A 72,089-nucleotide genomic window follows, 5' to 3' on the forward strand; every position below is an offset into this window, starting at 1 on the left:
TGATATAAATCTATAGTACACTCAAGCTTACAACTTCAAATCAGTAATGGCTCTACCTATCGACCTCGAAGCCGGCCTTCAAGATGAACCCAACAACTTGGCACCTGAGGCTCGGATCGAAGTACCTGAAATTCGAGCCGAAATACCATTGGATATCAATTCATGAATAGCTTTGGAGGCGAACCAGCGTTCCGAACCGGAAAGAAGTATTCAGGGCAGTACTCGATCCGTAGCCCGAGACACCCAAAATGCGGGGAAAATCGGGGCCATCTTACGTATGATCTTCGAGATGCTACAAGCCCAACAAGTAGCGATAGCTCAGCTACAGAGCCAAACTCGCGCACAAAGCAGGCCGGATTCCAATCCACTTCGAGAGGTCACCCCCAGAACAGATCCCGCCATAGTGAAATCTAACGAGCAAGAATCGGGGACTACTCCTGGAATTACTAAATTGCTCGAAGAACTCACAAAATGAGTCGAAGCCAACGACAAGAGGGTGGAAACGTACAATGCCAGGGTCGATCAAATCCCAGGGGCTCCACCAATGATAAAGGGGCTTGATTCAAAAACATTCATACAAAAGCCTTTTCCCTCGAGCGCGGCCCCAAAACCAATCCCCAAAAAATTCCGTATGCCCGAAATTCCCAAATATAACGGTACGACCGATCCTAACGAACACGTCACCTCCTACACATGTGCCATCAAAGGCAACGATTTGGAGGATGATGAGATCGAATCCGTGTTGTTGAAAAAGTTCGGAGAAACCCTCGCAAAGGGAGCAATGATCTGGTATCACAACTTACCACCAAATTACATTGATTCTTTTGCCATGTTAGCAGATTCGTTCATAAAAGCGCATGCTAGTTCCATAAAGGTTGCAACAAAGAAATCAGACCTCTTCAAAGTAAAACAAAGGGGTAACGAAATGCTGAGGGAATTCGTATCACGATTTCAAATGAAACATATGGACTTGCCATCGGTCGCAGACGATTGGGCCGTACAAGCTTTCACCCAAGGACTGAACGGGCTAAGTTCGACAGCATCACGTCGGCTGAAACAAAATTTGATCGAGTACCCAGCAATAACTTGGGCAGATGTACACAACCGGTACCAATCAAAAATCAGGGTCGAAGATGATCAATTGGGAGCTCCGTATGGGCCCGTACGCTAGAACCACACAACCACTAAAAATCAGAGGGAAATCAACAGAGAACAAAGGTCGAACAGAGACCGATACCAACCATACGACACAGATTGGATGAACAACGGTTCGGAACAACCGAAGGACTGATTGGGGATAAAATTCTCGGGGACTTATGAGCAAGAGCGGTTTTGATAAATATGCCGATCCTATAGAAGTCCCTCGATTATCGGAGTATAACTTCAACATTGATACATCCGCCATCGTATCGGCCATCAGACGCATCAAAGACACCAGATGGCCTCGACCCATGCAGACCGATCCTGCCCAAAGGAATCCCAATCAAATGTGCGAATATCATGGCACCTATGGCCACAGAACGGAAGATTGCAGGCAACTAAGAGAGGAAGTGGCCTGCTTATTCAACAAAGGACACCTTCGGGAATTTCTGAGTGATAGGGCGAAGAACCATTTTAGGAACAAGGAATTCGGCAAGCAAAACGAGCCAGAAGAACCGCAACACGTCATTCACATGATCATCGGCGATGTTGATGCCCCTCAGGGACCGATGCTTTAACGCACTAAAACATCGATTGTGAGGGAAAAGTGATCTCGAACTCAAAATTATACACCCATAGGGACTTTGTCCTTCAGTGATGAAGATACAGAGGGAATCATCCAACCCCAAAACGATGCACTAGTAATATCCGTACTCATGAATAAAACTAAGATTAAACATGTGTTAATTGATCTAGGTAGCTCAGCCAATATCATCAGATCGAGGGTCGTAGAACAGCTCCGCCTGCAAGATCAGGTCGTACTCGCAACTCTGGTTCTAAACGGATTTAATATGGCATGTGAAACCACCAAAGGCGAGATTACCCTACCGATAAACATGGCCGGAACCATCCAGGAAATAAAGTTTCACGTAATCGAAGGTGATATGAGATATAACGCCCTTTTCGGAAGGCCGTGGATCCACAGCATGAGAGTCGTATCCTCGACCCTACACCAGGTCCTCAAATTCCCAACGTCGGGAGGTGTCAAAATAGTGTACGGAGAACAGCCGGCCGCAAAGGAAATGTTCTCCGTCGAGGAAGCAAAATCAATATCCTCGTCTTCGCCAATAAAAGGATCAGGTTTAGAAAGGGACACAATCGGAGAGCAAAGCGCCAAATAGCAATAACAGACATCGGCTTCGACCCAGCCAGGTAAGCAGAACATTGAAGAAGATGATGATGATCGATGGATCCCTCGATCCTTCGTAACCCCCGATGATTTCGATGCCACCAACTCAACAATTGAGGAACTGGAGCAAATCATATTGATCGAACACTGGCCCGAACGAAAGGTATACCTGGGAATGGGTTTGAGCCCCAAACTCAGGAAGAAACTTATTCAATTTCTTATCAATAACAACGACTGTTTTGCCTGGTCCCATCTAGATATAACAGGGATCCCGCCAGACATAACGGCGCACCAGCTAAGCCTGAACCCTAGGTTCAGACTGGTGAAGCAAAAAAGAAGGCCCCAATCCGAGGAAAAGCACGCATTCATAAAAGACGAGGTAACCAAACTTCCCAAGATAGGGTCCATTCGGGAGGTAAAATACCCCGAATGGTTAGCCAATGTGGCAGTAGTACCTAAAAAAGGGAACAAACTTAGAATGTGTGTAGACTATAAGGATTTGAACAAAGCATGCCCCAAAGATTCCTTTCCACTGCCCAACATCGATCGCATGATCGATGCCATGGCCGGTCACGAGATCCTCACCTTTCTCGACGCCTATTCCGGGTATAATCAAATTCAGATGAACCCGGACGACCAGGAAAAGACTTCATTTGTGACCCGATATGGAACATATTGTTATAACGTAATGCCCTTCGGGCTAAAAAATGCAAGAGCTACTTATCAACGCCTAGTAAACAGAATGTTCAAAGAATAAATAGGTAAAACAATGGAAGTCTATATCGATGACATGCTAGTTAAGTCCCTGCGCGCAGAGGACCATTTGGCCCATTTGCAGGAAACGTTCGAGGTTCTGAGGAAATACAACATGAACTCAACCCCAAAAAATGTGCTTTTGGGGTCGGTTCGGGCAAGTTCCTTGGCTTCATGGTGTCAAATCGGGGAATTGAGATCAACCCCGACAAAATCAAGGCCATCGAAGACATCACCATCGTGGACAGCGTGAAAGCTGTACAAAGGTTAACGGGAAGAATTGCAGCCTTAGGCCGATTCATTTCAAGATCATCAGATCGAAGTCACAAATTTTTCTCCCTACTCAAAAAGAAGAACGACTTCGCCTGGACACCGGAAGGCCAACAAGCGTTGCAAGAATTGAAACGATATCTATCGAGCCCACCACTGCTTCACACTCCAAAAACCAACGAAAAACTATATTTGTACTTGGCGGTATCAGAATTCGCCGTAAGCAGTGTCCTAATTCGAGAAGAGCAAGGTACGCAATTTCCCGTTTATTACATAAGTCGGACCTTAGGGGAAGCGAAAACTAGGTATCCGCACTTAGAAAAATTGGCACTTGCGCTGGTAAGCGCATCTAGAAAGTTAAGGCCATACTTTCAGTGTCACCCCATAAGCATATTAACCACCTACCCACTCCGTAATATTTTACACAGGCCCGAACTATCAGGCCGATTGGCCAAATGGGCCATCGAACTCAGTGGGTATGATATCGAATATCAACCCCGTACGGCCATCAAGTCTCAAATTTTAGCAGACTTCGTGGCCGACTTCACGCCAACCCTCATACTCGAAGTCGAAAAGGAACTCCTTTTGAAATCAGGCATAACGTCCGGGGTATGGATCCTTTTTACGGACGATGCTTCGAATATAAAGGGGTCCGGGTTAGGCATAGTTTTGAAACCCCCCACGGGTAACATTATTAGGCAAGCTATTAAAACTATCGGGTTAACTAACAACGAGGCCATGTATGAAGCCATGATTGCAGGTCTCAAACTAGCTAGAAACTTGGGAGCAGAAGTCATTGAGGTGCATTGTGACTCTTTGCTGGTGGTGAGTCAAGTAAACAGAACCTTCGAAGTCCGAGAAGGTAGTATGCAAAGGTATTTGGACAAACTGCTTATCACTTTACACTATTTAAAACAATGGACCCTACGGCATGTTCCACGAGAACGGAATAATGAGGCCGATGCTCTTGCAAATTTGGGATCGTCAGTCGAGGTAGATGATTTGAGCTCGGGGAGTGTCGTTCAACTTTCAAGATCGGTAATCGAAGATGGGCACGCCGAAATAAATTCTACTAGCTTAACCTGGGATTGGAGAAACAAGTATATTGAATACTTAAAAATGGAAAGCTCCCTTCAGACCCTAAAGATTCCAGAGCCCTACGGACTAAAGCTGCTCGATTTACGTTGGCTGCGGATGGAACACTATATCAAAGAACATTCGATGGACCGATGGCGGTATGCGTGGGTCCGGGAGATACCAATTACATACTCAGGGAAGTACACGAGGGCACTTGTGGTAATCACTCTGGTGCCGACATATTAGTTTGAAAAGTGATCAGAGCGGGGTATTATTGGATCGATATGGGCAAAGATGCGAAAGAATTTGTTCGTAAATGTGATAAATGTCAAAGGTTTGCGCCAATGATCCATCAACCCGGAGAGCAACTTCACTCGGTCCTATCCCCATGGCCATTCATGAAATAGGGAATGGACATCGTCGGCCCTCTGCCATCGACCCCAGGTAAAGCCAAATTTATTTTATTTATGACAAACTATTTTTCTAAATGGGTTGAAGCGCAGGCGTTCGAGAAAATAAAAGAGAAAGAAATTATAGACTTTATTTGGGATCATATCATATGCCGATTCGGGATACCCGCCGAAATAGTATGCGACAATGGGAAGCAATTCGTTGGCAGCAAAATCACAAAATTCTTCGAAGATCACAAAATAAGAAGGATATTATCAACACCATACCACCCCAGTGGGAATGGTCAGGCCAAATCAACGAACAAGACTATTCTTCAAAACCTGAAGAAGAGATTGAACGACGCGAAGGGAAAATGGAGAGAAATCCTGTCCGAAGTCCTTTAGGCATACCGAACAACGTCAAAATTCAGTACGGGGGCGACCCCATTCTCCTTAGTATATGGTTCCGAAGCATTGATACCAGCCGAAGTCGGTGAACCTAGTCCCAGATTTTGATTCATGACGAATGAATCAAATAACGAGGCTATGAACACCAGACTTGAATTATCGGACGAAGGACGAGAAGCTGCCCTCATCCGATTGGCCGCCCAAAAGCAACGAATCAAAAGGTATTATAATCGAAGAACTAAACTTCGCCATTTCAAGCCCGGGGACTTAGTGTTAAGAAAAGTCACCATCAATACTCGGAATCCAAACGAAGGAAAATTAGGACCAAATTGGGAAGGACCATACCAGGTGCTCGAGAATGTTGGAAAAGGATCATACAGGCTCGGCATCATAAACGGCAAACAGCAATCAAGCAGTTAGAATGTATCACATCTAAAACGGTACTACTGCTAAGGTACGACCTTTCCATATTCATCTAACTGACCCATGCAGAAGTCCGAACAAGAGCTGAAGAAGATCTTTCGCTTAAAAGCACGCATTGCACTCTTTTTCCCTTAGACCGATTTTCTCCCAAATGGGTTTTTCGGCAAGGTTTTTAATGAGGCAACCATCAATCGTGCTACATTTTTAACAATATCCGAGGCCTCTTTCCAACCGACCTTGAATATCGGGGGGGCATCAGGGCCCTCAAATACATCGAGTTCAGATGCAAGAAAGTCATCTCACAACAATAGGGTTCCAACAGGAAAAATTGTAAGAGCCAAATAGTCAAAATGAACCATGCTCATATAGATTGGCCCAAACATAAACACATGTGCAATGACTTGAGATTTATTGTGCAACCAGAATTAAGATTCAGCCTATGGGCTACTTTCATTCCGAGTTCGAAATGATCACTTAAATATTAAGCCTACAGGCTACTGTTATTCCGAGTTCGAGCAAGCACTCACTCGACCATTAAGCCTACGGGACACATTATCTCGAGTTCGAAACATTCACTCGACTGTTAAGCTTACGGGCTACTATTATTCCGAGTTCGAGCATACACTCACTCTACCATTACGCCTATGGGCTACGATATTTCGAGTTCGAAACATTCACTCGACTATTAAGCCTACGGGCTACTATTATTCCGAGTTCGAGCAAGCACTCACTCGACCATTACGCCTACGGGCTACGATATTTCGAGTTCGAAACATTCACTCGACTATTAAGCCTACGGGCTACTATTATTCCGAGTTCGAGCAAGCACTCACTCGACCATTACGCCTACGGGCTATGATATTTCGAGTTCGAAACATTCACTTGACTATTAAGCCTACGGGCTACTGTTATTCCAAGTTCGAGCAAGCACTCGCTCGACCATTAAGCCTACGGGCCACATTATCTCGAGTTCAAAACATTCACTCGACTGTTAAGCCTACGGGCTACTATTATTCCAAGTTCGAGCAAGCACTCACTCGACCATTATGCCTACGGGCTACGATATTTTGAGTTCGAAACATTCACTCGACTATTAGGCCTACGGGCTACTGTTATCCCGAGTTCGAGCAAGCACTCACTCGACCATTATGCCTACGGGCTACAATATTTCAAGTTCAAAACATTCACTCAATGGCTGATAAGCTACTTTTACTCTGAGTTTACATTAACTCAACCATTACATTACACCCACGGATTATGTTCCTTCAAATCTTGAATCGTCGACTCAACAAGCAAACCCAGGGGCTATAAATCTGATCGATCAGAGAGACTACAAGGTCAACATTTGATTAAAAGTCTTCACAAAACAAAAACAAGTCGACCTCGTTATACATATGTATACAAAAAGTGCCTACGTGATTAATTTACAAACATGAAGAATTAGAAACTAAGCTTCCTGGTCGAGCTCTTCCCCGTCCTCGGATCCGCTTTTGCTACCATCATCATCATCATCAGAAGCCAAGGCTTCAGCTTCCACTTCGAGCTCTTTTGCCCTTTTTACCTCTTCGGTAAGATCAAAACCTCGAGCGTGTATCTCCTCGAGGGTCTCCCTCTGAGACCTACACGTGGCAAGTTCGGCAACCCAATGAGCTCGAGTATCGGCGATCTTCGCCGCTTCCGGGCCTCTATCTAAGCAGCCTCAACATCAGCCCGATATACAGCAATGGACTTATCCGCCAAGACTTTTGACGACTCAACCTCTGCCTTAGCCTCAGCAAGTCATGTTTCAAGCTCCTCGATCCTCTTAGATTGAACCGACGCCTTTTGCTTGACACTTCGAAGTTGAACGTCGGATGATAATAATTTTGTTAAGATGGTTTCTTTTCCGCTGCCAGGCGGTCGAGGGTCTCCTTCCACCGATTGCATTCAGCTCGAATTTGGTCGACTTCTTCTCGAAGCAACCCGATCTTTTCGATCTTTTGCTGCAACTGAGACAACGAAGGGTTAACTTCCACGGTTAAGTCAGACCCATACTTTAACAGAACGGGGCTCACCTGTTTATCGAGCTCGACCCCTTCTTCACGAACCTTAGGCAAATCCGCTTGGAAGTCCTTTATAGCCTTATCCTTTTGGCTGCAAAGAAGCCGTAGGGCATCTCTCTCACCTGAGACCTTCCGGAGCTCGGCCTCACACTGGCTAAGATCGACTCAAAACCTACTAATAGCCTGCACAGTAAGAAACATGAGTCAAGTATGGAAAAGAACAAAGAAACCAAGTATGGAAGAATCATTACCCGAGTAATGAAATGCTGAGCCTCCTCTAATAAAAGAGAAATGTCACCAATATCGGAACCATCATCGACTCCAGTAAAACAATCCCTAAAAGGATCCCCTGCACCAGAGCCTGTGCCGATATCAGGAGTCTTCAACTCTCGAGCTTCCTTTAACGCCTCCTCAGAAAAAGATGGAAGAGAAGGCGAATGACCCATTGTCATAGCCCCGAGCAAATCACTCGGAGTACTCCGGTCGAGACTCAGGTCTTCGGAAACAACCCCGACAGGCACAACCGCCATCAGCTCGGGAGCTCTGGCAACCTCGATGGCCTCCGTAGATCGGACTACCAAAGCCGAGGAGCTATTTTCTTCTTCTTCTTCTCTCAGTCGTTGGACCGAGTCAATCGAAAGGGCAATTGCTTTTCTCCTCACCCTTCGAGTTTTGGGCTTGGGGTCCTCTGACCGAGAGGAAGCTCTTCGCTTCTTATCTTCCCTCTGTTTAGGGGATAGGGACTCGTTTCCTTCTTCACCACTCGAAGGCCTCAAAACGGCATCCCTGGTTACGCCTGCACAAAAGGAAATCTGTAATGAATAGAATGCAAAAAATACTTCGAAGGGAACAAGAAGCAAACCTCACCATGGTTCTTGGCCTCCCATCTGCCTTTTGCCAAATCACGCCAAGCGCGCTCGGCGTAAGAGGAGGTCGAGGCTAACTTCCGAACCCAGTCCTCTAGGTCAGGCACCGCTTGTGGCATCCAAGGGGCAGCTGAACATCAGGGAAGGACATCAGAAAAAATCGGAAAAGGACATGAAAAGTGAACAAAAATCACTTACGGTCAAAATTCCATTCTTCAGGGAACGGCATCTTCTCCTCCGGAATGAGATCACAGGTCCTCACTCGAATATAACGACCCATCCAACCCCGATCCTTGTCTTCATCGATGCTCGACATCAAAGCCTTCGATGCCCGACGATGAAGTCTGATTAGTCCTCGAAAGATCTGAGGCCGATACAGTCGAATGAGGTGGTTCAGAGAAAAATCCAACCCCCCGGCTTTGATAAAGAAGAAGCACAATAAGATCACTATATGCCATAAAGAGGGATGAATTTGGCCAAGGGTGACTTGATACCTTTTGCAGAAATCAATAATCACCGGGTCGACGGGTCCCAGTGTGAAGGGATAAATATAAACACGTAAAAACCCCTCCACGTGAGTGGTAACACTCTCATCGGAAGATGGAATTTGCAACACGACCTCAGAACCCCAGTTACAATCTTTTCTGACGGCCTCGAGGTGATCCTCCATTATTGAGCACGTATACATCGATACGTGTTCGCATCGACCCGGAACAGAGGAAGGATTCTCTACCTTAAAATTGGTTTTCAAAGTGCACGGGCCAGGAACATAGTCATGAAATGACGGCTCCACCGGCGCCTTGTCATCAGACGGCCGTGAGGAAGAAGCTTTCTCCTTCTGAGGTATGGTCTTGGAAGTTTTCGCCATTGATATGAAAAGGAAGAGTGCAAAGGAAGGTGAAGAAATAGACAGCACCAAAATTCTGGTATGGACGGCCCCGTAGCAGCGAAATAGAGAGGATAAATAAGAAAGTTTGGAAGAAGAGAAGGCGCAAAAGTGGTAAAAGTTGTATGGAAAGACTATTTATAAACTAAGGCATGACGGTTCGGTATCAGTGGTGGCCGACCACCGTCTGACACACATTAAATGCTTCGGTAAAACCAAGTCGATGTGACAGCTATCACATACGTCAAGATCGGGTTCGATAGAAACATCAGCATAAATTTGATCGAGCCGCAAAGAAATCATATCGTTCCTCGTCACATCCTTTCCGAGAAATGAGGGGACTATCTGTGTACGGTCAAAACCGATTCTCAGTCATAAAGACCGGTCGAGACAATGACGTTTCAATCGAAGGGTATCCACATGATAAGCTCGGACGAATCCCGAAGTAGGGACGTCGAGCTTCGAGCTATAAGACCAATCAACGGCAAAACTCGATATCATTATCGAGCCCGTGTCCGAATCGGACTACGGGGCAACGTCGATCGACGCAGGCCCTGAATATCGATGACCCAAGGCAGAACTGAGCTCGAACCAAGACTGGGGGTTCGATCTAACATCGAGCTCTAGCCAGTACCAAGCTCGCAGACAAGAGCCGTTACAACCGCACCGAGGGAGAGAATCTTGGCGAGAATCAAGGAAGAGACAAACCATCATGGGTCTTCCACTATATGTATTATTTTATTATGTTGTTATAGATAAAGCAGTAACCCTCTACTATAAAATGGGGGATAGACTGCAATAAAGGTAGGTCCTTCAAGATATATTAAGATTTCATTGTGCTTGTTTTTCTAATTCATTTCAGTCTTCCCGTCCATCATTTCCATTTTTATAGCAAAAATATCTGTATTGTCATTTTGTATCAAAAGAATTTGCATACTCTTAAAACCATATCTAAATTTAACATTATCAAATTTTTCGGGTAAACAACAACTCAGAAGTTCCAACAACCGCTTGGATCACATGCTTCATGGGAAAACTAAAAAATATCAAAGTGTTCAAATTCCTTATTTGAAGACTAACAAAAATCAGACATTGTCTTCACAGTTACGGATACTCCCAAGGCATGTCTCTAAGATTCAACAAGTCTACGATTCCACAAGCCTTGAAATAGGGGTCATCTGTAAACATATAAAATTAATTGGGTCTAATCCATATAAAGTTTGGATTAAATTTAATTGGGTTAAATAATTAGAAATTAAATTAGTCCATTTTATTATTTTCAAGCACAAGGTCCATTTTATCTTAAGGCCCATACTCATGCCATGTGTCAAGTGACATGGCATATCTAGTCAAACTCAAAGCCAACAAGATGACGCCACGTGTTAAATGATGTGGCAATCCCAGTCCAAAACAGTGACCAATCAAGAGTCGCAAAGCGTCTAAAATGATATGTCTTGGCCAATCACAAGCAAGCTTATCACATAGCTTGTGTGATAAGTTTGATGACTCACATAAACTAATCAAAATCAAACAAAAGAGTTTATATATAGCTGGACTGCCCATACTCTACAGCTATAAGTAGAGGAGTTATATAACTCTATGGGAACATTCAGAGTTGGATAAGAACTTCCGCAATTGGTGAAGGCATCCGCAAAACAAAGAGATCAATCATCAAGTGCATAGTTCTTCAACAAAGGAGTGGTCAACAGAGTTCTTCCCGGAGATCAACCCGAAACAACGAAGTGCTACTCGATGTTCTTGGCGATTAAATATACCACTAGGAGGTCTACCTCATCCTACATTCGAGAAAGATGCTTCTCAAGTCTCGAATCACGGAGAATTTCAGAGAGGAGAATCAAGAGATACATAAAATTGTACTCACAAATATTTCTCAATAAAATATCTTTTTCTTCGTATTTTTTTTTGTTGCAGTTTATTTTTCGTATTATGAAAATTTATTGCGAACAAGTGCGCCAATCATTAACTGTGCATGGCGTGTATTTGTAGTTTAAATCGATCCGTTTCTAATAGGAACCCTAAATTAAGCAATAAACTTTTTTATGACTATATATAACACAATGCATTTTTTTGGAATTGAGCAAAATCAATAGCAATCATGTAAATAAATTAATCGATCACATGATTTGCATCTTGATCAAACCTCTTACAGTAGTTATACTTCTTGGGTAAGATCTGCTACATCATAATAATTAGCTTATATCATATATTGAATTGTTGCAGTCTTCATAGACGTCGCTATAACTTTTGTAGAAAGCGGCTAACGGTTAGATAATTAGTTACATTTAGGAAGACACTAACTCTTAAGGAAAAGACATATCAATTTTTACATAATTAATATATTATTATTAAATAATTCATATATATATATATATATATATATATATATATATATATATATATATATATATATATATATATATATATATATATATATAGATAGATATAGATAGATAGATAACAGTAACCTTGAAGTGCCTTGCTAAGGGCCATAGACATAGACCACCCTGCCAGTAATGTAGCACGGAATGGTCTTGTAGGCTACCATGTCCCACACTATATGCTGACTTGCCCACTCGGCACCATAGGCTGACTATATACGCAAAATTATGCACAAATTTAGGATAACATAGGTCGCTGGTGGAGGAATATCAGAGACATATGCTAAAACGAGGCCATGATTTTAGGTTTATATTTTCCCTGCCAAGACCTGGAGGAATATGAAGACGAAATATGATATGAACAGATGATGATATGGTGGGATCGGGTTGCAAGCTAAACATAGGTCGCTCTATGTGATTCAAAAGGATCTTTATCCCAATATTGAGAAATGTGCATGTTATCACTACTAGAAATTCGACAAAAATCGACCACGGTCGACCGACCAATTTTGGTAGGTCAAACAATCGGCCAAAAAACAGACCAAAGTTGGTCGATTTTTCAAAATATTTTATTTTTTAATTTTTGTTTACAAAACCGACCAACTTTGGTCGGTTTTCTTTGGCGCAAAAATGCGGAAAACTATTTTTGAGTCCCGCGAAATTTATTTTTCAAGAAACCGACCAACTCTGGTTAGTTTTTCATTTAAAATAAATTAAAATTTATATTAAAAAACTGACCGAAATCGGTCGGTTAATTTGACCGGTCATTTTAAAAAACCGACCGAATTTGGTCGGTAATTTTATTTTTTAATAAAACCGACCAATTTTGGTCGGTTATTTTCGTACGAAAATACAATTAAAGAGTATAAATAAAATAAAAGACAGTCTTAAAACAAAATGCACCAATGGTTTAGTGGTAGAATAGTATCCTACCACAGTACAGACCCCGGTTCGATTTCCAGATGGTGTATTTTTTAATTACATAATTAAAATACCGACCAACTTTGGTCATTTTTTTGGGCAATTTTTTTTTTGAATTTAATTGACCGACCAAAGTTAGTCGGTAATTTCCGACCAACTTTGGTTGGTATGCCCTTCCGACCTTCAAAATACCGTTGACGCGTAAATGGTCGTGTTTTGGATTGTTATTGGCCATTACCGACCCACTTTGGTCGGTTTTTTTGGACGGTTTTGCCCGAAATTTTAGTAGTGTATCATGTTCTAGCTTGCTCCATTTATGTATGTGGTCAAGTCGAGGACAGGTGCATTGGTATGCATCACACAGTTGCTTATGTCGCTAGCATATGTCATTGATTGTGGTCTATGTCGCTGGCCTATATCGTTGAGCACGACCTATGTCGTTGTCCTATTCCTTCGGGCGTGACCTATGACTCTGGACTATGTCACTGGGGGTGGTCTATGTCTATGGCCCTTAGCAAGGCACTTCAAGATTTCCATCATGGTGGTCGGCCATACCATGCACTAGGGTAATGTAGCAAGATTTCCATCATGTCTTCTACACTAGTGAATAGAGGACAGGTGCTAGTGTCGTGTCCTATGTCTTTTCGGTAAAGACATTACATATGCTAGCGACATACCTGTGACGCGTACCAATGAACACGTTACACGATTACTTACTTTGCTAGCATATATCATTGGTCGTGGTCTGTCGCTTGCCTATATCGTTGAGCGCAACCTATGTCATTGTCATATGTCTTCGGGTGTGACATATGATGCTGGACTATGTCACTAGGGGTGGTATATGCCTATGGCCCTTAGCAAGGCATATCAAACTTTAGGGGAACTAATTGAACATGATAACATCCACTTTTCTCAATATTGACCAGTGTAGCATGCAATGGTCATGTAGGGTACCATGTCCCACAGTACATGTTGACTTGCCCACTGGGAACCATAGGCTGACTAACAACAGTAACCTTGAAGTGCCTTGCTAAGGGCCATAGACATTAGCAGCCCTTAGCATCATAGTCCAGTGTCATTGGTCGCACCCGAAGACATAGGAAGACGACATAGGATGCGCTCAATGATATAGGCCGGCGACATAGCCCACGATATTTCCATCATGCTAGCAACTAATGCAACAGACTTCTCAGAGCACCCATATCATAGAAGATACTTTACAGCCCCAAGATCCAATGAAAATTATGCCCTGCCAAGACCTGAAGGTATATGCAGCCATGCGTCGTGTACCATGCACCAGTGCACCATGCGCCCAACCAATACCTTTAGCACGGAATGGTCGTATAGGCTACCTCGACAGAAGAATTGAGTAGAGCCTATACGACCATTCCGTGCTAAAGGTATTGGTTGGGCGCATGGTGCACTGGTGCATGGTACACGACGCATGGCTGCATATTCCTTCAGGTCTTGGTAGGGCAAATGTAAACCTAAAAACATGGCTTCTTTTTCAGTATTATATGTTCTTTTGATCTTTGCACGACATGGTTTATGTATGTGGTCAACTCGAGGACAGGTGCATTGATACGCGTCACACGATTACTTATGTCGCTAGCATAACATGTCAACTTATGTTTGCACGACATGGTTATATGGAGCAATGCAAGATGGTTTTACTGCCTCAACCACCAGGGTTCGAACCTCGATAGAAGCATTGAGTGGAGGTTATAGGAGTAGAATAGAGATATGCTGGACTATGTCACTGGGGTGGTCTATGTTTATGTCCCTTAGCAAGGCACTTCAAGGAGTTAATTTTCATTCTTCTTTAGTAAAAAGGTCTTGGAAGGGCAAATCTAAACCTAAAAGCATGGCCTCGTTTTCGGTATCATATGTTCTTATGGTGTTTGCACGATATGGTTTATGTATGTGGTCAACTCGAGGACATGTGCATTGGGTCACTGGGTCCGACATAGTAAAAATATATCGTTAAGCGCGTGGTAGTAAATCAATGCATGTGTACTCCTCGCTCAATAGTATAGGCTAGGGACATAGACCATGACCAATGACATATATATTTCTTGGAGATCTAGTGGGATAAAGAGACACAAGATGGTTTTATTATGTCAATATTGAGAAAAGTGCATGTTATCCTGTTCAATTTTTTGCCCTAAATTTCTGCACGATTTTCATTCATCTTTAGTAAAATCAGATTATCTAAAAGGATTGCATGATGGAAATCTCATGGTAATGCAGTTTTTAGTTTCAATTTCAATTAAAGAAAAAGTGATAGATACTTTAGTGAACATTATTAAAGATAAAAAGTTTCTACTTATTGGTAAAAATGGGTTTGTTGTCTAGCTTGCTCCATTTAACTACTTTAATTTACTGCCTCAACCACTAGGGATCGAACCTCGACAGAAGTATTGAGTAGACCACCCCTAGTGGCCTAGTCCAACATCATAGGTCACGCCCAAAGACATGTAGGTTGTACAACATCTTGGTTGGGCACATGGTGCGCTGGTGTATGGTGCACGACTCATGGCTGCATATTCCCCCAGGTCATGGTATGGGCAAATGTAAACCTAAAAGCATGGCCTCATTTTCGGTATCATATGTTCTTTTTGATGTTTGCAGGACATGGTTTATGTATGTGGTTAACTTGAGGAAAAGTGCATCGGTACACGTAACACGGTTGCTTATGTCGCTAGCATATGATATTGGTCTTGGTCTATGTCGCTGGACTATATCGTTGAGTGCGACCTATGACGCTGGACTATGTTGCTGGGGGTGGTCAATGTTTATGGCCCTTAGCAAGATACTTCATGGTTACTGTTGTTAGTCGGCCTATGGTGCCTAGTGGGCAAGTGAGCATATAGTGTGGGACATGGTAGCCTACACGACTATTTCGTGCTACATTACTGGCATTCCTCAAACCACCACTACAAAAAATCAAAATTATTGTGGCGGTTCCAAATAACTGCCACAAAATCTAATATAAAATGGCATTTTAGAAGCCGCTGATTTAAATTTATTTTTTAATGGCTTTTTTTTCATATTGTGGCGGTTAGAACCGTCGGGAATGTTGTAATCATAATATTTTAATTATTTTCCCTCAATAGGATTATTTCCCCCTCACAATTTGAGACTCCCTCCAGAATTTGCTAAGTCTGGAATCCTTCCCTCAATAGGTCTCTCATTTCTCTTTCCCCCAATTCCCCTGATTCATTCTATTTTCTAACTTCAGATTCTTCTTTTTCTCCCAATCTGTTTCTCCAGCTAGAAGAATCGAGATTCAAAAGAGAAAAAGTACATGAAATTCGTTTAGCAGCTTCAATAATCTTCACGTAATGATGCATATTTAGTACCAAAAGATCTTTTCTCTTTATTATGGTTCAAGTATGTTTGGTAGTGTAGCGATTTTTCCCAATTTTGTTCTAATTCTTTTCCCTTAGTCCGATAATCTATGATTCATTCAGTCAATTGAATATATAACATCCAAAATAGTAATCTATTACTAGAAAAAAGGACAACAGAAGTATGATTGTTGTTATTAGACAACATTACTAATCTAATGGTTTCAGTACTTCTTTCTTTTATTTCTTAGTCCATTTTTTATTATTTTTCTGTTTAATTAGTTTGGTATTTCTTTAAATTTTTGCCGCTTTGTCTGGTATTTTGATTGCATGCACTTAATTTTGATATTTTAAGTTGTTGTTCTTGCTAATATTAACCTAAATATTATATATGGGCTTGATAGGTAGCCGAGGGATCAAAAATTGTGGGTGAAGCTATTGGGATCGACGTCGACAGTTAGACATTTGATACGTATAACTCGTTTCAGTTTAATTTTGTCCTTTCTTTTGAGTAGATTTCTTTTTTAAAGGTAAGTTGATTATTTCTTAGTGTTGAGTTACCTCTTATCAGTGTAAATTAGTCGTAGAGTTTGTTAATCAATAATATTATATTTGTAATATCGATAAAACTTATTCCAATTTCTCTTTAATATCGATAAAAGCTATTTACTTTAAGAAGGCCTAATGAAAGTGCACCGGCATGATGATGACATGAAATAAGTTTTTGGTAGACTTCTGTTTTAGTAAGTTTTTGAGTAGGAGTGAAGTTTAAGTCATGTATGATTGGACATTATATTTTTTATAGTAAGTTGGCAAAGGATCTGAAGTAGTAAGTTAACAGTTTGACATGTATAAGCAAAATTTTTGAGAGAAGAACTTAGTTCAGATTAAGTGAAAATATTCACTAATTATTGCAGGCTGCTACATGTAGAGCTTCTGATAGTTATGTCCTAATGCTAATGGAAGAAGTAAATATTTTCTATCTGCACTTTTATATCACTAAGAGGCTTCTCATTAGGTAATTTCTTTAACTAGTTGATCAAATCAAGATCAAATGTTAAGTTTCAGCCTTAAAAGTTTTCTCATAAGTTCTATCTAAGAATTAAAGCCTACTTTATCAACAGATTTGCACTATTTGCTGCAGTATCTCAGTTTTCAATTAGAAATAAAATACTATTTGTCTTGATTCACTGCTTGCTCCTAGTACCAATAAGCACTGGTGCTCTCATACGGGAAACTAAAACTAAGAATTATTTGAAAAGACTATAAAATATTGATCTGAAATAAAAGGTCAAAGCTGAACATACTAGCTGGAGTAAAGAGTGCAGCCTGAGTGTCTAGAACTTCTGTTTTTCGTCACATGATCCCTTGATCTTTATACTGGCTGCATCTTGCTCTTAAGGCATTATCTTTATTCACAGACCAAATCTGAAAATAGTTTGGTGCTGGAGCTTATTTTTTACTCTTAGAGCACTATTTTTTACTCTTATTCACAGACCAAAACTATTTTTTGTTATCTTATGAAATGATGTTATTTCACAGGTTATGTTTTTCACATATAAGATTTTGAACTAACTTTTTTGTTTTGATATTGTGATGTTATCTTATGTCTTCCTTTCTAGACATGCCAATTAATAAATCTTGGATTAGCAAACTACGAAACACGCCTGAATATACAGATGGTCTAAGATAATTTTTGAATTTTGCTTTTGAGCATGGGTTAATTGATGGGCACGTAATTAAGTGTCCGTGTCCAAAATGTGATTTTAATAAGTGGCAAAGAAGAGATATAGTTGAAGAGCACCTGATTCTTAAACCTTTTCCAAAAAACTACAAATTTTGGTATTGGCATGGTGAAGAATCAAATGCAACTGTGCAACAGACTTCTCAGAGCACCCATATCATAGAAGATACTTTACAGCCCCAAGATCCAATGAAAATTATGCCCTGCCAAGACCTGAAGGTATATGCAGCCATGCGTCGTGTACCATGCACCAGTGCACCATGCGCCCAACCAATACCTTTAGCACGGAATGGTCGTATAGGCTACCTCGACAGAAGAATTGAGTAGAGATTATAGGAATAGAAAAGAGATATACGTAAGAACTTGGTTGGGCACATGGTGCACTGGTGCATGATCCATGACGCATGGTTGCATATTCCTTCAGGTCTTGGTAGGGCAAATGTAAACCTAAAAACATGGCTTCTTTTTCAGTATTATATGTTCTTTTGATGTTTGCACGACATGGTTTATGTATGTGGTCAACTCGAGGACAGGTGCATTGGTACGCGTCACACGGTTACTTATGTCGCTAGCATAACATGTCAACTTATATTTGCACGACATGGTTATATGGAGCAATGCAAGATGGTTTTACTGCCTCAACCACCAGGGTTCGAACCTCGATAGAAGCATTGAGTAGAGATTATAGGAGTAGAATAGAGATATGCTGGACTATGTCACTGAGGTGGTATGTCTATGGCCCTTAGCAAGGCACTTCAAGGAGTTAATTTTCATTCTTCTTTAGTAAAAAGGTCTTGGAAGGGCAAATCTAAACCTAAAAGCATGGCCTCATTTTCGGTATCATATGTTCTTATGATGTTTGCACGATATGGTTTATGTATGTGGTCAACTCGAGGACATGTGCATTGGGTCACTGGGTCCGACATAGTAAAAATATATCGTTAAGCGCGTGGTAGTAAATCAATGCATGTGTACTCCTCGCTCAACAGTATAGTCAGGGACATAGACAGTGACCAATGACATATGTATTTCTCGGAGATCTAGTGGGATAAAGAGACACAAGATGGTTTTACTATGTCAATATTGAGAAAAGTGCATGTTATCCTGTTCAATATTTTGCCCTAAATTTGTGCACAATTTTCATTCTTCTTTAGTAAAATCAGATTATCTAAAAGGATTACATGATGAAAATCTCGTGGTAATGCAGTTTTTAGTTTCAATTTCAATTTAAGAAAAAGTGGTAGATACTTTAGTGAACATTATTAAAGATAAAAAGTTTCTACTTATTGGTAAAAATGGGTTTGTTGTCTAGCTTGCTCCATTTAAGTACTTTAATTTACTGCCTCAACCACCAGGGATCGAATCTCGACAGAAGCATTGAGTAGACCACCCCTAGTGACATAGTCCAGCATCATAGGTCACACCCAAAGACATGTAGGTTGTACACCATCTTGGTTGGGCAAATGGTGCACTGGTGCATGGTACACGACGCATGGTTGTATATTCCTCCAAGTCATGGCAGGGAAAATGTAAACCTAAAAGCATGGCCTCATTTTTGGTATCACATGTTCTTTTGATGTTTGCACGGCATGGTTTATGTATGTGGTTATCTAAGGAAAGGTGCATCGGTACGCGTCACACGGTTGCTTATGTAGCTAGAATATGACATTGGTCGAGGTCTATATCGTTGGATTATATCATTGAGTGCGACCTATGACGATGGACTATGTTACTGGGGGTGGTCAATGTTTATGGCCCTTAGCAAGACACTTCATGGTTACTGTTGTTAGTCAGCCTATGGTGCCTAGTGGGCAAGTGAGCATGTTGTGTGGGACATGGTAGCCTACACGACTATTCCATGCTACATTACTGGCATTTCTCAGACCACCACTATAATTATATGTTATATTTTGGCGAAGTTGAAGGCTTGAAAGAATGCAAAAGATGCAAGACATCTAGGTGGAAGGATAATAAGAAGAAGCAACCTGCAAAGATATTGTATTACTTTCCACTAAAGCCAAGGTTGCAAAGATGGTTCATGTGCTCTAAAACTGCCGAGTCTATGAGATGGCATTCTTTAGAGGGTAGCCAAGATGGATTGATGAGGCATCCCGGGGATTCTCAGGCTTGGAAAATTTTTGACTTGCTTCATCCTGAATTTGCTGCAGATCCTCGAAGTGATCGCGAAATTGAAAATTAGGGAGGATGAAACTACTGAAATATTAAGTGATCGCGATATTGAAAATGAGATTGGCGAAGATGAACATATTTGAAGAGTCATTGCTTGCCCTTTTCATATTTTAGAAGGAAGCATCTTGATATATTTTCATTTCAAATTAGTTTAGATTATAGTTATGTCCTTTAATGTTCTTGAATTGCTTTATGTTCTTGCATCTAGTTACTTTCTTTCATTAATTAAGCTTAAGTTATTTTTGTGTTGAGGTTTAAACTGGTTTGGTATCAAGTTTTTCTTGTTTTTCTTTATATACTTTTATGTATGTAGAGATGCCGAAGCACAATAGGGTTAAAAATCAATTCAAATCAGTCAAAGAGAGATCTTCACTTGTTCCGGGGCAGTCATCACAGGCTCAAGCTTCATCTTCAACATCTTATCCAGTCTCAGTTGATGGAGTCTCTTCGCAGCACGTTGTTCCATCTTTTTGGAATACTTGTGTTTTTTATATATTGAATATTTTTCTTATTTAATCTTCTATATTCGGTTAAAATGATTATGAAGTATTATGGAAGTTTCAAAGCATGACATTCAATAAATAGGATTGTAAATGTGAAAAAATATATTGTGAAAGGATGCTGGCGTTATAATAGCAATTCTCTTTTGCAACTACCGCGGTTTAAAACCGCTACAATAATCAAATCAAAAGGCCGCATTAATCAAATTAAAATACGGTAATTTTTAAATGTAATTACAACGGTTTTGTCAAAACCGCCATAATATAATTTTGGCTGACGAGATTGTGGCGTTTTCAAAAGCCACCGTTAGTGTGTATTACGGCGGTTGTAAACCGCCATTATATGTTAAAATAACAGCCATAATAACTTCATTTTCTTGTAGTGCACGTTGCACTCGGATATCCATTTTACGTGATTCTTTTTGTATATTGTGTATTTTTTGGATATCTAGTGGGATAAAGAAACGCAAGATGGTTTTACTATATTAATATTGAGAAAAGTGCATGTTATCCTGTTCAATTTGTTTCCCAACATTTGTGCACAATTTTCATTCTTCTTTAGTAAAAATCAGATGATCTAAAAGGATTTCATGATGGAAATCTCGTGGTAATGCAGTTTTTAATTTCAATTTCAATATTTGAAATTCAATTTAAGAAAAAGAGGTAGATACTTTAGTGAACATTATTAAAGATTAAAAGTTTTTACTTATTGATAAAAAATTCAACTTGTGTTTGTTGTCTAGCTTGCTCCTTTTTAACTACTTTAATTTACTGTCTCAACCACCAGGGATCGAACAATCAAGTAGTGTTACATGATCAACTGATTTTGGAGCAAGATGGTTTCATTTACTAACCTTGAGCGCGACTTGCCCTGCCAAGACCTATAAAGAATAGGTTATCCCCTCGATGACCAGATACATAAACCATGTCGTGGAAATATCAAAAGAACATATGATACAGAAAACGAGGCCATGCTTTTAGGTTTACATTTTCCCTGCCATGACCTGGAAGAATATGCAGCCATGCGTCGTGTACCATGCACTAGTGCACCATTCGCCCAACCAAGACCTTTCGCACATATCTCTATTCTACTCCTATAATCTCTACTCAATGCTTCTGTCGAGGTTCGGTCCCTGGTGGTTGAGGCAGTAAATTAAACTAGTTAAATGGAGCAAGATAGACAACAAACACAAGTTGACATTTTTACTAATAAGTAGAAACTTTTTATCTTTAATAATGTTCACTAAAGTATCTACCTCATTTTCTTAAATTAAATTTCAAATATTAAAATTGAAATTAAAAACTGCATTACCATGAAATTTCGATCATGCAATCCTTTTAGATCATTTGATTTTTACTAGAGAAGAATGAAAATTATGCACAAATTTAGCGGAACAAATTAAACAAGATAACATGCACTTTTCTCAATATTTACATAGTAAAACCATCTTACGTCTCATTATCCCACTAGATCTCCTATAAATACACAAAATACAAAAGGAATCACGTAAAATGGATATCCGAGTGAAATTTGTTCCCCAAAATTTGTGCACAATTTTAGTTCTTCTTTAGTTAAAAAATATGGCCTCATTTTTGGTATCATATGTTCTTTTTATGTTTGCACGACATGGTTTATGTATGTGGTCAACTCGAGGACGGGTATATTGGTACGCGTCACAAGGTCGCTTATGTCGCTAGCTTATGTCATTCGTCGTGGTCTATGTCACTGGTCTATATCGTTGAGCACGACCTACGTTGATATCCTATGTCTTCGGGCGTGGCCCATGCCGCTGGACTATGTCGCTGGGGGAGGTCAATATCTATGGCCCTTAGCAAGGCACTTCAAGGTTAATGCTGTTAGTCGGCCTATGGTGCCTAGTGGGCATGTCAGCATGTAATGTGCTACATAAAGGTTCTTCAAACCTTTCTCCATTTAACTACTTTAATTTATTGCCTCAACCACCAAAGATCACACCTCGATAGAAGCATTGGTACGCGTCACACAGTTGTTGAGGCAGTGTGCCTTGCATCACACGCATGGCGCATTGTTGGATATTCTCCAAAGTATCATATGTTCCTTTGATTTTTGCACAACATGGTTTTTGTATATGGTCAACTCGAGGACAGGTGCATTGGTACGCATCACACAGTTGCTTATGTCACTAGCATAAGTCATTGGTCATGGTCTATGTCACTGGCATATATCGTTGAGCACAACCTATGCCGTTGTCCTATGTATTCGGGTGCGACCTATGACGCTGGACTATGTTGCTGGGGTGGCCAATGTCTATGGAATTCCCCCATCAACTTGTGTAAAAGCATACTACAGGGACTGGCTGATTAAGCAAGCCAAATCAGTACTCTAAGAAGCCTTCAAGTTGAATAGAGATATGCCAAACCAGACCACAACAAATTAGATATGCCAAACGAGACCACAACAATGCTACATGGACTAGCTGATTCATGCTCTCATTCTTTCATATTCAAGGATCATCAACATAAAGAACATTTGGAAATCACAACCTTAAATACATGAGTAATAAGAGTCTTAAACCCATTGAATTTTCTTCCCAAAAGAGTGCATAATGATTCACAATTGAAATTCGAATTTAAATCATAGCATTTGATACATTAATCATGCCTGAAACATTTTCCCTAAGGGGAGCATAATATGATATGAGTAATTAGAACACAATTTTGAGTACATAGACTTTCGATGCATTGTTCATCAGGGATAACTCAAATTGTTGGAAACAACTCGGAACATAAGAACTAAGAGGTTGGGAAAACCACACTTGAGGCTTACACGGGATTCATGGAATTCGATTATACAAGAAGAGTTTAGCCAACATACCTCGATTCGCCCCTTAATAATACTACGATAGTCCACCATACTAAACAACTTCAATCTACAACAATGCAACATAATTGTACCAACATTAGAAAGATTTTTATACTTTAAGTCATTTAGGCTTTCTGTCAAACATCTAGTGTGCATATTGATCTACAACCTCCTTCAATGGAATTTCGTCACCTAACAACCACCTTCCACACCAATGATTCACCTTACAATCATTTTTTGGCCATCCAAAACTTTCATGAGCACATACATGCCAACAATTCACTCCCAACCAATCAATCTCATCAATTAAACCATTTTACAATCTCTACAACACCAACACAACCCAGGTTAGGCACTTATGGCTTTCAATCACTATCACATATTTCCTAACACATATTTCATACATAAATAATCGCCATAAGTTAGTTAGAGATGGTAGACATACCTCTTATAGTGAAACTCTTGAAAATCTCAAATTGTAGTGTTATAGACCAATTTGGGAATTTGAATGAAAATTTATAGATTTTCAAGATTAATCCTTGTCAATATAGATGTTTAGGAGTAATAATTATTTCAAAATACTCCAAAAGCATTACCTTGATTCATGGGAGGGATGTATAGGGTGGATTCCCTTTGTTAGAGCAAGCCCTAGCTCAACGAAATGAGTTAGCCACTCTCTCTCCCCAATATTGGGGATACTTATAGGGTTCCTATGCACTTCTGCGCACCTGGGCAAGTGAATGCGCAACTGGGCGCGCATACACGGCCGAAAACCCCTCTTATGTGCGCTGCCGTGCACCTGACAACCTCAGTGTGTAGTTGGGTGTAGAGATAGGACATTGTCCTGTAAAATTACAGTAATTTTCTATAGAAATATCCAAATGACAAACAGTTTGATGAATTGTAAATTAAACTCAAATATCTTTAATTTGATAGGTATATCACCACCTAACTCTTTATATTCTGGGAGTTGCACATGTTTGAAGTCAGGTCTTGTGCGAATTTATTTGATATTGTAGCCTATTGCATAGTTCCCAACTTGGCTTAGTTCTAGGGATCTCCTTAGACCTTAAACAACTTCCAATACACCTCCTACATTTAATATCATGATCATGTAAGTTTTTCTAGTCCATAATCTCTTGTGGAAGGCAAGACGACACTTAAGCGACTTGTGAGCGTGCTTTATGGCCTCAGACTCATAGGGAATTTGAGGGGCCTCACATCCTCCCCCGCTTAGGATCATTCGCCCTCGAATGAGGGATAGAGTCTGCCCGAACACCCAACAGAACTTAAATCTTTCCTCACACCTCAATGGTTCAAAATTTGGCTAACTCTCAAAGTTTCAGAAATTTTGGCAGAGTTTCCCTTTTAATTGGGCCTATCTACATGTCAGAGAGCCCCAGAAACCAATCCTAATAACATATTCATATCCCAAAGACGTAGCATAGCATGGAAACAACACCAACCATAACCTCATAAGCATTATATTACCAAAAGGAGAATCTTAACATAAATTGTACAAGTTGAACATAATTCGTAGAAAGTAAGTTCCTAACACATTTTTACAAACATAACAATATGGTTACACAAACAAGTGAGGGGATTTCCTCTTTATCTCTTCCTCGGCCTCCCAGGTGGCCTCTTTAACTTGTTGGTTTCGCCATAGCACCTTCACGGAGGCAATCTCTTTATTCCTTAACTTCCGAACTTGTCTATCAAGGATGGCAACCGGAACCTCCTCACAAGTGAATCCTTCATTAACCTCAATAGTCTCTACCGAAATAATGAGTGACGGGTCCCCAACCACCTTCTTCAACATAGATACATAAAAAACATCGTGTGCACTATGCGAAATTGGACCGCCAGCCAATCTTTGGTTCGCCGGGAGTCTTGGTAGTATGGAATTGTAAAATTTTTGAAAAAAAGCGCACGGTCAATTGAGGCCTGAACCGCGGCTGTACCTTTTTATCATTTTCCTTCTTGAACGCTCAGACGTTCCTCTTTATAAAAAGAATTACTTTCTTAAAATTATCACAAAGTTATTTATCGCTTCATTTATACTTAGTTCTTTCTTTTCAGTAATCAAAATGATAAAAACCCGCGTTCTGCGATTATGACATGTAACGAAACCCTCGAGCAAAGCGATCCAGATTACGAAGAATACGATGAGAGTATGATGCCAGATAATCTCCCACAAGAGATCGAGCAACTGGAAAGCCAGAAACAGCCTAACCTTGAAGAAACAGAAGTGGTCAAGCTCGGAAGCGAAGAAGATGTAAAAGAAATCCGAATCAGCATCCATCTAGAAGCAGAGCAGAAGGAAGAATTGTCGAGCTCCTCCGACAATACATCGATGTTTACATGGTCGTATGATGACATGCTTGGATTAAGTACTAACATCATTTCACATCGATTGCCTACCGATCCCGCTAGACCGCCAGTCAAACAAAAACTCAGAAAGTTCAAGCCTGACATGAGTTTGAGGATAAAAGAAGAAGTAACCAAGCAAATAGAGGCGAATGTAGTAAGGGTCACCAATTATCCCACATGGTTGGTGAATATCATCCTAGTACCCAAGAAAGATGAAAATATTAGGATATGTATGGATTATCGAGATCTCAACAAAATCGGCCAGAAAGACGATTTCCCCTCACCAAATATTCATATCTTCATCGACAACTGCGTGAAGTATGAACTGCAGTCGTTCGTGGATTGTTTCTCCGGGTATCACCAGATCTTGATGCACGAAGAAGATGCAGAAAAGACGGCCTTCACTACGCCTTGGGGAGTTTACGGCTACAGAGTTATGCCGTTCGGTCTCAAAAATGTTGGTGCTACTTACATAAGGGCCATGACGGCCCTCTTTCACGACATGGTCCACAATGAGATCGAGGTATATGTGGACGATGTCATCATCAAGTCTCGAAAAAGTTCAGAATATTTGGACGACCTGAGGAAATTTTTCGAACGTTTGCGGAGGTATAGTTTGAAATTGAACCCTGTAAAATGTGCGTTCGGAGTCCCTGCTGGAAAATTGCTGGGTTTCATAATAAGCAGAAAAGGGATAGAATTGGATCCTTCAAAAATCAAAGCTATTCAAGAGTTGCCACCGCCCAAAAGTAAGAAGGATGTGATGAGTTTCCTGGGTAGATTGAATTACATTAGTCATTTCATAGCCCAGTGTGTGTGTGTGTGTATATATATATATATATATATATATATATATATATATATATATATATATATATATATATATAAAATTGCAAACTACAAATTTAAAAAGTATTTTAGTAATTCAACTTTTAACTTTTGAGGTACCCACTTTTATAATAATTCATTACTAATGTTTAACATACACAACCCTTTAGAATAATTTTGTCCTTTTTTCTTTTTAAATATTATAATTATAAGTTTGTTCATTTAGAAGGGTATTTAGATTTTTAAAAGGTAAAAAGATAATTTGAGGGATAACTTAAGGGCTTATATATATATATATATATATATATATATATATATATATATATATATATATATAGCATAGAGCATAGAGCATTAAAGCTAGTTAATCGAAAAAAGTATTTACATTGGTGATTTTGTTGACTTTATAATTAATTTTTGTATGCATACATGAAGTTTATTATTCGATTATTACCAATTTAGTATAAAATAAATCTACAAAGCATTATGTAAAAAGAATTTCTACATCGGCGCTATAAGAGGGGGAAAATGATAATTTTTTGCTAAAGTTAGTGAGTAATTTGATTGTGTAAAACAAAATTAGAGGAGGAAAATGGTCTTTATGCTTCTTAAACAAATTAACCCACGCCCCAGGGCTTTCCCAAGCACCCAACCCCAGGCCATCCCTCCTCACATCATCCTATCTATCCCTCGCTAACAGCTCCAGAAAAACGCCCTTTTTCTATTTTTAGTACCAAACTCTTAATAAAAATCTTCTAACGAAAAGGGTTACGCCACCCATTTTCTCTTTCCCTAAGACTTTACTTTCCAAAAATAGCACTCTCTGAACCCCCCCACCCCCACCAAACCTTAACCTCATCCCCCTAAAGCTGGTCCCTCTTTTTAATCTCCCCATCTTCCTTGGAATTCGCTCTTTTGTTTGGAGTAGTAACAGCAGCTTTGCTTCGTTGTCAGCACATACAAGCAGAGTTCCAAAATCAAAGTCGGTTCTATTTGATATTTCATAATATACCCTCCTAGTATTTCCCAAACTTAGGGTTAGGGGTTTTCCCCCAATATATAATACGTGTGGGTGAGTTGTGTGTGACTTCTGTTTGAATGTGCCCTTGCTTTGGGCTTTCGGTTTATTTTCGTGAGGTGAGTTTTTGTTTGATTTGTTGATTGATTGGTACTTTCTTGGAATTATCTTCAAGAAAGTTTGCTCTTTTGTCTGATGTTCTGTGAAGTTCTTGAACCCTAAGGTCAGTGCTCAAAAGCTGCTCTTTGTTTATACCCTTTTGATAGAAGAGAATATAGTTACATCTTAGTTTTTGTTACCCTTTCTTTACTTGTAATTTGGTGTATAAATAGTCTGGCATGTAAATTACTATTTATGTGGAAAATTGAGAAACTAAAGATTATTTATATGTGGATAATTGCAGGTTTCTTAAGTTGTTGGATTGTGGATTTGGGAGGAATAAGATGATCTTGATTTTCAGATATTGGATTCTGGGAATGCCAATAGTGGAAGACTGTAATAGCTTGAGTTATTTGAGCGTTCTCTAGCATTTGGTTAATTAATTGGAGATTTTTTGGTTATTCTCGTTTAAAATGGAAAGGGGAGTTGGTTTTTGGGCCTCTCCGAGAGGTCAAATGGAGGGCGTTGTCGCGTTTGATGCTGGTGCAAGGTCTTCAAATGTAGATGATTCATTCAACAATGTTATGGAGATTATGAATCTTGATGCTTACACTGGATGGTGCACTAGCCCTAGTGCAGCAGAGCAGATGTTTGCCTCTTATGCAGCATTTTCGCAAATGAATTCCATGTCTCAAAGTTATGCACCGTTTGAAGGATTGAGTTACGCAGAACAAAATACTGGAACATTTCCTCCAATGGATGCCAATATGGTCGGAAGTACTGTTTGTGGAGGAGAGAAAATGATGTTCGGGCAAAATGATGAGCAGTTGCATTTTGTGGTAGATTCAACTGATGGGGTCGGCTTGGTAGCTAAAAGAAGTAAAAATTCAAGCCAGCAGGCTGATGATGCTGATATTGGCAACTCTATGATCGTAAGGTCACCTTCTCAACCACTTGCTGAGAGAATGCTTAGGGCGTTGGCAATGTTTAAAGAGTCATCTGGTGCGGGAATTTTGGCTCAAGTTTGGATTCCAATGAAGAATAAGGATCGGTATATCTTGAGCACGTGTGAACAGCCATATCTTCTTGATCAGGCACTTTCTGGCTATCGAGAGGTCTCCAGGAAGTTCACTTTTGATGCAGAAACAAAACCAGGATCGATTCCAGGTCTTCCTGGTCGGGTGTTTAGTTCAAGAATTCCAGAGTGGACGTCAAATGTTCTGTACTACAAGGAGGCTGAGTATTTACGCGTACAATATGCTGTTAACCATGAAGTTCGTGGATCTATTGCTTTACCTGTCTTTGAGGATGATGCCTGTGAAACTCCATGTTGTGCAGTACTGGAACTCGTAACAATGAAGGAGAAACCAAATTTTGATTTGGAAATGGATCATGTTTGTCGTGCCCTCAAGGTTCCCTCCTCTTTTCTTACAGATCTTTTTCCTTGTTTTTTTTTTGGGGGGGGGGGGGGGACTTTCCCCTTTGAGTCATGAGCCCTTTTGTATTGTAGGTTTGAAGTAATTTATGTTTTTGGTTCAATCTATACTACTAGTTGCAAATTGTCTTTTACAGTTCTTTCAAAAGAGAGAAAAATATGAGTGAAAAATATTTTTGTTTTGAGTATGTTTTTGTTGTTTATGTTTTGTTCAAATGCGATATAATAAAAAGAAAATATGATTGAAAAATTAGTAAAAGTTACTTATGATATTAAAGCTCTTATTTTGAAGGTTTGAACAATTTATTGTGTTGCTTACTTGCTTTACTATTTCTTGATGCTAAGCACGTCTTTCTTTTTTATAATCAAAAAAAGGAGGGTGGGGAGTTGTGTTCATGGTTTATTTAGCTCGTCAATCTTTGTACCTTGCTTGGAACAAGGAAGTAATATTTCTTGCGCACGTCACGGGTTCGAACCCTACCGCAAACACAAGCCTGGTATTGAAGTGGAGAAGGGTTGATTGGTGGCCCATTATCCATCGATTTTTGCGCCACTGGCCCTCGGGGTTTCGCGGTTATCAAAAAAAAAGAAAGGAAGTAATACTTGGTTTTTCGTTTAATTATATATTTTCCAGTTATAAACGGTTCAAGATCTTTTGATACAGTATGTGATATTCTTTCTTTGTTGAATTTTAGTAACAGTAATTCCTTCAGAATTGCATTCTATTTGCACTTATGGATCATAACTTATCACTTATAAGCAAAGAGATAATACCAACTTGCTTGTCACTTATTCTTTTGTATATCATGATAAATATGGTATTTTGTCCCCCCATTTATTACCCTTGCCTGGTACCCACGGACCTCTAAAAAGGGAAAAAGGAGAATAAAACCAAACCAGGCAACTTTATGAGTAACTTGCTTGGTCGTTTTATGATACTATAGTATTACATTCAAGGGTGTGGCCTAGTGGTCAATGAAGTGGGTTGAGAACCGTCTCAGGTTCAAATCCTAGCGGAGGCAAAAACACTAGGTGGTTTTTTCCCATCTTGGTGGAAAAAGATACTTGGTACTTGCTGCTGGTGGGAGTAGTAGGTATCCTGTGGAATTAGTCGAGGTGCCTGCCAGTTGTTCCGGACACCACGGTTATTAAAAAAAATATGATACTATGGTGTTCTTGTTTCAACTTTATCTCAACCAAAATAAATTATTTTATACTTTTTTCAAGTACATATGCTTTTTGGCTCATTATCTATCAGATATTTCTTTTATTTGCTATGTCAAAAGTTTATGCTAAAATCATCTCAGAAAACATTGAGACAGTATATAAGTAAGTCAGTAAAAAACAATTACAAAATTGAGACAACTGCTATGATATGATGTCACAATATGCGCTTCTTCTGCATTTATATTGTTCTTGCTTTATCCTCTTGAGCTCGTGTTCTCGTATATCTCTAGCTGTATGCGGTAAAAGATGGTCTAACCTGTAGTTTGTGCTCGTCTGCAGGCTGTGAATTTAAGGAGTATTGCACCTCCTCGACTTCATTCTCAGGTATACTCAAAATGTTAATTGCACGTGCAATTTGCACACCAATCATGTTTATTTATTTGCTTGTGTCATTCTTTCTTATTTTAGTTCTTTTCTAATCAGTTATCAGACCTTTTTAACACCCTTTTTCTAGATATAATTTGTGTTTCCTCATCTTGCAGAGTCTCTCAAAGAACCAAAGAGCTGCTTTAGCTGAGATAACAGATGTTCTGCGAGCAGTTTGCCATGCGCATAAGCTGCCTCTTGCTCTGACGTGGATTCCCTGTAGTGTCACTGAAGGAGAAGGAGATGAAAGCATAAGAGTCCTTGCTAGAGGATGTAATGCAAGTTCAAATGAAAAATGTGTGTTATGCGCTGAGGATACAGCTTGTTATGCGAGTGACAAGGAAATGCAAGGATTTGTACATGCATGTATGGAACATTATCTCGAGGAAGGTGAAGGTATTGTTGGGAAAGCTCTTCAATCTAACCACCCCTTCTTCTACCCTGATGTGAAGGAGTACCATATAAGCGAGTACCCACTTGTTCATCATGCACGAAAGTTTGGTCTAAATGCTGCTGTGGCTATAAGATTACGTAGTACATTCACCGGCAATGACGATTACATATTGGAGTTCTTTCTTCCTATCAGTATGAAGGGAAGTACCGAGCAACAGCTTCTCTTGAATAACCTTTCAGGTACCATGCAAAGAATCTGCAGAAGTTTGAGAACAGTGTCAGATGCAGAATTGGTTGGACAAGGTGCTACGTTTGGATTACAAGATGGATTTGCTCCCAATTTACCACCGATTACATTGTCTAGAAGGAACTCTCAGCACTCGTTAGACAGCAATTCAAATTCTGTGAGTGTGGCTCCTTTAGGCGTATCTGATTCAAAGAGTGCTGGAATGCAAGCTGATGGTTCTCGTGAACAGGTATATCACTCAATTATCTTACTAGCAATATTTAATCTAGTCTACATCCAACTAGATTATTTTAGTTGAGTATTCAATTTCAATCGGCTTTGGTTTAATGTGATCTAGGTGAGCACATTTGATATGCTCCACATTCATACTGCACTTTTGAGCATACTCTTTCTTTGACACTTGTTCTATGTGTTCCCTAACAACCTGTGTTCAATCTGTTTTTGGTTTATTTTCTAAAATCATCTATACTGAAGTTTTTTTTGCAACTCTTATTGTAGACAATGATTAGATCAAGAAGACAGATGGAGAAAAAACGAAGTACAGCAGAAAAACATGTTAGCTTAAGTGTTCTTCAGCAGTACTTCTCTGGAAGCCTGAAGGATGCTGCAAAAAGCATTGGCGGTAAGCATATTTCTGTCAAGTGTATCAGTCCCACTAATTTGCAAGTATACTGGATACCTATAAATCATTACTTTATTTGTTGCTGTGAATAGTTCCTCCCATTGGGTGTTAATTTCTGATTCAACAGTTCGTTGAGAAAAATTCTCTATTAACTTTACAAAGATTTCATCCTTAGTCCAAATGCAGGATTAACTGTAAACACAGTCAATGCTACTGAATATCTTTCCCTCTATTTGTCTTCGAACATGAATTTGGGCCTCTTACTCGCCCATTCAAGACCCTTCTCTAATAAGTAGGATATGCTATTTCTGCTGTATATCATTTGGAATTTTATGTAACTGCTTCATTTAAGTGAGAACTTCTGCATAACACGAAGGAGAACAAAAAGAAGGTAGAAGAAAGCTGAATCCTCAATATTGGCAAGTAGAAACGGATTTGGGGATCCATTGCAGTATGTGATATAGTACCATGAATTTCTCACTATCCTGGCATAGGTTGGATTTATCCAATTTTGTCCATGAACATAAGTGTATTCCAGCAGTTGTATAGTGGGTTATATGGAGAAAAATTAAATGCTTGAAGCATTGAAAGACAAGGTCAATGTAGTTAATCTTAAACTCAAATATACATACCTGCTTAGTTTCAGTTGGGTTGACTTTTTTAGTTCTTACATACTGTAAAGTTCTTTCTTTTGTGGATGTACTTTTGCCTCAAGATTTCCTCAATGCTATTATGTTTTACATCAATATTATCTCTTTGTTATTATGTTACCATCTGCAAAAAAAATATCATCTCTTTGTTGCTTATTCGAACAAAAACAAAATTGGTAAGTACAAATGAGAGTTGTGAAGTATTTGTTTTTTTGTGAAATTCTTAAAGTGTGTGCAGAGACGTTACAGTTTAAAAGGATGAGCAGGAATGGAAAGTAAAAAGTATATTGGCTTTTCTTTGAAGTTGAAAGCATAATTTAATAGCCTTGCAAAAGGTGGTCTTTTAAGTTCATTGTTGTGCGTATTTTGTAGTGTGTCCAACTACCTTGAAAAGAATATGTCGACAACATGGGATATCAAGATGGCCATCCCGGAAGATAAACAAAGTCAATCGGTCTTTGAAAAAGATACAAACAGTGCTTGAATCTGTCCAAGGAGTAGAAGGGGGATTGAAGTTTGATCCAGCCACTGGAGGTCTCGTTCCAGCTAGCTCTATCATCCAAGATTTTGATGCACAGCAAAGCATATTTTTTCCCTGCAAAGATGTCTCTGTCAAAAATCCTAATTCTGTTTTCCAGGATGCTGTGTCTGTACCCTCAACTTCAGGCATTGACAAAGAAAACTCCATGGTGAAAATGGAAGAGGACTCTTATGTTGATGGGAACCAGCTCGGCCAATCAAATTATATCAATACTAGCTCTTTCAAGGGAGGAAATAAGTCGAGTATTCCAGTGTCTGGATTTTGTTATGAACCCAAATTGGCAGCATTAGATGCAATGTCATCTAGACCTGCTAGTCGGACGATGCCATTAACTAATTCCAGAAATGCATCATTGGGCTCTTTCCATACAAAAGAAGGATGCAGGAGGTGGGGGTTGGACAATGATACGTTGGACAATTTTGAGTGTCATTTCACTTCTCGGTGCTCATATTCGAAAGCTGCTGGAGGTGATGGTGACACTAAGATGAAAGGAGATAATGAAATGGATGGTGATGGTGGGGTCATTGAACATAACCAAGCCAGTTCTTCAGCGATGACAGATTCATCCAATGGGTCTGAGTCAATGATGAACGGCAGTTCATCAAGCTCCCGCAGTCGTGGTGCACGGAATCATTCTAAAGTTGAGGCAAACTTTGGCGATAGTGGGTCAACAATTACTGTGAAAGCCACTTACAAAGAAGATACTACCCGATTTAAGTTTGAGCCTTCAGCAGGGTGCTTCCAACTTTATGAGGAGGTTGCAAAGAGGTTTAAACTGCAGACTGGGACATTCCAACTCAAGTATCTTGATGATGAGGAGGAATGGGTGATGTTGGTAAATGATGCAGATTTGCATGAGTGTCTTGAGATACTGGATTTTGTTGGTGGCCGCACTATCAAGTTTCTTGTCCGCGATACACCTTATGCTATGGGTAGCTCAGGCAGCAGTAACTGCCTTTTGGGTAGTGGCTCCTAGTACTGTAGCCGCATGCAGGTCAGAAAGCTTCAATCAGCATCTGATACTCTATCCGAGTATGAGAGTTTCTAGTTTACACACGGATCACTTATAGGTTTGGTTTTGGTAGAGCTTTTTCATTCTACCTTTCAATTTTCCTGCAGTTGATATGCATCGACTATAATGTCAACAATCCTTGGACTGCTAAATCTATGTGGCTGAAGTCTGCTTGACAGTCTCGAAGATAGTTGCTGTGCTTATTCCTAGCAGAGATCCAAAGAAGAAAACCAAGAGCATAAGAAGATGCACCAGTAGAAGCATAGTAGGTGGAAATCATTTGTTTGTTTTCTCTTACGTTTACATGTGAGATAGATGGCACATCTTTGTATAAGTCACAAATGAGTTAAAAGGCACTGTCTACCTACTCTGTAAATATGTTAGCTTAAGAATGTTCTTTTAGGGAATAGTCAAAGCAATAAGTTGTACTATATCTTTTGAATAAGAAAATGTAAGATATCCTCTTCTAGTGTTTGTCCGTCTCTCTTTCTTTTGTAAAATTAATTGATATTTGCCTAGATACTTGTAATAAAAGTAACTGCTGTCCTTAGAAATGGAAGAAATGGTACAGTATAACCATTTATAATTTGAATAGAAGGAAATAATCCTACCCTTGCATTTTACTAGGTGGTGATGGCCCATGCTAGTATGGGCCCAATATTGTAAAAATTGGATTGATTATTTATGATCTCATTTGCTTTGACGTGTGAAAGCACAAACAATTGCACGAGCGCCCTATTTGGTCGTCCCCATTTAATCTATACCCACTTTTTAAAAAAGTTTTAATTTGTACCTACTTTTTAAACAACTTCAGGTCTCTTTCTCCTCCTCCTCCTTTGTCTTCTTCTTCGGGTGACAATGATTTTATATGATGTTTGTGAACATATTTTAAGGTAGTTTATGATGTTTTATAGTGGTGAGCTGTTATGACGCTTTATTTTTTACTATTGCTTAGGTTTTTTTTTTCTTTTCCGTAATTGCAAATTGGGTTCATTAGATTTATTGTTGTTTTGACAAATTGATGATTGAGGTTTGTTCCCGATGATATTTGGAGGTTATGTTTCAAATTTGAGCTCATTTGGAGTAGATTTAGGTATTAAATCGTATATTGGATTGCTATAATTCGAAGAACAACAATTTGCACTTCATGCCTATTTGACCTTAAGTGCATAAAAACGTTGGTTGCACTTAAGACCTTTTGGCCTTAAGTGCATCTGAAGTGCAATTTTTCACTTCAGACTTATTGGCCTTAAGTATAGCAAAACGTTTGTTGCACTTCAGACTTTTTGGCCTTAAGTGCATCTGAAGTGCAATTTTTCACTTCAGACTTATTGGCCTTAAGTGTAGCAAAACGTTTGTTGCACTTCAGACCTTTTGGCCCTAAGTACATCTGAAGTGCAATTTTTCACTTTAGACTTATTGGCCTTAAGTAAGGCTGTCCAACGGGACGGGCAGTCCCGTCCCGCGTCCCGTCCCGTCCCGCTTAATTCTAAACGGGATGGGCCCATGTTAAACGGGATACGGGATGGGACGGGATGACCATTTCGTCCCGTTCCGTCCCGCGTCCTTTTTTTTTTTTTAAAAAATTCTAGTCGTTGGGCAACGACTCTAATTGCAAAAATAGCCATTCCCAACGGCAAAAAACAGTCATATTTGGCCCCCCACCCCACCCCACCCCCAAAACACCCCTACCCCCAAACTTTTAATATAACCCCTAAGTTTATTAAATTACACTTTGGCCTTATTTTCTACTATAAATACCCCATCCTTCTTCATTTTTTCCCACAAAAATTAATCATTCTCTCTCAAATCTCTTACACTATCTATATTATTCTCTTAATTTTCTCACTATCAACTATCAAGTGAGTTTCAAGTATTTGGGCAAATTTTTGGAGCAATTTTCAAGTTTTAAATTAATTCGTCAAGTAATTGGAGCAATATTTTGGGCAATTTCTTCAAGTTTCAATATTTAATCATGGTGCACTCGTTCCATCTAAGTGAAATTCTACTTATGAAATGCTTAAAGTTGCTTATGATTATCGGGTGCATATACAAAAGGTATTTAATATGTATAATGGTATCGCCGCTGATCAAATTGTTGATTCTGATTGGGATCATATCAAAGAGCTTACTAAATTTTTAGAAAAATTTTATTATGCTACAAAATAATTTTCTGGTACATATTATCCTACTGTTACACAAATATTATGGTATATTTGTGGAATTTCTGTTGTATTTAGTAAGTATAAAACTAATCCAACTTATGCACCGACCATTAATGAAATGGCAAAATTTTAAAAGTATTTTTTCCCTATTTCCTAAGCTTATTTAATTTCTACTATACTTAACCCATCTTTAAAATTAAGAGGTGCAAATGGACTTGTTCGTAAAATTTATGAGAATTTAGCAATTCAAGAAAATGAACAACCATCTCTCGAAGACTGCCAAGCTAACATATATTCTTATGTTAGATCAATGTTTGATAAATATAAATATATGAAAATAACAGGTGGTGAAACTGCTCCTTCTACTTTTAAGCCTAGAGTAGAAGTTCTATGGGAAGATATGAATAATATAACAGGTTTTGATTCTTCTATTGATGATGAATTTGATTCTTATCTTAATCAAGGATTGGAAAGTATTAAAGACGAAGAAGGCAACAAACAACTTTTGGCATGGTGGAGGGAGTGTGGCAAGACTTTTCCAACACTTTCAATAATGGCCCGAGATATCCTTGTTATTCAAGTATCATCAGTAGCATCGGAGAGTGCTTTTAGCGCGGCAAGATTTCAAATCGGAGATCATAGACATTCATTAGCGGAGGACAGCCTAGAGATTTTCGTATTATTCAGAGATTGGATTAATTCAGAAAGAAGAAATCTTGGTTTTGAAAAATTAACCACTAGGGAAGAAGAAGAATACAATGAGATACTTGGCACTGGGAGCGATGACGACATGTAACTCATGAAACATCAATCAACATTACCAATTCCAGAACAATGTCCGAGAGAAATTATAGATAAGTTACAACGAAGTTATATAGGAGCTTACAAATATTAGTATGATAATTTGTAATTGGCTACTAAGACGCCTAGTTCAAACAGAACCCTTCCTAGAAGGTGGCTGCGTAGATTAGGTGCTCTTCAAAAGAATTATATTTGAATGTGAGAATTGAAAGTTCTATTAATAAAATAAAAGGCTCTAAGCGTTGAATTTTTTTTATGAATTGTCTTACACTCTTACTTAGTTACTTAATGGCTTGAAATTATATTAAATAAATTATAACTCTATTATAAATTTATAATTACTAGAATATTTCATTACAAGTCTTTTGTTTTAATATTTTATAATTCTTTACTTAGTTTCCTAATTTTCGTTTAATTTTTAAGTTTATTAAATAAGTCAAAAAACTAGCAGTTGCAAACTTTAAAAACTTAGTCATTGTCAAAAAAATAGCCGTTGCCAAACTTAATGCATAAATAATTTTTTTTTTAAAACGGTACTTAAGGCCCGCGAACCCGTCCCGTCCCGTCCCATCCCGTTTGTTAGCGGGACGGGATGGGCCTACCGTTTCGTCCCGTTTGTCCCATCCTGTCCCTTCCCGTTTGTTAGCAGGACGGGATGGGCCTACCGTTTTATCCCGTTTGTCCCGTCCCGCTACCATCCCGGCTAAATGTCGTCCCGTCCCGTTAATTTTGTCCCATCCCGTTGGACAGCCATAGCCTTAAGTGTAGCAAAACGTTTGTTGCACTTCAGACCTTTTGGCCTTAAATGCATCTGAAGTATAATTTTTCACTTCAGACTTAATGACCTTAAGTGCATGAAACCATTGGTTACACTTCAGACCTATTTGTCCTTAAGTGCATCTCAAGTGCAAATTTTTACTTCAGACTTATTGGCCTTAAGTGAATGAAAACATTTGTTGCACTTCACACTTTTTGGCCTTAAGTGCATCTGAAGTGCAATTTTTTACTTCAGACTTTTTAACCTTAAGTTGCACTTCAGTCTTATTAGCCTTAAGTGCATGAAGCACTTCATACCTATTTGGCCTTAAGTGCATTTGAAGTGCAATTTTTTCACTTCAGACTAATTTTTTTTAACTTCAGACCTGATAAGTCTGAAGTTGATCGTAAAGTGGGTATGCTTGCAAACTTTTTTGCAAAGTGGGTATAGGTTCAATTGTGATCCCAAAACCGAGTATAGATGCAAAAGACCCTCTCCTGTGAGATCGGTAAAAAATAATATAGGAAATATGGCTACGGTCAGAAAATCGTTGCCAAAGATATGGAAACTGTTGCCATAACTTTATTGGAATGGTACAACAACCGTTCCACCATGCCGCGTGCCAATAGAGCTAGAGGAACGGTTCACCATATCGTTGCTATAGTACTAGCTATCGCAATGGTTCTTCCTCTGTCTGAAGCAACGAGTGTTTTTTTCTACTGCAACGGTTGAAAACCGTTGCCATATATTTAATGCAACGGTTTAAAACGGTTACCATACTATTTACTGCAACGGTTGAAAACCGTTACCATATAATTTACTACAACGGTTCTGTAAGCTATTTCCACGACGACTAAGAGATATTCAAACAGTTTTATCATGCTATCGTAACGGTTTTATTTTGTATTGCAACAGTTTGAACATCCGAATGCAACGGTTCTAGTAGGCTATTGTAATAGTTTAATTGACAAAATGATATAGCCCTGACTTTAGATAAATATTCACATGCATAAATATTTTTTAATAAACTGAAATTTATATAAATCACAAAATAAAAATATTCATAATCTATATTGTCCAATAAGCTAATAATATCCATAAAAGCAAAATGTTCTAATTAACCCAATGGCATAAGTTTTACGGTTCAAGACTTCAAGAGTTAGAGTAAGTTTCAAATGTTGATAACAAAAGATTCCTAAACATCTACAACAATTCAAAATTCTTTAAGTAAGGTCTAGATCTTCACTGTCTCCATCTCCGTTTTCTTCATTTGCTCCACCTACAAAAGAAGATAAACAAAGTTATTGTCCTTCAAGGGTTGGTTTTATAAAAGTGGGTATGGTCCATGAAAAACTCAAGCATAAAGCATTTTGAAAAGAAACAAGTTGATACAAATGAGGAAGCCAAAATTCAATAGCAAATCCAAATCATTAAACCAGACTTCTAAACTTATGCATTCAGCCACAACCACTAAAAGCAACTAAAGAAAGACGAAAAAACAGAATAAATAAGTCTATAAGCATATTCTGGAAACAAGGAGGAAATAAATTCTAGTGTTGTCATGGATGCAAGGACGAAGGAAAGAAACTTATGTTAACAGGTATGTTCAACATACATATAGCCATTTTCTTGCATTCACTTTATTAGAAAAGATAAAGGATAATATAGGCTCCCAGGAAACATGACCAACATAAAGGACTGATCCATGTACTCATTTGCTTTTGAAAGTGATGTATGTTTTCGAGGATCTACAAAGAACCACTGGGAATAAATTATCCATTGCATCACCTAATTACCTCATGTGGTGGAGGATCCAAAGATGAATACGTGAACAGAGAAAACATAGAGCTGCCAATTTCTGTATTGCGCTGACAATATTTAACAGAAAATCAAGGGAAAAGCACCTAGAACACCCCTGTTTCTGTATTGCGCTGGCAGTTACTTTCCCAGCAGCAATATTCATCACCTAGCAGCAAATTCATTAATTCTTTCATATCAATTATTCTCCAAGAATATCCAGATATAATAATTCACCAACATCTCTCCAATTAACCCCACCATCACAATACAGAAAACCTCAAAGGGTGTACACTTGACAATCCCAATTTCCAAATCAGAAATCAAATTATTTTAAAGGAAACCCAAGTGGAAATGAAAAAAGGCTCAAAATAGTCCGGTATCTTTGAACTTTGACTCAAAATAATCTTGTTTCTTTCACATGGAGCACTAATAGTTTTTTTAACAAAAAGAACCTCACATGGCATCTCATAATTATTAACAAGCAAGATAAGAGGAAGAGCACGAAACTCAAGAATGCAACACTCGATCTGCTGCACCACTTTATTAAAAAATTATACAACAACAAAGAGCCGACAAGGCAACAGAAAAAGAATATTCATCATAGTAATAAAGTCGACAAGTCAACCACAGAATTACAATGCGACAAAGGGCCGGAGGCAGAATAAAAAAATGAGTAGACTAATCAAACTTCACTAGCTTACTAACTTCCCTCTAAGAAAAATAGTGAGCAGAGAGAGAGCAGTGGTAGAAGAAGAAGGAGAAGAAATGAGGAGAAGAAGAAGAAGAAGAAGAACTGACCTTGATTGTTACTCCCAGTAGATAGACGATTGATTAGTTGCATAGCAGCTTGTTGAGCAGAGGAAGCTTCTCCAGGTGAACGAGCATTGAAAAGTAGCATATTAGGATCAATCCGTAATCCTGGATTCAGACGCTTAAGTTGTGAAATGACGTTAACTGCAACTTCTAGTTCCATAGCATCTTTTTGTGTGTTGAACTTTTTCGCATTCTTTGCTGCATCCTTTCTTCCATTTCCTCCATTTTTTGCTGCATCATCTCATCAGTAGAACTTACAGAGGGTCCAAAATCTCCCACTTTTCTTTTTAAGGCAGTCTTGGTAACCTCACGTCCATACAATCTTAGGCAACCTGGATGCTCAGGTCCCATAACTGATGCAAATGCGTCAACTGATTGACTGCCATCTTCACTTTCTTATGTTGATTGTGCTCTTTCCATTTCAGCCTACAAGACCAAATTGAGTCAATTTTAAATTAGAAAGTATATAAAACCGAGTCAATAACGAAGAATAGACAAATGATATCAACAAACTTTAAATTAGAAACTCCGTACAATTTTATTAAGTGTATCCGCATACGAGGCCTTGTATACTCGATCAGGTTTTCTTTTACTTGTAGCCACAAAGATGTCCTTACTTGATAGAACTTCAGAAGTTTCCTTCTTTTTTTTCTGGTTACATACAAAGTTGTATAAAAATTATTTTTGATTGAAGTTAGCAAGTTCATATTTAAAAGAATAATGACAGAAAAATATCAAACCTCGCAGATTAGAGCAAAACTTGTTTTGCCAGTAGTGTGCAGATATCTCAACTTTCTGCGATTCTCGATATTGGTTCTGGACATTTTCTGCAAACAAATGAGTCAATGAAATTTTAGCGAATGGACCAAGTCAATAAGTTGGCAGTTAACCAAATTCAGATTATGATGCTAGTACTTATAACTTATAAGTACTTGGATTGGTGTAGCAGACTGATGATAAATTTTAACTGTTGTCTAAGCTCTTCAGAGCTCTTTCTGTCAAAGATGGTGAGGAGCTCCCTATTTTTCTGTTTTTCTTCATCTTTCTTGGGGAAGGGGATGGGCTGTATCTATGAAGCATACTTTAATATGATACCTAAGACACCTTCTGCCATAAAGTAACACAAAACATGCTTATAAGTAAGTTTTTCTAAATCAAGTACCAATGTTAACAGGGATCACAATGAAACTATATCCCCCTAACAAAATATCCATTCTAAGAGACAATGAAAAGCCCTGATGGACTATATGTCTCATGAAACATGTGATAGTATGATATGCCCCGGCAAAGATTAATATTTTATCTCTAAAAGCTGATAAAATGAATAGGCAAGGATTTGTTGGCAATCTACATAACTACACCTATAGAAGTTTCTTTGAATGTATTCGTACAATAGAATCAAGTGATCAAGACAAGACAAAATGCAGGAGATTTCTTCTTCCCGAACAAGTACAAATCTAAAATGATGTGAATCAGACAAATCCCACATAGTACTACACTTTGTTGATACACTATAAAGTCAGCGAAAACACACTGAAAGAAGAAGGCCACACAATCAGCAAAATGTACCAGCAGATCCAGTCGAGGCCTAAGAGTATTTGGATTTCATATAAACTGTGAGAAAATTGCATCATTTCAAAAAAGAATGGGAGAGTAGAAAAAGAGGCCACCTCTAATTTCAATCATTGTCCCTGTATCTATATTAGAATCCCCATTGACACTGAAACTTAATAAATAACACTCCTTATCTTTTAAGAATATTCCTCACAAACAATTATAGTATAAGTTATTGATCCCCACCTGTTTTAAAAATGATGACTTTTATGAAATGATGTTTCACATTTTTGTGGATAAACTCCAAATTCAAGGCGAAAAGAATAAGAAATATATCTAATGCTGACCTGTAAAAGCAGTTCACTTGAGCAAAACTTTTGAAGAAAAGAACATACCTTTAGGGATTTGAACAAGACTAAGACGGGGGATCAGGGCAAAAGGGATTTGAACAGACAACAATCCAATAGCCCAAATATAAAGGATGGGGAACACTCCTCCACCATACTTTTCCTGAAGTTATTGACCTGCATTTTCTAGGCCAATGCTATTGGATATTTCAATACCATAAAATGACTTTGCGAACACTGTTGTGACAAACAGATTGATAATGAATGAAATTGTAGCATGAAAAGCTTTTATCTAGCGCTGGCACTTTAAGTGTAGCATTGTTAACTAACATTCGGCAGCACTCATATAGAAATAAACATGAAGAATACTTTTATTATTGCAAAGTCAAATAGATTTTCCCTAACAAGATGATTTATAATTAAATGAAAATCAGACATTTTCAGCAAATCATCGAAAGATATTCAGTTTTGCCTTGTAGGAATCAGAATTCCAATATTTAAGAAGTTCCCTAAATTGAGACTCCGAAACATCAATCGACCTTTTCTCCATTCGAAGCTCGTCATTTTCATAGGGTTTAAAATGTTCTTTCATTAACGTATTCTTATACTTTCTCCAAGCATTCTGAATTGATTCAAGAACCCATACTTTCGCAGCTTCAGGAATGTCATATTTTTCCTACAAATTTGGTGCAGTTAGGTTAGTGTAAAAAATATGAAATATCATTCACGCCTATTGAATATTGCGAACTTCAAACCTTGACGTATTTCCACATATCTTCTTTTGTTTCAAGTTTCCTTCAATTAAACACATTAAGAGGACAAAATGTCGCACTCCTTGCCAATGTGACGAGGAAGCTACCCAACTCTTTTACAACTTCTTCAGTAGGACCTATGGGTTGATTCATCTCATTTAACACAACTTTTTTACGTTCTTTCCTTCCATGCATGCCTGGCATATGAGTTTTGCCTCTTTTTCTTTTTTCAGCAGAAGGACCTGCAATAATATAAAGCAAGGATAATCACCAAAAGTCACTATTGTTAGTTAATTTGACGATTGAAATCTTTATATTCTTGCCTTGTTCCTCATATTGTTCGTTTGTTTCATGATTGGTAGAATCCTCAAATTGTTCCTGTATCGTTTGTGAAGTACGAGTGGTAGAATCCAGTGGCAGTTGTTGCAAATTTTCACGCACTGCTTGTGATGCAAGAGAGGTAGAGTGTGGTGGCAGTTGTTGTGCTTCCTCATGTACTGTTTGTGCTGGAGGAGAAGTAGAACGCATAGGCAGTTGCAACAACTGTTCTTGCACTTGAGCTCCTAATTGTGGAAGCTGTTTGTCGACTAGATTTAGCTGATGCTTGTCATTTGACCTTGAACCTTGAACAATTCTTTTTGTTTTCAACGACGAAACCTTTTGGTTTTGCAAATATGCAAGTGATCCAGCCGCAATGCAGTTTTTGACTTTTTTATTTTTACTTGAGTGTGCTTCCTGATCCATGACTATTTAAATTCCTGTTAAGTTCAGAAAATGAGTAAAAGATAGGTTAGTAAAGCTTTAACAGGAAGACCAAATATATATACATTAACATAACTATACTAAATAGAAAGTACATTTCCAGAAAGTAAATGTTGCCTCATATTTTCAGCAAAAAGGATACAAAAATCACTACAAATTCTGCTACTTCATTTCAGCAAGAATTTCATATTTTCAAGGCTGCTGCCTTACATATCAAATGGCTAAGTAAATCATTATAAGGTTTTTGATATACAAAATAAAAGAAAGACATAATGTATCAACAGAAAGTAAAAGAACGACAAGAATTTAACATGACAAGTGTTATAAAACTTATTCTATAGTTTTACTAGTTAAGGGAAAGCATTATAAGTACCTCAATTCTCTATCAATTCAAGCCTCGACTGGTTGTAATAAAAAATTACTTAGTAAGATGTATATTAGCCTCATCAACAACTGTAAAAATATCACAAGATCCCAAATCCTGCAAAATTGAAGCATGTCAGTGCATGTCAGTAAAATGCTGAAGGAATAACAAAATAAAATATTATTAAAAAGATATAAACAAGAGTAATTATAAAATATTCATAAAAAATATTATAACTCACTCAAAACAGAATATATTTAAAAGAATTTCAGAAGTTTTTCTTTAATCATCTGATTCCATCCGGTCCCAATCAGTATCATCAAACTCATCTTCCTCTTCCGATGTTTCTATAATTGTATTATGTGAATGTTGTACATTAGATGGGATATCAACGACATCAACGGGTACATCATCTCTTGACCATCCAACGTCAACTTCAACTAATCCACTTAAGGAACCAATGTCATCATTTGGCTCCCTCCAAAATGCATCTTCAATATTGGGGCAATTCTCTTCCTCTAAATCATACAAATCAATAGGGACTTTATTCCTTGCATAATAAACATCTTTCTCAACTGGATCCTCTACGTAAAAAACTTGATAAACTTGTGAAGCCAATAAAAAGGATCATCTATGCTACATAATTTCTTAAAGTACACACGAGTTAACGCATATTCATCTATTTCATTACGAAACCAATCACATCTAAATAGTACAACGCTAAAACAACCCCAATAATCAATCTCAATGATATCCTGAATAGAATAGATAACCTCACCATCGATGGGATTTTGGTCCCTAGAGCTAGCAAAGCTATCGGTTGTTGCCGATAAAGTCACTCCACTATTCTGAGTCTTGCATCGGGAATCCCGTTCAATGGTATGAAATCGGTATCCATTAATGAAATATGCAGCATATCTTTTGGCGATCGTATTAGGCCCTTTAGCTAGCCATCTTAAATAATCGGGCACTTCAATATTTTTAACTTTCTCTGCAAACCAATTGTTGAATTCCCGGCTATGATTCCTTTCCCTTTCCCATGCATTTGATCTATTGCGATTACCAATTAAATTCTTATGTTCCTTGTAGTTATGAATATTTCAAGATCAATTATATCATAGAGAAAATAAAATATAGAAAAAAATTAAATGTTATATAATTTATCTTACTCGATAAAATTTTCCCCTTGTTCATCTCCAGTATTGAACAGAGCATACCGATGTGCTTCAAAACATAATTGTGGGTCCATGAGAAAAGTATTCTTTTTCTTCTTGCTTCCAATTGGATGGCCTATCATAGGGAATATAGGTGACAATATTTGAGGGCACTCATCCTCCGCAGTTGGGTATCTACTGAATCTTGTCTTCACTCCATCATGGAGGTATCGTGAACAAAAAGTCAAGCACTCTTCAGCCAAAAACCCCTATATTATTAACGCTTCTGGACAAGATCGATTACGAACAAATGTCTTGTACTTACATAGGTTCCTCTCAATGGAATACATCCAACGAAGATGAGCCGGACCTCCAAGCTTAATTTCATTCACCAAATGAATAGGCAAATATGGCATTATGTCGAAAAATGTTGGATGAAAAATCTTTTTAAGATCACATGTTATTTCAACAATTTCAGACTGTATTTTGTCAAGATCTCTTCGCCTTATGACCTTTCTACATATGGCTCTAAAGAAATTACCCAACCTAATCAAGGCCAACGAGACATTCTTAGGCAACACCTTTCTAACAGCAACCTGGAGCAAGTAATGCATTATAAAATGAGCATTGTGACTCGTGTACCCTGATATTTTCATCTCCTTCATGTGTACGCGGTTTGAAATATTCGAGGCACACCCTTTTGGTAATTTAGCATTTTTTATGACGGTACAAACTAAACTTTTCTCATTTTCCTTCATATAGAAACAAGATTTAGCCAAACTTACACTTCTATCATCATCTTCTCTTGATTGTAACTCCTTTTGTATCCCCATTTCTTGTAAGTCATAGCGAGAATTTATATGATCCTTTGACTTTTTATCTATTTCCAATAAAGTCCTAAGTAAATTGTCACATATATTTTTCTCAATTTGCATCACATCAAGATTGTGCCTCAATTTATTATGCGCCCAATATGGCAATTAAAAAAAATAGATCTTTTTTTCCATGGACCCTTGTTACCTCGAGGTCTTTTTTTTTTCCTTACCAAAGATATTATTGAATTCAAGCAGCTCTTCAAATACTTCTGCACCCTTCAAAGGAGTAGGTGCAGGTCTATGCTCCTCACTACCATCAAATGACTTTTTATCTTTCCGCGATGGATGATCAGGAGGCAAAAATCTTCGATGACCCAAGTAACACATCTTATGACTATGTTTGAGATATTGAGAGCATGTGTCATAATTACAAATAGGGCATGCCAATTTCCCCTTTGTGCTCCATCCTGAAAGTATTCCTAATGCTGGAAAATCAAAAACTGTCCATAATAAGGCTGCACACATTCAGAATGTTTGGTTTGTTTCAGCATCATATGTTTCTATTCCAGTTTCCTATAGTTCCTTCAATTCAGCAAAAAATGGTTGTAAGTACACATCTATATCATTTCTTGGAGATGATGGACCTGGAATGATCATTGACAACATGATATATTCTGGCTTCATGCAAATCCATGGCGATAAATTATAGTTCATTAACATAACAAGCCACGTGCTATGAGAAATGCTTAAGGTTCGAAATGGGTTGAAACCATCACTTGAAAGACCCAACCTAATATTACGTGGATCTCTAGAGAAATCTGGGTATAGAGAATCAAAATCCTTCTAAGCTTCTCCACCAGTAGGATGCCTCATATTCCCGTCATTGGGTCGTTCTTTAGCATGCCATCTCATTGCAACGGCTGTTTCGGGATACATGAATATCCTCTAAAGCCTAGGCTTTAAGGGAAAGTACCTTAAAACCTTTGCAGGGATTTTAGAGCTTTTATTATTCAAGGCATTATCAACACTTTTCCATCTAGAAGACCCACAAACGGAGCAATTATCGGCCTTTACATTGTCATTCCAAAATAGCATGCAATCATTAGGGCATGCATGAATTTTTTCATAATAAAGACCCAAATCTTTTATCATGTTTCTAGCCTTGTTGAAAGACTCTGGCAGCTGGGCAAAGGGAAATGCCTCTTTTAACAACTCTAACATGTTTGAAAAGGCCACATTACTCAATCCATGCAACGATTTCAATAAGTACAACCGGATGATGAAACTCAATTTAGTGAAGTTTTCACACCCCGGATACAATTCTTGTTTTCCTTCCTCTAATAATTTAAAAAATCTCTTAGCATCTTCAGATAAAGCCTCTCTCATCCCTTCTTCCTGCTCTAGCTCGCCTTCTACATTTCTAAATGTATCATGAAGTAATCCATCAATATCATCACGCACGTTAGAACTTTCATCATCATTGCGTTGATGAGGTGTATTTCTAGAGGAAAATCCTTCCCCATGGAAAATCCATTTGGTGTAACCATCAACAAAGCCATTAACAACTAAGTGATCCTCCACCACATTTCTATAATGCCAATAGCGATTAATACATTTTTTATAAGGGCATAATATTTCATTTCCTTGGGAAGCTCGTTCAAATGCCTTATCAAGAAAATCTCATTCACTCCATGAATATACTCATCCGTCCATCTTAGGCGATTCATCCAACTTTTATCTGCATTATCCATTAAAATCCTATACGACAAAAGTAAATCACCAAAATTAACCAAGGTTCATATTAATTTAACATTCAATAAAGGATCAACTTTAATGATAAAGGTTTAGTACAACTAATACCCTAGGCATAGTACTTCCAGGAGCCAACAAACAAAATTAACTCATCAAAAGTCCAAAATGAATAGAGTTTTTCGGTGTTTCTTTCTTAATTAAACTTCACTCTCCCTCCTCTCTGAAAGCTGAAAAACTAATATTTTACTTTGTCACGTAGTTTATGTCTTTGTTAGTCCCTTAGAACATCCTGTTTTAATAATATCATACTTTAGTTCATCATTTGTATTTGATCAGATGCTTACATGTTTATTGTTTCCAAAATTTGTCCCTTAGAATCATGCTTATATCTGATACTTCAGTTCATACCTATTGGTCATACCTAAGGGTTGTGTTTTTCTTTTTCTTCTAAAAGAAGAATTAGTATTGGAATTGGATCATGTAAATTTTACGATTTCCATCAGTAGATTGAAAATGACTGCCATTTTGGGATAAATCATTGTGCTTACTATGTTTGACTCAAATGGTATTATTAAGTCTTTTATATCCGGATATGATATGCATCTAACAGAAGTATGCTTCAGCTCCTTTTGTTTACACATAAATGCCGCTGTGTTCCTCCCCCACAAATGATAAAAGATAAAATCAGAATAAGCAGTGAATGATCTTTTAATCATTTATCACCTTCGATACCACCCGAGAAAGGTTCTGCAATTCAACAATTCTACTACTATTTAGTTTCGAGAAAACCACTGCTCTTTACTCGGATCGAAATCCAAGATTTATTACTAAAAATAATTGTTTCCTTTAGCCACAAAACCTCAAAGGGCTCTATTTATATTCAAATTTACAGCTTCTAATAAACACTCACAAATAGACCTCTCTTTGAATTCTACTGTTTCAATTTATTTGCTCCCCAATTTCATCCCAACAAATCAAATCGGCAATGGCCAAGATTAAACTAATTTTGCCATAGGTATAAAAACAAACTTAGACCCAAACTACCCAGCTTAATAGCTCATGCAACAGGAAATTCAACGTAACTTTCCAGAGAAATTTAGTTCAGAGAAGAATTCACAATATTTACCGAAATAAATTTTGACCCACGTTAGCCATACCCAAATGAAAATTAAACCCAAATAATTTGGGTTCAGAAAGCAAGAAATCATATACACTGCTCACACCATAAAGCTTTAAGAAAAAAAGAACGATTAAAGAAGAAAATGCCCAAATTAGAAAAGAAAAATTACCTGAAGTTGATTTCTCACAGATTGCCTTTTGGGTCGAAAATTTCTCGCGATTGAAATATTTTTTTCACTTGTAATCGCTGCCTTTAAATTATTCCTCTGTTCTTCATCTCCTTTGAGTAAAACAAATGGATTTTGGGACTTTGGGGATTTGGGAGTTTTGGGTTAGCAATCAATTTGGGTACTTGGGAATTTAGGGTTAGTCTCAAGGCGAACTAGAATAGGCTGATTGATCCAGGTAGCGACAAGTTTCAATCGAAAGGAACCCCGCGTACGCTAGAAAGGCGCATAGGCAAACCTTTCTTTATGATCATATGGATCGCTTTTCGTGACTTTTCCTTCCATAGGCATAGATTGCAGTCTAGCCAGCTTTCTAACTTTAGGGATCGAGAATGGATTTTGGGACTTTGGGGATTTGGGAGTTTTGGGTTAGCAATCGATTTGGGTACTTGGGAATTTAGGGTTAGCCACTGAAAATATATGAGGATTTTTCAAAGTAAAATGGGTATTTGAGAGCTTTGGAGGTGTCGACAGTAGTTTGAGTTTTGTGGGGGAGATGGATGAACTCTTTACTTATTATATTTACATTAATAAAATATATAAGAAATAAAAGGAAATAGGGATTATGTTGGCGGGTTTAGCAAAATTCAGAGGGGAAAACGACGAAGGGACAAATACCCGTTCCGATATAATTTTTTTTTCTAAAATCGTTACTATAAATAGATCTATTGGGACGGTTTATAAACCCGTTCCTATAAAAAAACCTATGGTAACAGTTAAGTATCAATTGGAATAGTTTGGTATCTAAAGTGTGCTTACTTCATCAAATTGCTATTGTAACGGTTGTAACCGTTACAGTATCTATTCTATCGCCACGGTTTTATAACCGTTGCCATAGGCCTATTTTACAATTTTCTGTATAATAGAATAGTTTTATCTGCTGAAGATGTGCAAAAGGGCATTATATCATAGAGCATAATACGCAAAAAAATATATAAAAACATTTGCATCTGCAAATATATATATCAGAAGCACATCTGAATTTATCATTTAACGGGCCGTAATCAGCAGCCTAAGCCATCCTTTGCTATTCCAAAAACACAACATGAGGAGAGGTTTTTGGAGCACCTATAGAAAGCAAGTAAACACCAATCAATTAAAAGAAATTGAATTTAGAAAAGTGCCAAAATTAGATGTATACTTCTTTGTTTTCCACATTGGAAGAAAAATAATGAGGAGAGTCGCACTACTTCCGGAATGCCAATAAAGCAAGATAGCATAAGAGGATGTAAATAAGAATATTCAGTATTCACATGGTCCTTAAAACAATAGTTGTTTGGAAGAAAAAATCTAACATCTGAGTTAGTCTTCAGAATCAGCTATTTTGTTCATTTCTGACAGCTTTCCATTCACACCTTAATTCCAGAATACTTGGATTCGACTAAACTCAAGAAAAGGAAGACCAATCAATTAAATACTGTCTTAATTCCAAATTAGTTGGAACCCTTTATCCAGTCTAAATAAAAACATAAAATTTCAGTAATTAGGCAATTACCTTCTACTCATATACCAAACTTTGATTTGCCTAAACTCAATGTTGGAGAGAATAGAACATTCACGAATAAGGTGTTGGCTATGCATTGAACTGGGTTTGAGACACTCATGATATATCCTTTCAAGAGCTTCAATCTGCACATGAGTATAATGAACATATTCAAAATATCAGTTACCATTAGCTAGAGATCGAGTGCAAAAATAAGTGGAAGTCCTCAACTTCTGCCTACCACATGTAGTATCTGTTACATAGGATGCCTCCTTTGAGATTATCCTGTGAAGACATGCTTCAACATTGTTATCCAGTGAAATATGGAACTTTTGTAGGTACCTGCATCTTGTAAGTTCTTTTACAAAGATCAATTAATCCACAATGAAGTGTTTGAATTTATCAGAACTTTGTAACATTTATTGACCGAGTTCACCTTTATCTCCTATTCCCCATTTAACCTATCTTTCCTGACAGATATCTACATGAGATCGAGATGAAATTTTTCCTTTGAAAAAGAAATCCACAAGAATTTACTAAATTTACATCAGAGAAATGTATGTAGTTGATCCATGCACTTGACAGAAATATTTTTTTTTCTTCATAACCATTATGCCTTAAGTAAAACTGTAAAAGCATCACATGAGAAATTGAAAATGGAGAGTCACAACTCTCCCCTCATGGTGAATATTTAATTGAGATCCAAATCTAGCAAGTTAAATACCATATGCTTGATTTTGAAGATTTTCTTTCTAGCTGGGGGTCTGCTTGCTCATTCAGAGAGTTGGGAGATATAGCCTGCATAACAAAGAAGAAATAATCAGCTTCATTGCTCAAATTAGTTTGAGGTATCTTATTTTTGTCACGCTACACGCCCATGTCTTTCTGTCTGGACTCATTCCCATGAGTGTGGACTTCTTGTTCAACTCATCACTCGAACTAAGTCACACACACCTAAGCTAGCTCTATCTAGGAGTGATGTCTGGAGTGCTCAATATATCGATACATAAGTCATAGAATATGTCAAGCCTCCAACATTGTTGTGCGCCCAATGTCAGAACTGAGGTTATGCGCCACCCATAGAGCTTTGGAACTCGTATCGAGGCCTTATTTACTAAGAAATATAGTCTCCTTTGAATATATGGACATTAACATGATGTAGTAATCAAGAAGGTATCAGAAAATCTGGTAGTCCAATGCATATAATCCATTGCTTAAGTTACAACAGACAATGAAATCAAATAAGCTAGGTTATCATGTTTCACCTTTCTCTCTTACATGTATTTATCTTTTGGTTATTAGTATACCCGTTCCCCATCTTTAGGATACTTTTCTTTGCCTTAAAAAAAAATCATGTTGAAAATTTTAAATGCATTATGTTGTATTGCTTAAATCTTGGTTTTACAAGCTTGGATTGTGAATACTACAAAGAAATTTCATTTATGTTGGTTATGTGAACTATTCTAAAGCATGTGTTGAGAAGCAAATATTGAGCAAACCTAAGCAATTATCATCTTACAGATTAGAGTGAAATGACATATCAATCATCTCCCTCTGAACTATGGGGTAAATAAGAAAATTCTCATCAAATGTTTATTTGTACCTTATTTTCAACAATGGGAAAAACTAAAACCATTATCTTTGCGCTCTTCATAGATAGTGTAAGAAAATTTTCTAAAATAGTGAGAGAGGAACTTTGCATCAGTGCTAAAACAGTCCTCTAGGTCTGCCCAAACTGCTTTTCATCAAAGGTTACCATCATAAAAATATTACGGTGACATATAAATCTTGGTAGCAAAAACTAAGACCATGACATCTATTCCAGCAATGTCCGGTGGATTTAAGTATGCTTTACAAGATCATAATTGCAACAAAATCAAAATTAAGTTCAAGCATGGAAAAGACCCTACTAAAGCACACAACCTCAACTCTAATATTAGACTTATTTGTGTAAGTCACATCCAAATAATAATTCATGGCACAACTTATATAGTATTAGCAGTCAACAGAATTCATAAATGAAAGCCCCTGAGAAGTGTGTTTACCCTAAAATAACGGATAACAATTAAATTTGTATGTGATTTTAAGGATACGTGGATTAATTCAATACAAACGATAAATTGTGTTAGTTTAAACAGATAAAGGAGATAATAGATTGTCAAACCACTTAAGGAGGGTGACTCCGGACTCAATAACAACCTTAATGAGATGTCTGCCCTCGATCCCGAAATCACACTAACGAAGCACTTATGAACAAGAGTAAGAACTTTGAATAACACAGAAAATAAGAGTATATTGCCTTGATATACGTGTTATAGTGTGTTTAATGAATAATCAAACCCCCCTTTATATAGTAGGGGAGTTTTACCCTAAGTACAATTCTATAAAAGGTAAAAAATCTTCTGTTTAACCAATCACTGGTTCTCTGCTGATACGTGCCGAGATCCACGCCGTGATATCCGATTGGTCACGAACATCACGGCCTTTTGTTGGTCGTGCCCGATTACCTGGTAGTGCTCTCCGAGGCCTTTGGGATTCGAACCGAACTCGGGGTCTTGGCCCCGATACTCCTGAGGCCGGGCGTTTTGCCCAAACCCTAGCTCGAGGGGCTCCTTGTGTCACGGACCAAACCTAGGGAGGCATGGCCGGCACCCGGTACCATATTTAGCCCGAGCGTACCACTCTGTAACTGTGAACTCTGGAGGGATAACCCTCAACTTAGGCCGATGAGGCCATATTCTAAATCATCTGAAAATATTGTCTCTCTCATCTGAGGGGTAAACATACCCAAAAGCTCATATATATATATATATATATATATATATATATATATATATATATATATATATATATATATATATATATATATATATATATATAACCCTGTAGGTTGATGAGGCCGCCATGAACATCTACTGATATACAAAATATACAGGACTCGTCTACAAGCCTCTAGAGATAACTGAACTGTACCATAGTCGGGACAGGGCCTCGACCTACCCATCAAACTTGTATATATAAAATGGACTTCAAGGTCTAGACCTGGTAACTCCGAAGGAGTAGAGCTTACCAACCAAGCTAATGTTTGACTTTGTCTGCTAGAAAGGTCTATCCAGCTGTCTATCAGGTCCTGCAGGCATGAAATGTAGCATCCCCAGCAAAAGGGACGTCAGTACGAATAATGTACCGAGTATGTAAGGAAACAAAATAACTGAAAGCTGAAACTGAACTGATAATATAATAACTAAAAGTAACTGGGAGTCAAAGATGATCTGAAGATATGCTTACATGTTGATACTGACTCAACTCTCTCAATATAGTAAATAAAATAGCTGGCCGACCCTATAAGGCTCAGTACATATAACTACTCTACCGTAGTAGGCTCACTCATACGCGCTTGGCCATACTAGGATCTGTATCTCAGGTATTCTGGACTCGCTCATAGGCGTTCAGCCACAGTAGGCTCGGTATATAACTTACCATCTGATCAGAGGCTGCCCAATAGGGGCCTACCCATCGATTATAGCTCGATGGTGGTGAAAGTACTGTAATACTGTATGTATATATAGACCCTCTGCTCTCTTGACTAGAAGAAAACAATACTTAACTGAATATAAAGTCCCGATAAGGGAGAATACTGTAACTTATGAGACTAGGATAATGTACATAAGTTCAGGAATACGAACTTCTCTTTATGTCTCGTTATCAAACTCATGTAGTTACGGGATCATGCCAAAATAAAGGAAAGGTTTATCCTTAACATACCTTAACCTCGTTGAGTCCTTAATAGCTTCCAAGAAACTCTTCAAACAACTCAACTTAGTCTGCCATAGCATAAGGAGATTCAAAATCAGTGCTGAGTAAAGGCTAAGTCCGTAACTTAAGCTAGTAGCTCGTTTATATAAATTTGGGAAGCATCTCCCCTGTAACAAGGGCCTTCTCCAATACCATATACCAACAGCCCAACAACACCAATCAATCTACACAACAACAAGTGCAAAAATGTCACACATAAAACTGCTATTTAACACAACAAGCAGCAAGCTTGGATTGGAACCAAACCCCTATTCTTTTTCCCATCTCCCCCGTACTTACAACACCAAAAATAGGTCCAGCATATAAACATTTATATCGACATGACATTCCGACCTTATATCCGTCATAAAAGTAACATCAAACAACCCCACAAGATAAAACAACCACATGAACAACTTCTAGGTATTGTGTGGTTGCTTCTTCTCCTATTTACAACATCATCAACATACTCAAAATATTGACAAGCGTAACAACATTAAGAACATTATAACCAATCTATTCCCCACGATTTCCAGCCATATGAAGTCATATATACAGCTCCAAAATAGTCCAATAAGAGACAACAATTTCTTATACAACTTCAAGTTTTATCTTATAATTCTTCATCCAAATAACTTAACCAACACATAGATAAGATTAATCCCAAGAAATAGGGTGTTATACATACCTTAAATAATCTGGAAAAACTTGAACCAAAGCTTTCCTTAGATTATAAGAACCCTTAATCACATCATAACACCATAGAGACTCTCTTCTTCACTTAGACTCCACCGCCTAAGTGGGTCCCATTGAGAGCTTCTTGTGCGGTCTCGCAAAAATGTGAATATCTCTCTACTCCGATGTCGTATTGATGAACGGTTTAATGTGATAGAAACTAGACTCATAGATATTCAATTTGATAGGTATATCATCTCCTAATTCCAAGTATATTGGGAGAAAAGCTCAGTTACATTTTACCTCAGTTTCAACACATTTATGAATGCAACCTGTGATGACATTTTCCAACTTTTGTTCCACAACTCGCTTGACTGCAAAACATAATACACGGCTATCATACGACTAAAATAACTCATAACATAATCTCATTATAATGTTAAGCACCCTAGTCTCACCCCAAAAGTACATGTTATAACATTCCCAACTTGTCGACTTTCGACGAAACTTATTTTCTTCAATTCGCTTAGCTTCTAAGCCTTCAAACCCTCTTGGTACTTTGTATTCATGATCTTAAATATTTGTAACCTTCACGTTAACATGATTAACTAACTTTGTAAACTTTTCAAATATGATTTCATTTCTGAGCTTACATCAATTGACTTACGACGTACTCTTACGTACGAAATCATGGGGTGTAATACCTTGTCTCGATTCTGGTTCCTTGCCGTCACATCTCTTGATCCATTTGCTTTATCGGAGCCGAGATGTCTCATGGTCTTGGTTTCACTCATATACAGATAGTCCCCTCATTTCTTGGAGAGTAAGTTTACGAAAACGACGAGAAATGACATGAGCACCACGATTCCTTATCCAACACGTCGTAACAAAAATGACAAAAGATTCGAAACGTCCCGTCAGTCGTGTCATAATGGCTTCAAACGTGTGTCAACCGTTGACAGGCCATCCCTGGATATGAAACGGGGCAAAACCTCTATAAATACTCCCATCCTTCATTCATTTTTTACTTTTTGACCAAGTTTCTACCTCATTTTTACCTTTGTTCTTCAAGAGGTTTCAGCAAATTGCAAGTTTTCGTTTATTTTTTACCCAAACCAACGCGTTTGATTTTCTCAGCAAGCTTTTACCCTTCATCTCCCAATCTTCCTTCTCACTTATTCTAACTTTTTTCTAGATAAACAATGGATAAGACTTCTAAGACTGTTCCCCAAAAAGTCGCTACTTCTTCTTCACGGCCGACCGCCGAAGTTGAGGAGACCTCTCCCGGTGTGGTTGATCTTGAGAGGTCCGCTCCGGGCGCGGCTACAGATGAACCGACAGCCTAGCCTCCCTTGAAAATGTTCATCCCCCGGGGATGTTCGGTTGCGGACGACTTTAAGGTTGAAAAACCCTCATCGGTGCAAGAACAATGCGAGGCGGTATCTAGGTACATTTGCTCCATCACCGAGGTTGTCCTTCCTGTGGTTCGTAAGGATTGCAGTTGGGCGGATAAGGACATAGTAATCCCCGGGCCCAATGACGACATTACTACCCATGTGGAGGGGTATCTGAGTGTTTACACTTACCCCTTCACACTGGCCCCGGTGGACCCGGTTATTCTGGACATCTATAGGAGGTATGAAGTGTACCTCAGTCAGATCCATCCATCGTTGTGGAGGATCGTAATCCTCCTCCGATTCTCTGTGAATAAAATCGACTCCTTCCTGTTCACCATCGATCATCTACTCCGCCTGTACAATCCCTGAATCCTCGGGGAGGGGGGTTGATAAAGCTCGTACGCCGGTCCAACAAAGCCCTATTTTCAAGCATCAACGAGGACCAGGATCGGGGTTGGTAGGGACGCTTTACCCGGGTGAGGACTGCAGACTTGATCCTTGCCGAGTTCAGGCCATTCCCCGAGAAGTGGAATGTATCACATAAGCATAACTTTCTTTTAAATGTCAATTTTATGTTTTATCTCCCTTTTTCTTATTGGTATTTGCTGTGATGCAATACTTGCTCGAGTCCCAAACGCCATTCCTCGACTCAAGGAGAAGATCGAGAGCATTTGCTAGCAGATACCTTATTCTGAGCGCTCGTGGCACGAACTCTCGATGGGCTACTGAGAGGCCCGTTCCCATGGTAAGATTTCTTTCTCGAATAAGTAATGCTAGGCTCCCTTTTTCAGCACCATGTTCTCATTCCCTCTCTTTTCTTTTTGCAGGTTTGCCTAAGACTATTGAGCTTAGGCCTTTAGTAGGGGGAGAAGACCTGTCCGTTGATCCTTCCGCTTCAGGGCAACCCCAGGGGCCGCAGCAGGAGAGAAGAAGAGAAAGAGGGCTCCGAGTTCCCCGAGTTCAGAGAAGAAGAGGCCAAGAAGAAGGTTGGCCCATAATCCAAAGGAGAGTTCTAGCTCCCGAGCGCCCGACTTGTACTCACTTTTCCGGCTCAGGGACGAGCCCGAGGAAGGTGATGTTTTTGTGGCATGTGAGTCGTCCTTCCCCAAAGAGCGGGTGGCAGCTGAGGGGGAAACAACGGAGGCTGATCCCCCTCAGGTTCAGGAGGGCGATGTAGATGTGAGGGCCGAGACTTCTCGAGACACCGGCTCTGCTCTGCCCAGTGTCATAGAAATTTCGGGGTCGCCTTTGTTCACCGAGTCTATGTTCGACGAAGCCCGAGCTGCGAAGGAGCTATCCAATGAAGGGGCCCACGGTGTAGACGATCCCCTCCGTTCCTTTTTCGAATGTGTGGACTCAACTGCCCTGGAAGACTTCTCCGGGTTGGGTGATTTGGAGGTGCCGAAGAAAGACCCATTTTCGGAGGTTGATGGGCTGAACTGGAGCCCAAAATTAATCAACCGGTTCACCACCCCGAGCATGGATCCCGACCGAAAAAGGTCAATAATCATCACTGTACCGGAGGATGCCCGGGTTTTTTCTACCCCTGTTGGAGTAGCTAGCTACCTCCGGTGCCTGGTAACCAAAGAAGACCAGGCAAAAATGAACGAGGTGGATACGGCGTAGTTGTGTAATGAAGCACAACGGGCGCTGAACCGGGTAAGGTGTCATTACACTCTTTCATCTTCGGATCTAGTTTTTGATATCTCTCATGCCTTTTCTTTTTCTTATATTTTTGCAGGCCTCAGTACTTCATCATGAAAGTTTTCTTCGGAACCGGGCTGAGATTAACCAGCTCGAGGCTAAGGTCAAGGAGCTTGCTGAGAAGAGGGACATGTATAAGCTTCTCAGCGAGCAACGTGAAGAAGAAGTCAAGAGTCTTCGGGCTAGTTGGATGTGGCTCAGAAGGAGCATGTCGACTTGGTGGAACAGATAAAGATTTTTGAAGTTAGTGATGACAAGTTAGTCTTGGAGACTAACGGCCAAACCTCGCAGGTCCAGAAGAAGGTTGACAGGATTGACCAACTCCGATCCAAGATGAACAAGGTCAAGGCCATGGCCTAAGGGTGGGGGATAACATTATAAGAGGGGATTAACCCCATAGATGAATTGAATTAATATGTGCTTCTATTTGTGGGGGCTACGTACGCACGAGGTGACGAGAGTCCGTACGTAGCTACTAATTATGCTTATGTCCGGGTAGTTTAGGACCCCAAATCATGTTATATTTATGATGGTTGCACCCTACTTGTAATTTAAGTGCCTAAACCATATTGGAACTTGATAAAGGAATTGTAAAAGGCCGAATTTCATTTACTTGAGTTTTGGACGGGTTACTTGACCGTTAATGAGAATTGGTATTTTCCTTGAATATTAGGCTCTTAATAATCTTTGAATTGGTTGTTTATAAAGTATTTTCTTTTCTTGTGGAGCGGGCCGAACGCCTCGGTAATAGAATAGATGCATCTATGGTTCGTGCCATTCGACCCTCGGCAGTGCACAATTTATATATTTGTATGTTGGATCGGGCCGTATGACCTCGGCATAATTCGTACGTAAAACTTCTTGGAGCCCAATTGTAATTGATATTGTTTCATTGGCTAAAGAGATTAATTTGTTAAATGATGGCAATTAATTTGGGATTTACTATTAGTGAAAGAATTATTTATTTATTTCTTGTTATTGAGTTTTCAGCTGTATTTCTATAATCTATGCTTAATTATAATTTCGGTATTTATTGTTAGCCCATAATAAGTGTCGAAGTCGACCCCTCGTCACTACTTCTTCGAGATTAGACTAGATACTTATTGGGTACATGTTGTTTATGTACTCATGCTACACTTCTGCACTAATCGTGCAGGATATGGCTATCAGTCCAGCGCGCATCCTTGATTTCTTCGAGACTTAGCGGTGAGCTGCCTTCTGAGCTCGTTCTGCAGCACCCGAAGTCTTCCTTTTGTTTTTTACTTTCTGTCTATTTCACTTCAGACGGTAGTGTAGTATTTTTGTATATTCTACTAGTAGCTCATACACTTGTGACACTTGGTCTTGGAGATCATGCTAGTAGACACATGATGAGTTTTGGATATTTACTCATCTCGTTTGCTCTTGAAATTATTTATCTCTCATTTTATTTAAACTTTCATTTCCTATTTATGCATTAAATAAAAATTAGCTATTTCTAAAATGTTAATAGAAACAATCACATGGTTTGGTCACTGTTGGCTTGCCTAGCGGTAACGTTGGGCGCCATCACGGCCTATAGGAGGAATTGGGTCGTGACAACATGGTATCAAAGCACTAGGTTCACGTAGGTCTCCCAAGTTATGAGCAGGCGTAATAGCGTTTTGCGGATCAGTGTGGAGACGTCTGTACTTATCTTCGAGAGGCTATAGGGTGTTAGGAAACTACTCTTTCTTCATCTCCTATCGTGCAGTTGATGTTATACTAAGTATCTTTCTCTTATTTTCTCACAGATGATGAGAACGCGTACGGCGGATGTTCCAGACCCGGGAGGAGCTGCTCCCTCTGTTGCTAGAGGCCGAGGCAGAGGTCGGGGGAGGGGACGAGGACGTCCCAGAGTTGCCCCAGCCATGCCACCAGCGGATTTGGTAGAGGATCCCATTATTGAGGAGCAGGGCAAGGTACCTGCAGCAGAGCTAGCCCCGGTAGATTTCATGTCAGCACCGGGCTTCCAGGAGGTCATGGGCCGTATGCTATGGTTCATGGATACTATGACCAAGGCCGATTTATTTCCAGCAGACCCAGCCACATCGCATGCTGGAGGGGGAGCACAGACCTCTACTGCTCAGGCTCTTGGGCATGCAGCTGCTGTATATCAGACCCCGTGGGCGGAGCCCAGCGAGTGGCAGCAGCCGTGCCTGAGCCCAGACCAGCTGCGGCCGGCGAGCCGTAGAAGCTATTGGATAGATGGACTAGGATACACCTTCATGTGTTCGTAGGTGAGTGACATGAGGATCCTCAAGACTTCATTGATCGGTGTAGGGACAGACTGCACAACATGAGGATATTAGAGACCCACGGGGTGGATTTTACTACTTTCCAGCTGGAGGGCAGGGCCCGTAGATGGTGGCAGTCTCATCTTCTTGGTAGACTAGCAGGTTCTTCTCCCTTGACTTGGGATCAGTTTACACGTCTTTTCTTGGATAGGTATATTCCACCCTCCTAGAGGGAAGAGTTGCGGTTTCAGTTTGAGCAGATCCAATAGGGTCAGATGTCAGTGACCGATTATGAGGCGAGATTCTCTGAGTTGTCTCGCCATGTACTTATGATACTTCCTACAGAGGCAGAGAGAGTACATAGGTTTGTTGTGGGGTTCCACTCCAGTATTCAGACCACTATGGCCCGAGAGGTTGAGATAGGGACTTCTTACTAGCTAGTTGTGGAGATAGCTTGGAAGATTGAGGGTTATCGTCAGCTGGGCCGAGAGCATATGCCACGGGACAAGCAGTTTCGTTATTTTGGAGGGTTCTGTGGTGCTCCATCTGGGGTTAGAGGTCAGTTTGGGAGGGGTCAGCCTAGCAGGCCCATATATCCAGCACCGCCACCACCTCGGAGTGCTCCAATTTGACCTTATTTCAGTGCCATGCCAGAGAGTTCCTACCGCCCACCAGCTATCCAGGGTTCCTCTAGTGGGTATTCAGGCCATCAGGGTCAGACTTCAGGTCAGCAGTCCTTCGTACCGAGAGGTTGTTTCGAGTGCAGGGACCTCAGCCACGTGTGGAGGTTCTGCCCCAGGCTTTGAGGCAAGGCAGTGCAGTAGGGTTCTCAGTTTATGATTACAACACCAGCAGCCACACCAGCCTTCCGGCCGCCCAGAGGCGGAGGGAAGGTGGGTAGGGACTGTCCTAGAGGTGGAGGCCAGGCAGGTGGAAGCCATCCAGGTGGCGCTCCAGCTAGATTCTATGCTTTCCCGGCCAGACTAGATACAGTGGCCTCAAATGCCATGATCATAGGTATTATTTCTGTCTGCGGTAGGGATGCTTGGGTATTATTTGATCCAGGGTCTACCTATTCATATGTGTCATCTCTGTTTGCTCATTTCCTGGATGTTCCTCGTGAGTCCTTGGGTACTCCTATCTATGTGTCCACTCTAGTGGGCGATTCTGTTGTTGTGGATCGGGTCTATCGGTCCTGCATTGTTACATTCTGTGGTTATGAGACTAGAGCGGATCTTCTGCTGCTTGATATGACCAACTGTGAGGTCATCCTAGGCATGGACTGGATATCTCCATATCATGCCATCCTTTATTGCTATGCCAAGACTGTTACCTTGGCGATACCAGAGTTGCCTAGATTGGAGTGGAAGGGTTCGTCTGTCAGCACACCTAGTCGGATCATCTCTTTTGTGAAGGCTCGATATATAGTCGAGAAGGGTTATTTGGCTTATTTAGCTTATGTTCGGGATACTACTGCAGAGACTCCGGCGATTGATTCAATACGTGTAGTCCGAGAGTTCTCCGATGTGTTTCCTTCAAGCATGCCACCAGATCGTGATATCGACTTCTGCATTGATTTGGCTCCAGGTACCTAGCCTATATCTATCCCACCGTACCGTATGGACCTGAAGGAGTTGAAGGAACAACTTGAAGAGTTGCTGGCAAAGGGGTTCATCAGGCCGAGTGTATCGCCTTGGGGTACACCAGTGTTGTTTGTGAAGAAGAAATATGGGAATATGCGAATGTGCATTGATTACAGTTGAACAAAGTTACCATCAAGAACAAGTAGCCGTTGCCGCGGATTGATGATTTGTTTGACCAGTTGCTGGGTACCAGGGTTTTCTCTAAGATCGACTTGAGATCGGGGTACCAGCAGTTGAAGATTCGGGATTCGGATGTTCCGAAGACTACTTTCCGGACTAGATATGACCTTTATGAGTTTCTAGTGATGTCCTTCGGTCTGACTAATGCCCCGACGACATTTATGGATTTGATGAACCGAGTGTTCATGCCGTATATTGATTCCTTTGTCATTGTCTTCATTGATGACATCTTGATCTACTCGCGTAGCATGGGGGAGCACGAGCATCATTTGAGAGTGGTGCTTCAGACCTTGCGGGAATAGAAGCTATATGCTAAGTTCTCCAAGTGTGAGTTTTGGCTAGATTCGGTAGCATTCTTGGGGCATGTTGTATCAGGCGAAGGTATTAAGGTGGATCCCAAGAATATTGAGGTAGTTCAGAGTTGGCCTCGTCCTACTATGGTGATTGAGATCAGGAGCTTCTTGGGGGTTAGCAAGCTATTACCGTCGATTTGTGGAGGGCTTCTCATCTATCGCAGCAACTTTGACTAGATTAACCCAGAAGGGTGCTTCGTTCCGTTGGTCCGATGATTGTGAGGCAAGATTTCAGAAGCTCAAGATAACTTTGACTACGACACCGGTTCTAGTGTTGCCTTCCGGTTTGGGGATGTATACTGTGTATTGCGATGTTTCACATGTTGGTTTGGGTTGTGTATTGACGTAGGAGGGGCGAGTTATTACATATGCTTCACGTCAGCTGAAGCCCCACGAGAATAATTACCCTGTACATGATTTGGAGTTGGCCACGATTGTTCATGATCTTAAGATCTGGAGGCATTATCTTTATGGGGTGTCCTGTGAGGTTTATACCAATCATCGTAGCTTGAAACATTTATTCAAGCAGAGGGATCCCAATTTGAGGTAGCGCAGGTGGCTTGAGTTACTAAAGGATTATGATATTACCATTCTTTATCATCCGGGCAAGGCGAATGTAGTTGCGGATACCTTGAGTAGAAAGGTAGAGAGTATGGGTAGCTTGGCATTCATATCAGCAGAGGAGAGGCCCTTAGCTTTGGACATTCAGTCCTTGGCTAACAGACTTGTGAGGTTGGATATTTCAGAGCCCAGCCGAGTTCTTGCATGCGTCGTTGCCCAGTCTTCATTATTGGAGCAGATAAGGGCTCGACAGTTTGATGATCCGCACTTGTTGGTTCTCAGAGAGACGATACTACAGAGTGGTGCCAAGAAGGTTACTGTCGTCAAGGATGGTGTTCTGCGACTCCAAGGTTGTCTATTCGTTCCTAATGTCGATGGCTTAAGGGAGATGATTCTAGAGGAGGCACACAGTTCTTGGTATTCTATTCATCTAGGTGCTACGAAGATGTATCGCGACCTGAGGCAACATTATTAGTGGCGGCGGATGAAGAAGGACATAGTTGAGTATGTTGCGAGGTGTCTAAATTGTCAGCAGGTTAAGTATGAGCACCAGAGGCCAGGTGGCCTACTCCAGCAGATGACTTTACCTGAGTGGAAGTAGGAGCGCATTACTATGGACTTCATAGTTGGGTTGCCGCGGACCTTGCAGAAGTTTGATACAGTTTGGGTCATTGTCGACAGGTTGACCAAGTCGGCACACTTCATTCCGGTTGTGACTACGTATACCTCAGAGAGATTGGCCCAGATTTATATTCAGGAGATAGTCGGTTGCATGGCGTGTTTGTTTCCATCATATCAGATAGAGGCCATCAGTTCACTTTGCATTTATGGAGAGTAGTACAGAGTGAGTTGGGGACCCGAGTAGAGCTCAGAACAGCCTTTCATCCACAGACAGACGGGCAGTCGGAGCGGACAGTTCAGATCTTGGAGGACATGCTTAGAGCGTGTGTGATTGAATTTAGAGGGCAATGGGATCGATTCTTGCCTTTGGCCGAGTTTGCTTACAACAACAGTTACCAGTCCAGCATCAAGATGGCTCCATTTGAGGCTTTATATGGTCAGCGATGTCATTCTCCCATCGGATGGTTCGAGCCTGGCGAGGCTAAGTTATATGGTACTGATTTGGTGAAGGATGCCTTGGAAAAGGTAAAGTTGATTCAAGAGCGACTTCGCACAACACAGTCCAGACAGAAGAGTTACACGGATCAGAAGGCGCGTGATTTATCATTTATGGTGGGCGAGAAGGTTCTCTTGAAAGTCTCCCCGATGAAGGGGATCATTAAGTTCGGGAAGAAGGGCAAGTTGAGTCCAAGGTTTATAGGCACATTTGAGGTGTTGAGACGAGTTGGGGAGGTTGCTTATGAGCTTGCTTTGCCTCACAGTCTATCGGGAGTTCATTCGATTTTCCACGTGTCTATGCTCCAGAGGTATCATACCGACAGGTCACATGTGTTAGACTTCAGCACGATTCAGTTAGATGAGAGCCTGGGTTATGAGGAGGAGCCAGTAGCCATTGTTGATAGGCAGGTTCGCCAGCTGAGATCCAAGAGGATTTCCGCGGTAAAGGTTCAGTGGAGGAGCCAAACAGTCGAGGAGGCGACTTGGGAGTCCGAGGAGGACATGCAGAGCAGATATCCACACTTATTCAGCACTCCAGTTATGATTCTAGACCTGTTCGAGGACGAACGTTTGTTTAAGAGGTGGAGAATGTAATGACCGGACCGGTCGTTTTGCTTTCTAGAACTCCGTTCCCCTAAATAAGACTCCTCGTATATGCTTTTACTATTTTATGACTTGTGGGGATGGTCAGTTCGGGATTTGGAAGGGTTCGGGTTGAAATTCTAATACTTGGTTCCTTAAGGTTGGCCAAAAAGGCTAAGTTTGACTTCGATCAACATTTTAAGTAAACAATCTCGGAATTGGGATTTGACGGTCCCAATATGTTCGTATGATGATTTTGGACTTGGGCATATATTCGGATCAGGTTTTGGATGACCCGAGAGCATTTCAGCGCCTAATAGTGAAAGATGGCTCTTTGAAGGTTTTAAAATTCTTTAAATTTGGTTTGGAGTAGGTTTTGGTATTATCAAGGTCAAATAGGGATTCCGTGATCAGGAATAGTTCCGTATGGTAATTTAAGACTTGCCCGCAAAATTTGGTGTCGTTCCGAGTAGTCTAAGTATGTTTCGGCACATTCGGAGTTAGTTGGAAGAACTTGAAGTTCATATTTTGATTCAATTCGGCTGGGGTGTGATTCTTAGTTTTGATGTTGTTTTAGTCCGTCTTATGATTTCAAACTTGTTGGTATGTTTGGGCGGGGCCTCGGCGACCTCGGAGGCCATTCAGACGGTGCGCAAATTGAGTTAAAACTCAAGAGAGTTTATGGTGCACCAGTTCTGGTGTGCCCGCACCTGCGAGCCCGTAGATGCGGGATTTTGGCCGCAGAAGCGGCTTGGAGCATTTGGCCATGGACCGCAGAAGTGAAGGGGTTTGAGCAGAAGCGACCCCGCTTCTATGATGAGAAGCCGCAGAAGCGAGACTACAAAAGCAGAAACACGTCCACAGATGCGGCCAGCACTGGTCCTGTTGAGTTCCACAGAAGCGGACTTGGTGACGCAGATGCGGCCCCCTGAACGCAGATGTGAAAATCGCAGAAGGCAGAACACTTCATTTAAGTTGGGACTTAGGCATTTTGAGCTCATTTATTGCATTCCTTGGGTGATGTTTGGAGCTCTTAGAGAGGGATTTTCATCTAACACTTTGAGGTAAGTAATTTCTACACAATGTGAGTTAAATACATAGATTATGGGTAGATTTAACATGTAAAATTAGTGAAATCATGGGTTTCGATGAAAAACATAGGTTTTTGGTAAAAATGGGATTTTGACCACGAAAATGGTTGTGGAATTTAGTGAAAATCATATATTTGAGTTCATGAGGTTATGTGAAACAACTTTCTTTAAAAAATTTCGAAATCCGGGCACGTGGGCCCGAAGGTAAATTTAGGAATTCTTCAATTAGGGTTGGGAAATCACTTTAAAAATTAGGATATGAACTTTTGAACATGTATTGACTATTTTATATAACATTTGACTAGTTTCGAGTCGTTTGGCACTGAGTTGAGGGTTTAAAGCACAATTGTGAACCGGAAGTAAGCTTTGAGGCAAGGTAAGTCTCTTTTCTAACCTTGTAAGAGGGAATTAACCCCATGGGTGAATTGAATTAATATGTACTTCTATTTGTGGGGGGCTACGTACGTACGAGGTGACAAGAGTCCGTATATAGCTACTAATTATGCTTATGTCCGGATAGTTTAGGACCTCAAATCATGTTATACTTGTGATGGTTGCACCCTACTTGAAATTTAAGTGCCTAAACCATATTAAAACTTCATAGAGGAATTGTAAAAGCCCGTATTTGATTTACTTGAGTTTTGGACGGGTTACTTGACCGTTAATGAGAATTGGTATTTTCCTTGAATATTAGCCTTTTAATAATCTTTGAATCGGTTGTTTATAAAGTATTTTCTCTTGTTGTGGAGCGGGCCGAACGCCTCGGTAATAGAATAGATGCATCTATGGTTCGTGCCGTTAGACCCTCGGTAGTGCACAATTTATATATTTGTATGTTGGATCGGACAGTACGACCTCGGCATAATTCGTGCGTAAAAATTCTTGGAGCCTAATTGTAATTGATATTGTTTCATTGGCTTGAGAGATTAATTTGTTAAATGATAGAAATTAATTTGGGATTTACTGTTAGTGAAAGAATAATTTATTTATTTCTTGTTATTGAGTTTTCAGCTGTATTTCTATAATCCATGCTTAATTATAATTTCGGTATTTATTGTTAGCCCATAGTAAGTGTCGAAGTCGACCCCTCGTCACTACTTCTTCGAGGTTAGACTAGATATACTTATTGGGTACATGTTGTTTATGTACTCACGCTACACTTTTGCACTAATCGTGCAGGATCTGAGGCAGGTGTATCTGGCTATTAGTCTGGCGCACATCCTTGATTTCTTCGAGACTTAGCGGTGAGCTGCCTTCCGAGCCCGTTCTGCAGCACCCGAAGTCTTCCTTTTATTTTTACTTTCTGTCTATTTCACTTCAGACAGTAGTGTAGTATTTTTGTATATTCTACTAGTAGCTCATACACTTGTGACACCTGGTCTTGGAGATCATGCTAGTAGACACATGATGATTTTTGGATATTTACTCATCTCATTTGTTCTTGAAATTATTTATCTCTCATTTTATTTAAACTTTTATTTCTTATTTATGCACTAAATAAAAAGCAGCTATTTCTAAAATGTTAAAAAAAATAATCACACGGTTAGTTTACTGTTGACTTGCCTAGCGGTAACGTTGGGCGTCATCACGGCCTATAAGAGGAATTGGGTCGTGACAGTAAGGCGATGCATTTTACATATGCCTCAGCGAGGCGTAAGCCCCATAGGTATTTAATCTATTATATTATACGCTACTTATAAGCACAAGTAACTTGAGTCTAAAAGAATAAAGTTTTCTACATGGAGGAACAAAAAGGATTACTAACCGACAATTTGAACTTTGAACTTGCTGCTATGAAGGAGAATTGAGTTCTTTTTGTATTTATAAAAAAAAATTGAATATTCGTTGCTTTTGGAAGATATTAACAGACTAGCTGACAAGATAGAGAATTGGGAAAGACCATGAATTAGGACTTCAATCAATAAAAAAAGTTTTGACTTTTAAATTTAATACATTTCAGTTCCCTTTTAAAATTTTTGAGTAATTACCAAGCTGACTTTTGAGAATTTGGATATTATATGAAGGACTTATTCAACAAATTTTATTTTAATTTGAAAAAGTCTCAAGGGCTTACGCCTCACTAGAAAAACGTGCCTCAAATACCCCGGCGTACGCCCCAAATTGCTAGGCATACTCCTCTTGAGACTTTCGCCCCACACCATCGCCTTGGATATTTTTGGTGCACTTCGCCTCGAAAACGCCTTTTAAAACATTGGTTAGGAACTCCTTTATGGCACATACTAACTTTCATTAATCTCTTGTTCTCACTATCATATTACCAAATGATAATATCAAGTTATATCTTTTTCTTTCCTTATTAGTGCGTTCCAAAAAAAATGACAGAAAATAATTTAATTTTAAATATTTTATTTTACTCATTTTACCCGTAATGATAAGTTTTTATAGCCACAAAAATGTAACTATCCCATAAAATTTTTGCCTCTTAAACTTTTAGGACTATATGTTTCAACAATCTTCTTTTTTTCTCTTAAATTTTGTGCTAAGTCAAACTAAATTATTTAAATTGAAACGCAGGGAGTAGTGCTTAGAACCCCATTTGGAATTTCAGTCCGTTGACGGATGATTCTCTTACTAATGTACCCCATATTTTTCACTATGTGTTTAATTTAAAAACAAATCTATATACATATTTTCTCACCATTTGCTTCAAGTATCTTCCAAAGGCACTAATGTCGATTCTTGAATAATGCAATCCTGCTCAAAACTCTAGTTGTCCTCTCAAGATATCTAGTGGGATGTGGTTTTCACTCCTTAAATTTTTACAGTATTGTCAAACGAATTCAAGAAAACTTCTGTCCTTTGATCTAGGATAGAGATAGTACATGATGTCAACTGTAATTATAAAAGAAATATAAAAAATCTCGATATATTTTTGTTGCATCTTCGTAACATAAGCCCACACTTATTTGGAGAAATTAGGAATCCACGTGACAATGGTCCAAGAAAAGCACGTGTTGCTTCAATTCAAAACCACTACACTAAAATTAGCAACTTATTTAATTATGAACTGCACCAATTATGCATCACTTAGGTGTTAAGTACTCCAAAAGTCTGAAGGTCTTCAGCCCATCGAGGACTAGCTTTTACGTAGCTAATTATTTAACCAATCATACAAGAGTCAACAGATTACTGTCGTTCTAAAATAGACGGGTTTTATGGACATCATCTGCTTGAGTAATTTAAAATAATTAAATATTCATGTTTGAGTTAAAACAGCATTGACACTTGGACAGTAAGTTACAATGTTACTACTCTTTATGAGAAAATGAAAAACAACAAAGAAAGTCAAAAACAGAAAGTACAAATGACATTTAAAGCGAGAAAATTGGGCATGAAGAAGAAAGCAAAGTTAGAGAAAAGAAGAGATTTGCATGATGAGTTGATATATAAGGGTAGTTGATGTCTAGCTCTTTTTGAATCCTCAAAAAAACCCATTTGTAGATAACATTAATTTTTTTTAACTTCTGGAGACAGGTAAGAATCCTAGTACTCTCACTGGATGAGATGTGTACTGATTAATTCCTATGTTCAATACAATAAATAGGTCACCTAAGGTGAAACAAATGATCCAATGTCCTTATATATAGTGTCAGAAACTGTAATCCTAAATTGATCGTAAATTTACAGATGTTATGTATATAGACGAACAGAGTAACAGTAGTAGAGGTACTCCTCTAAGTCTCCCATATCCTATCCTAAACAACTTTTATACTCCATCCGTTTTAAATTAGATGAGATACTTTCCTTTTTAGTTTGTTACAAAATAAATGACACATTTCTAAATTTTAAAATAATTTAACTTTAAACTCTTTATTTTACCCATTGTACCCTTAATGAGAAGCTTTTATAACCACATAAATGTCATGATCCTACAAAGTTTTTACTCCTTAAGCTTTTAAGACTACAAGTTTCAAAAATTTTCTTTTTTTTCTTAAACTTCGTGCCGAGTCTACCTCATCTAAATTGAAATGGAGGGAGTAACAAAGATGTTTACATGAGCTCATGGTGTGGTGATCATGTAATTAAACTAGTAAAGAAGGCGACATAATAATTTTATGCTAGTTAAATTGCATGATATATCCTCCGAACCATTTAATGATACCATAACCTTAGTCTAGGAAAAAAGTGACAAGAAAAAGAAAGATAAAGTTCGCGATTGATAATCAAAATTTCACCATAAAAAATGACTACATGAGAAGTTTAGAAGATACCTAAATAGGGTTGCGTCATTGGAAATAGTTTTGGATTTTTGAGAGATAGACAAAGGGCTGGTATGAAAAAGCAAATATTCAACTTCTCCATAATGTCCATTGAACCCTATGTTCTTGCAGCCATACCCATAGGGATTGGCCGGTCCAGCACGTTGTTTTTCGGAAGCCGGTTTAGAGAAAAATCCGTAGCTTTCATCTTCCATTGCTTTAATGACATGTTCAGGGACACCATGGTTGATGACTTTGAAGAAACCAAAGTTTTCAGAGGCTTTGACAATGAGCTTTGACACTTCCGATCTCTCGGCCAAAAGGTCTATGATAGGAAGCTCAATGTCACGTAATTTTCTTTTTCTTGGCGGCTAGATTGCGGAGAAGGCTGATGAGCCACCACCATGTTGAAAAAAGAAGAAGCAGTATAGCTAGAAGAAAGAGAATAGTGGAGTAGTAAAAAAAAGAATGAAGAGAATCATATGTTACGTACTCTCCATATGTATAGAGAAAGATATGGATTTAATACCCCCAAGGCCCCAACCCCTTTTTGGTACTTATTACAATACGTAAGAGGAGAGAGAATCTATGAGAAGGGGACTGAAGTGAAGAAGATATGTGGAAGAGAGAGAATCTATGAGAAGGGGACTGAAGTGAAGAAGATATGTGGGAAGTGGAATATATGGAGATAAATATTCTTTTGACGATTACACACCTTTGTGTGAAAAGTACAAGAAGAAAATTGATGTCACTCAAACATTAAACAAAACAAAGAAAACCGTTACTTTTTCCTTTTCCCCTTTGTTGACATTAAAAAATATTTTTAAATTTTAAATTTTTTGTATGAGATTCGATATATAGTATACTTTAATTTCTATAATATTATTCTAAAGTTTGATACGTTTCCCGAACTTTTTGGCTAAGATCAAGTAATTCTTCAGAACCAATTTCATCTCCATTACTATTGTTGTTGATGAGATTATTAGGTATATAAGATTTTCTAGTCGAATATCTAGGTGTCACTATTATTAACTTCTACGCCTACTTCGACATCACGGAATCCAGGTTTTTAAGAAAAGTTTTACGGACCTTACAATAATATATGATATGTTTGTCTCTTCTTCTTTCTTTCTACTTTTGCTTTAATTCCTTCGGTTGGATTTTTGGTTTTATGCTTTTTGTTTGTTACGTATTTTTCGTATTTGGGATTTTGCGTATTTTTTGGCTTACTTGGATGAATGAATTGAACATCGCTTTGTGAATTTTTGCAAATTGGTTCTTAGATATTTATATTCTGCTTTTGAATGCTTTATGATTATTGAGAAAATCAGGGTTGAGATTGAAGAGTTTGGTGCCAATATTGGTAATAACCATTTTTCTTTTACTCTTATTATTATTTCGATTTTGTCTTTGGGTTTGGTAGGAGTGAAATGTTAAGGGGTGGGGGTGGGATTGAACCATCTGAAAGCAAAGTTGGCAAAAAGGATATTGTAAAAATATTTTTAGTTTTTGACACGTTCAAGCTTTAGACTAATAAAAAATATCTAATTATTTAACTTCTAATCAATTGGCTGTCATGAGGTTTTCTTTTGATAAAATTAAGGTCAACCAACGATAACCAACAGTTTTTTCTTAAGAGCAGAAAAACCCCT

At 39.0% G+C, this 72,089-nt stretch overlaps 3 protein-coding genes across 10 annotated transcripts; 1 reads left to right on the forward strand and 2 right to left on the reverse strand.

The window, feature by feature from the left end:
• Positions 1-27,299: 27,299 nt before the first annotated feature.
• On the forward strand, positions 27,300-34,669 carry LOC107779869 (protein NLP9). Of its 3 annotated transcripts, XM_075229684.1 has the most exons (7): positions 27,300-27,828; positions 28,009-29,116; positions 30,646-30,690; positions 30,849-31,601; positions 31,871-31,994; positions 33,017-34,179; positions 34,305-34,669. In XM_075229684.1, the coding sequence occupies exons 2-6, from the start codon at positions 28,178-28,180 to the stop codon at positions 34,159-34,161; spliced, it is 3,006 nt and encodes a 1,001-aa protein (XP_075085785.1). In that variant the 5' UTR covers positions 27,300-27,828; positions 28,009-28,177; the 3' UTR covers positions 34,162-34,179; positions 34,305-34,669. The 3 variants fall into 3 exon arrangements, with proteins under 3 accessions (XP_075085785.1, XP_075085783.1, XP_075085784.1); XM_075229682.1 differs by having other exon boundaries at positions 33,017-34,669; XM_075229683.1 differs by having other exon boundaries at positions 27,300-27,724; positions 33,017-34,669.
• A 4,343-nt stretch (positions 34,670-39,012) lies between these two features.
• On the reverse strand, positions 39,013-49,714 carry LOC107779895 (uncharacterized). Of its 6 annotated transcripts, XM_075229689.1 has the most exons (9): positions 49,323-49,714; positions 44,322-44,429; positions 43,510-43,944; positions 43,190-43,428; positions 42,974-43,110; positions 41,274-41,360; positions 41,068-41,184; positions 40,519-40,959; positions 39,013-39,199 (listed from the first exon to the last, which is right to left on the reverse strand). In XM_075229689.1, exons 8-9 carry the CDS (start codon positions 40,691-40,693, stop codon positions 39,144-39,146), a joined length of 231 nt encoding a protein of 76 aa, XP_075085790.1. In that variant the 5' UTR covers positions 40,694-40,959; positions 41,068-41,184; positions 41,274-41,360; positions 42,974-43,110; positions 43,190-43,428; positions 43,510-43,944; positions 44,322-44,429; positions 49,323-49,714; the 3' UTR covers positions 39,013-39,143. The 6 variants fall into 6 exon arrangements, 5 of the variants coding, with proteins under 5 accessions (XP_075085790.1, XP_075085789.1, XP_075085787.1 ...); XM_075229688.1 differs by having other exon boundaries at positions 41,274-43,110; XR_012698712.1 differs by lacking the exons at positions 39,013-39,199; positions 40,519-40,959; positions 41,068-41,184.
• LOC142168999 (uncharacterized) lies at positions 44,595-56,126 on the reverse strand. Its single transcript, XM_075230190.1, has 12 exons — positions 56,037-56,126; positions 51,587-51,660; positions 51,123-51,204; positions 50,875-51,008; positions 47,255-47,869; positions 46,926-47,071; positions 46,512-46,796; positions 46,252-46,346; positions 45,775-46,062; positions 45,482-45,675; positions 45,004-45,362; positions 44,595-44,896 (listed from the first exon to the last, which is right to left on the reverse strand). The coding sequence occupies exons 1-12, from the start codon at positions 56,124-56,126 to the stop codon at positions 44,595-44,597; spliced, it is 2,664 nt and encodes an 887-aa protein (XP_075086291.1).
• Between the last annotated feature and the right edge of the window lie 15,963 nt (positions 56,127-72,089).

This window comes from Nicotiana tabacum, chromosome 14 (assembly GCF_000715075.1).
Source record: "Nicotiana tabacum cultivar K326 chromosome 14, ASM71507v2, whole genome shotgun sequence".
NCBI lineage: Eukaryota > Viridiplantae > Streptophyta > Magnoliopsida > Solanales > Solanaceae > Nicotiana > Nicotiana tabacum.

What these genes read in the sequence shown, in the direction of transcription:
- LOC107779869 (XM_075229682.1), top strand. Translation starts at nt 28,178, where the DNA reads ATGGAAAGGGGAGTTGGTTTTTGGGCCTCTCCGAGAGGTCAAATGGAG. An exon ending in CTCCTCGACTTCATTCTCAG is followed by an intron (nt 30,691 to 30,848) that starts GTATACTCAAAA and finishes CTCATCTTGCAG; the next exon opens with AGTCTCTCAAAGAACCAAAG. An exon ending in CTGATGGTTCTCGTGAACAG is followed by an intron (nt 31,602 to 31,870) that starts GTATATCACTCA and finishes CTCTTATTGTAG; the next exon opens with ACAATGATTAGATCAAGAAG.
- LOC107779895 (XM_075229685.1), bottom strand. Translation starts at nt 43,930, where the DNA reads ATGGATCAGGAAGCACACTCAAGTAAAAATAAAAAAGTCAAAAACTGC. An exon ending in CGAACAATATGAGGAACAAG is followed by an intron (nt 43,429 to 43,509) that starts GCAAGAATATAA and finishes ATATTATTGCAG; the next exon opens with GTCCTTCTGCTGAAAAAAGA.
- LOC142168999 (XM_075230190.1), bottom strand. Translation starts at nt 56,126, where the DNA reads ATGAGTGAAACCAAGACCATGAGACATCTCGGCTCCGATAAAGCAAAT. An exon ending in ATCCCTGCAAAGGTTTTAAG is followed by an intron (nt 47,072 to 47,254) that starts GTACTTTCCCTT and finishes ACGTAATATTAG; the next exon opens with GTTGGGTCTTTCAAGTGATG. An exon ending in CAAGGGGAAAATTTTATCGA is followed by an intron (nt 45,363 to 45,481) that starts GTAAGATAAATT and finishes TAATCGCAATAG; the next exon opens with ATCAAATGCATGGGAAAGGG.